At 44.4% G+C, this 72089-nt stretch overlaps 2 non-coding genes across 2 annotated transcripts; one reads left to right on the top strand and one right to left on the bottom strand.

The window, feature by feature from the left end:
• Positions 1-28989: 28989 nt before the first annotated feature.
• LOC136511094 (small nucleolar RNA R71) lies at positions 28990-29096 on the bottom strand. Its single transcript, XR_010772644.1, has one exon. It is a non-coding gene; the product is annotated as a small nucleolar RNA R71 (small nucleolar RNA).
• Positions 29097-36477: 7381 nt separating this feature from the next.
• On the top strand, positions 36478-36586 carry LOC136511984 (small nucleolar RNA R71). The gene has a single exon (XR_010772940.1). It is a non-coding gene; the product is annotated as a small nucleolar RNA R71 (small nucleolar RNA).
• The last annotated feature ends 35503 nt before the right edge of the window (positions 36587-72089 follow it).

Here is a 72089-nt window from a genome sequence, read left to right as displayed (position 1 = left end):
AAGGATTCCCACAAATAATGATTGTTGAAAACGAAGGGTCAGTAGAATTAGCTACCACATTCACCGCTCACTCAACGGACTTAGATAATACAATGTTATCATTAGAGAAAGAGAACTACACACATAGAATATTATGTAGTTTTCCATCGGTTGGCATCTAAGTGATTGAACGGTTATGACTGGCATAGATATTGTCTATTGGTTGCTCGGTTTCTCATAGCCACAAAGGATGTTTACCCCATCTATGATCCCATCCCTTATGAAAGGTTGTACTTAAGCTACTTTGGTAGATAATTGCTTTTCAAACTTTGGGAATGAACATGGAACCATTGTAATGAGTAGCTTTTAGAAGCTTGCAGTCTAATGCTAAGTTCATATGGTCCATGCTATATTCATTAGGGAATTAGAGATTCTGGGTAATTGGTTTATGCTCCGTAGTACTCTCCGTATCCCGAGAACAAAGTATTGTGTGGTCTTGGATTCCTCCAAAAGTAACAATACTTCATGGACGCCAATGAAGGAAATTATTTAGATAGAACTTACTATGAAGGGAAAGTATCAGAAAGTGTCTTGACCAAATTAGCCTCTCTGATACTCCAAAGTTAAGTAGCCTAATGCTATCACTAATGTTGGAAAATGGATGCCATGCTTCTCTTCCCTTAAAAGTCTTTTGCACCGAATCTTGAGGTGAGATTCTCGTAAGGGGGGAGGGCTATAACACCCCAGGTGTTTGTCGCCAGTTAAGCAATGGGTTTAAGCTCCAACATGACATGTTAAGTGGTGATGAAGGTGTCAAGATCAAATCTACAAGAGTGAGCTCCAACTTAAACTTGGGCAACACACCTTTGCTTGCATATTGGCCCTTTTTAGATATACACCTAAGTAATGTTGAGGGTGCTTCTTTCATGTGCCTCACATCAATTTTCCACCCACATGGATGATTGGAAAAGTTTTGTGAAGTTTGGAATCAAGAAGTCACATGAAATGAGAAGTTATGTCCTTACCTGAATTGCTTTATTAGGTGAATGAGAACATGTGAACGTGTTAGAGGGGACAGCCATACTTTATCTTGTATAAATTGGTGGTTCTGTCACAACATCCGCTTCTGACCTAGGCTCCACGCCATCCATAGCCTGGGCGACGTCCTCTCGATGCGCGCCTCTGACCATGTCCACATGGCGAGCATCCATCACCCACTACGCGGAGACTTGCTCGACCACCAACTTTGTGTGTGGCAGCAAGCTCTCCCAGAGCGATTGGATATCCTCCACGCTCCAGCCATTGGCATACCTGCTATAGATGGCAGCAAAGTCTAGGTCTAGGTGGTGCATCGCCATCGAAGTTAACACCCCCGACATCCCGTAGAATAGCCCATCGGTGATGAGGGCCCGAACCTCATCCGGAACCTCCACCCACCGGATGGCGGGTGCGCTGGTACTTGGCACTAACCCAAAGACCTCTGAGACGACGAGCTAGGCAACATTGTGTATCTGGTCGAGTTCCCCATCAAGAGCATGTCGCTCTTCAAGGGACTTGGCTAGCACCTCTAAATTCTGGCCAATCGTCGCCTTGGCCATCTCCAGGCCCTGCTCCAACAACTCCACCTTTCCACCTAGCTCTAGAGGGAGGGCGACAAGCTTAGTAGCAAGCTAAAGAAAGAAACCAGCATGCCAAAAAGTAGAAAAGGTACATACCAAGGTGGGCATTCTCAAGGATGGAGAGTCCCTCCTTCTGCTGAGTCACCTACTCGCATAGCTAGGCGTTTGCCTCCTCTGTTCCCATCACCTGGCCCCAAAGTGCAAGCACTTCCTGGTCTGCCTCTGACTGGGCCTTTCGCTCCAACTCTAGGGTATTCTGCTCTAACTCTAGGGTCTTCAGGGATCTTTGGAGCGCCGCCTTGGTGTCTGCTAGGGACTTCTATAGCGTTGCCTCGGTCTCTGCCTGGTGGGCCTTTGCTGCCTCAAGCCCCTGCTCAGCGGTGGTTGCCTGCTCCGCCGCCCACCCCTTGGTCACCTCTGCCACCCAGTCTTGGGACTCATGGTGGGTGGACTCCAGCTAGCACTCAAGCTCCTCCATCCAGGCGTGCTCCATCTGGAGAAAACAAGACTTGCGGCTTGACATCTCCTCCAGACCCTGCAAAAAATGAGAAACAAGCATGCTGAGGCAACCGACAAAAGACCAAGGGGTCAAGGACAAACGCAGAAAACTCATCACTATGGCATAGGGCAGGTCGACCTTGACCGCCTGCTGGATGGACTTAACCTACTCCGAGGCATCCTCAAGCTTCACCGACAGTTTGGTAAGATCGGACTCCATGGAAAATCCTCTGCCCCCAAGCACGTCCCAGAGCTGACACTCCTATGCATCCCAAAGGATGAACTGAACCTTTGTTGGGTCCCCAGGGCAGGGCCACACTAGGATGGTGGCCTCCAGCCCACTGGAAGGCCTAGCTGACGATCCAACCATCGCTAGGTCCTATGACGGCACCGGTGGCTCCACCTTGTCACCTGCTTTGTCATCAGAAGGGATCTCCACCACCTCAACTTCATGGGCCACCGATAGATGTCCTATTCTAGCTTGACCACATCTACACCTCCACCGCCCGGTCCTGGGACTCACAATGGGTGGACTCTAGTAGGCGCTTGAGCTCCTCCATCCAGGCATGCTCCATCTGGAGAAAATGAGACTTGCGGCTTGACATCTCCTCTAGACCCTGCAAAAAACAAGAAATAAGCATGCTAAGGCAACCGACAAAAGACCAAGGGGTCAAGGACAAACGCAAAAAACTCACCACTATGGCACGGGGCAGGTCGACCTTGACCACCTGCTAGATGGACTTAACCTACTCCTAGGTGTCCTCAAGCTTCATTGATAGTTTGGCGAGATCAGACTCCATGGCGAATCCTCTCCCCCAAGCATGTCCCAGAGCTGACACTCCTACACATCCTAAAGGATGAACTAAACCTTCGTTGGGTCCCTAGGGTAGGGCCACACCAAGACGATGGCCTCTAGCCCACTAGAAGGCCCAGCTGACGATCTGACCACTGCCAGCTCCTGTGATAGCGCCGGTGGCTCCACCTTGTCACCTGCTTCGCCATCAGAAGGGATCTCCGCCTCCTCAACTTCACGGGCCACCGACAGATGTCCTATTCTAGTCCAACCACATCTACCCCTGGCACCTTTAGCTTCGACCAAGAGGGTGAGCTGTGCGGCCCTCTGCTCGGCAAGGCAGGGAGCCTAGTCTCCCTCTCCTCTTTTGCTGTAGTCGATGAAAGAGGGGCCACAAGGGTTACCTCTGATGTGGCCTTTGCCATCACCACCAGGATCGCTGCCAACACCACCGCCACCACCACCGCCGTACTGGCAACCGGCTCGAGGGGCACCGCCCCTGGAAGGGAAGGACCCACTACCACCACCCTGCTCTCCCCGCCGCTCACCATGGCACACTACAAGGTGGGCCTCCAATCCTCCCGCATAGGAGTTGGGGCGATACTCAGCCCCGTCAGCATCTGGCCGCTGTCGAAAAAGTATAGGTCAGTCATACTCCAAAAAAACTCAACAGCAAGATTGAAAAAAGAAACAAAGAAAGGCATACTGGGATGTAAGCAATACAACTCTGAAGCCCTGACCCGAAGTCAATGGGCCTACCGAGCAAGGACCGCTCCCAGGTCACAACCCACGCCCCCTCACTTCATCCGTGGGGGGGAGGAATCGACCCAACTGGCTCCTGCTCAACCCATGAGTCACCACGACCTTTGGCTTGGGGCACGCCGACTGGAGCAGCAGGCGGGGCATCCCCTCGTTGTGGGTCACGCACTGGCGCTGGCCCCAACGATGCATGGGTATGAGCCCACTCTCCTAACCACCTGGCCTATCTGGCCATGCCCACAGTAGGTAGGGACAAGGCCGGTGATGCCTCGGAAGGGCGCAGTGACCGCATCCACTTCACCTCCCATTCATCGACGATGTCCACGCTCGCAGCACGCTTCCTCGACATGAGAACATCACCGTGCCTCTCTGCCTCCTGCTCATCGCCAGTGGATGCGGCCGTAGGATCGCAATGCACTGCCGAGGTCGCAATGACCTCTTAGATTTCCTCCTCCCTGGAGAAGATCATGTCATCCCCCACCTCTGTAGGGTCCTCTGACTTGAGCTCTGACTTGATGTTGCTCCTATTTTCCCTAGCCCACACATGTTGGGCGATCTCCATCTCCTTCTCATGCTTCCACCGAGCCTCCTCGGCTTTCTTCCTCTTTCTCTCAACTACCACCTCCTTCTAGGCGGCTTGCCATGCCATGCCCTCCGGTCCCTTTGGAAGGTGCTGCCGGGACTTGTAAACTCCAAGTCCCAACAAAACAGGTGACTCAAAATAAAAAATAGGGGAACATAGGGGAAAAGAACATAGAGTGAGGAGAGGGGAGCATACTAGTTTGGACACCATAGCGGCATCAAGGGTTTCTTTACGCTTCAGCTACAGCACTCAGTCAACGCGACTCTAAGCCTCATCGTTCGGTAGCTCCTCCGACGACACATGGTCAGGGTCCGACGGGCCATTGTACTTCCACATCGGCCATGTCCTCTCTGCCAATAGAGCAACCCGATGGTGAAAGAGGGTATGGAACACCCACACCCCATCAAGGCCACGCCGCATGAGCTTCTGGAGCTCCACCTTGATAATCTCCACCTTCTTCTTTTGCCGGCTGGCGAGGCCCCATGACTAGCTCTCCTACTTCTCCAGCCTCCTACTGGTGAAAGGCAGAAACGGCACCTCCACTAGGTTCTTGATGTAGAACCACTCCCCATGCCACCCCAGATTGGAGTCACAGGGGGTGTACATAGGGTATGATCGCTCAGTTTCTTCTACAGCGCGAAGCCCCCCACCGGCGCAATCATGAGCAGCTTCCCCTCTGACAAAGCTTGCCCAGAAAACATCTACCGGAAGTGGTCCATGTATGGCTCCATCCTAAGGAAGGCCTCACACACGGTGATGAAGCCAGCGATATGTAGCACCCTAGTCGGATTGAGGTGCTGCAGCTCTAGGCCCTACTCATTGAGGAGCCCGCGTAGGAACCAATGCGCGGGGTATCCCAATCCATGCTCATGAAAGGCGAGGAAGGAAACAACCTCACCAGCCTAAGGTTGTGGGAAATCCTCCCTCCTAGGAGCCCTCTAGTGTGCCACCTCCTTTGGTGGTAGAAACCCCTTCTCGACGAAGGTAGCCAGCACCAACTCCCTCACAACGAATGACCTCCAGCTCGATATTTCGCTCTAGGTTTGTGAATGGATCTATGAGTTTTCTCCTCTCCCTTGCTCTCCCCTTTTCTCTCCTAGGAACCACCACAGCGCTCAAACGCTCTTGGCAAGAAGGAAGAAAGAGAAGAGATGGTAGATGAGGAATAGGCGATGGAACAGGGTGAAAGCCCTCTCCCTTTCCCTACTTAAAGATAGAGGCACAATAGTTGGGAAAGGCGCGGCGATCGAGGAAAGGTGAAATGACAGGGGTGAAAAACACTCTCCCTTCCCCCATTCAATGCGGATGGGATACGATGGGATGCGCCCTGACCGATGGGATGCACCCTACCCAATGGAACAGTGCCTGGTCAGACAGGACGTGGCCTAGGTATGGCCCACCACTACCACATGCCGGGCGCAAGAAACAAGGCGTCACTATGCGCAGGTGGCCCTAAGCCTTCCCAGGTGGGACTTGGAAAGGCTCAATGATGGGATCTCCGTTAGGAGAGACCAACGGGCTTCCTAAGTTGATCGGACAGCTCAGGCGAACACCGAGAGACATGTAAGGAGCACAGGGACGCCCCATGTGGGCCATGCCAACTCCATCATGAACGATGAGCGTGGATCCCAGTTGGACATATCTGATAGGAGCTCCTCAAACCCCATCACTCGAGTCATCAAGGTAACATTACCAACATCCACTATTTCTTTATATAAATGTCAACCCAAAATTTTGTCCCATGCTATGGGCACACGAGCAAGTCAAAAGGGTCTGCTCGATGGAGCTATAGATCCACCTAGCTTCAATGCAGGGATGGTCGATCTTGCGTACTCCTCCCGAGACATGCCAGTCAATTTGACCCTACAATTGATAAGGAGAGAAAGTAAATCAGTAATTTAAGGTGGAACATGCCGGTGTTGCCAGATAGTCCCGAATGTGCGGCTCTGAGAGCCGATATGGAAGGAGATCGACTAAATAGTCAATTCTAGCATATTCATAAGAATAAATCAGTTAAAGCTCATGGAATTATGGAAGGTAAATCGGTTATTGTTCAGGATGAATGTCATTATTTTAGACAAATATTAGTCAATGGCAATAGGATGTCAATAATAATAAATTTATGGTAAGCCAATGAATGCAAGTAACCGAATCCCTTTAATATAAAGAAGCAACCCATCATCATTTAACCATTTAATAAAGATAAATATAATGAACATATTAGATCTCATCTATCGCTATGACCAGTGGGGCATGAGGCAGAATCATGCAGGCCGTAATACAATAATAAGATCATGGGGCTAACACATCTTTCAACCTATCTTTACTTCAACGGTATCATGACGTGAACTGCGTATGTGAAGGCGCTTGATATCGGCTAAAATAGCCGATTTAGGCATAATGCACAGTTAAGGTCATGTCTTATTAGGAACAGAGCTACCAAATAACAATCCCCACTCCATGGTGCTAATAGTGGGGTGTGAGGTAGAATCACATAGGCCATGATAATGGGCCATGGAACAGTTTTCGTTAGCCAATAGATCTATTTAAGACCAGACATGCCTTAACCGCACACTATGCACGATCAAGATTGACGTAAAACAGCTGATAAACCATAACTCATCATTTAAGATGCAGATTAGATCAGTTTAGATTAACAAACGATGGGTTAAATAGGATATAAGGCTGGTCTAGATCAATCCCAATCGGGTGAAGTGATATTGTTGTAATTAAATAAATAATGAAAGCAATAAGCAATATCGGTAACTTAATGAATCTATCTGAAGGATGCCACCCTTAGATAGAGCCGATAATGTGACCTTAATCTAGTTCGAGCAGTGGAGGTCGACCAGATCGATGCAACCATACTTGAACAAAACAAGAGTCGATAACTAGCTTATACCAGAGTCGCAGTGGAGGTCAACCAAATTGATGCAGCCATACGAACAGAAGTATAAGCCATGGCGGTACTTACAGACAAGCTGGAGGTCAGCCAGACCGATGCAGCCCTGCTCACTGAAGAACTCATCGAGATCTACTCTACTCCTACTCCTATGGGGTGACCGGAGCCGAAAAAAGTAAGGAACTTGTATTTGATTGATTATGTGTCTTTTACAATAGGCGGGGTCCAATATTTATACCCGGAACCTATACATGAATCCTTCTTAAGCACGACTCTTTACAAATTTTTTTGGCCTAAGAGAAAACATTCCTAATTTAAGATAACTCTAGTCTTTCCCTTTTTGTAGAGTCCAACATGTTTTTCTGGCACCGATCGTAGCTTTTTTGTTATCTGCTGGCGCTATCTGAAGAAAGCTGATTCTAGTGTTGCATTCAAATCAGCTGATACCAATCTTCATGCAATTAGTTCCTTAATGACATGATCTTGGGAGCTTCTGAGTCTCTACAATTCTTCTTCCAAATTTTGGTGTAAACACATGCCCCCAATTTTGGGATAAAAGTAATTTTATTCCAAAATTACCACGTCTATCCCCCTGATAGGTCCACAATCATGGGTAGAGAATCTTGATCTAGGGTCTACTATTTGTCACCATCTATGTCAGCTCATGAGCCCATGCTTCAAACTTTTATGAGAGAATCATTGCTTCACGGGCACTTGGATTCATCTTTCTAGGCTGGCTATAAAATGTCTATCTAACCCTAGAGAGAGCAACTCAACAATTCAGCTATGTTTCTCTTCCATCTGCCCCCTCGAGTGCTTCTGCCTCCACCGGACCCTCCATGGTCTATCTTTTTGCTATGAAGATCTTGAGCGGTTAGAAGAATTCTTGTGCATAGGGTGATTGTGTCACTCATCTTAGCATCTTGTCGAGCAAGAGGATTAGCTACTGTAGTTAGAAGAATTCTTGTGATATCACCTGAGTCTTCTCTCCATGCTCGTAGAGCTGTTCTAGTGTTTGCAAGGGCTAAAATGTGTGGACACCTTCCCCTTGTTTGTTGTATCAAATGTCCATCAGGAAAGCCACAGGCTTCTTTCCTGTAGTTTCCCAATCACTGAGAAATTAGCTGGGCATCTATTTGGCAGGCGGCTTTTCCCCTTCTCTGGTATAATTTCATCAATGGGCCAATGTGACTCGGTCTATGATGGCCTTTGGCCCTGTGGGGATTTGAGCTCCCTTTAATCCAAAGAAGCCTTGGTGGGTTGATTGCTGGTCAATGTAAATCTTTTGTATCCATCCCATGATATTTTGTAATTTGGGGAAGCAATAAGTTCAAATCTGTTATCTCTTCATTATCCGCCCCTCGAATTTTTGGAGTGTCAATCCATTTCTGTGTCTAATTTCAATTTCACACCCCCGACGAGCTCTATCTTCTCACCTTCCCAGGCTATATACGGGCCATGGCTGTGGATCGAAAAACAAACCACTTCATCTCAAACCCTCTGTGCCTTTAGTGTAGTTCCTACTTTCCCATAGGTTTGAGATCATGGAGAACATCAAGAGGTCTGCTGAGGAGGCCCTCAATGGATCTGCATCATTGCGCTAGCTCCTTCATCGCCAAGAGGCTGCAACTTGGGATGCTCCCATCATTCCGAAGCAGAGGGCCAACTCTGCTCAGCCTTTGGGGTCATCTTCTGCACCAATTCATCGCCAGCTCCCCCGCTATCCGAGGAGGTGGATCGACAATGATGATCTGCTGGCCTCCATCGATTGGATTGATTAGAATCTAGCCAGCTGCCTCTCCCTTGTAGAATTGGCTCTAGCCATAATTCAAGGCCGATCACCCCCTGACGCCAACTCGATGGGGGAAAGGTTGGCCAGGGCTGAAGCCAGAATCATAGGTGAGACATCTACCACAATTTTCTATCTCCTCGTAATTTTTGCCCTCAAGATTTTTTATCATTCCTTCCTTAAATCTTTTAGATCTACCTGCTCAGTTGGAAAGCCTTTGATCAGCTACGGAGCACGCGGTGGGATTTGTCAATGCTAGGGGCACCATTCTGGTGGTTCGCTTGCATGACATCCCGAACCGTGTCAGGGAGGTTGCTCTTCATGGCGTTCGTCATGGTGCTGTAATGGCATTGGCTACTGCACAAGCCCACTCTGGCCACAATCTTTGGCTTCTTCCCCATGGTTTTCCAGCTGCGGTGCACCCTGGGGATCATGAGCGTCTGGTTGAGGATTTCTTCAGTGCCGCCAACTCCATAGCTTTCAACACCTAGGCCGATTATATAGTGAGCAAAGTGTTTTCGAGCCCGTAGCTTGTAATAGGTGATATTTAGCAAATAATTTCCTTGTCTTGAGTGATTTTCCTTTGCTTCGTACTTCATATTATATGCATCACTTTGTCCATGTTTGCTTTGCTCCTATAGGCGATACACATCGTACCGGCTTTTAAACCTTCAGGTTTATTTTTGTACTAGAGGCGACACCTTTTTGATATCAGCTATTAGAGCTGACGACCAAACAAATCGATTATTAAGTATTAATCCAAAAGCTAGGGTAATATTTCTTTAGATATTTCCCATTGATTGCTCAGCCAAATTCTTCCTCTCCTCCTAACATTTCCAAAATATAAGCATTACCAGGCGCACAACGTTTGATCCGATAAGGTCCTTCCCAATTAGGTGACCATTTACCAAACTTACTGTCCTATGACCCAATCGGCAATTTCACTTTCTAGACCCAATCCCCTTCAGAAAATTGCTTAATATTGACCTTTTTATTGTAATATTTTGCAACCCTCAGTTTATTGGCTTTAATATTTTCAAGAGCATGCAGCCGAAGGCAACTCAAGTCCTCCAAGTCATCTATCATAAAATTCTTGTAGACTTCGGCTAACAAATCATTCTGCAGTGTAACATGCCTCGATCTAGTCTAAACTTCCTAAGGAAGAACTACATTATGTCCATACACAAGTTTATAAGGCGACATTTTAATTGATCCATGATAGGCCATCCTATATGCCCATAGTGCCTCATTAAGCGTTGAATGCCACTTCCTTGGCTGTTCCTCAATCTTTTTCTTGATCAGCTTAATCATAATCTGATTGGATGCCTCTGCCTAGCCATTAGCTTGAGCATAGTAAGGAGAAGAATTTAGTAGCTTGTTTCCCATACTGGCAGCAAAATCTCCAAACTCTTCTGATGTGAACATTGTCCCTTGATCGGTAGTTATAGTTTGAGGAATCCCAAAACGATACACAATTTGCTCCTTGACAAAATCAATCATGTTCTTTAAGGTTACCATCTTCAAAGGAATTGCCTCAACCCATTTAGTGAAGTAATCTGTTGCTACCAATATGAACTTATGTCCTTCGCTTGAGGGCAGAAAAATCTAGCCAATTAAATCAATTCCCCAACCTCGAAATGCCCATGGCTTGATTATTGGATTCAAGGCGACGCAGGTGATTTTTGGACATTACCAAAATGTTGATAGTCCTAGCACCCCTTGTAATATTCAAAACAATCTTCCAATATCGTTGGACAGAAATATCCAGTTCTACGAATGATCCATTTCATCTTATAAGCCGATTGATGAGCTCTACATATCCCTTCATGCACCTCACCCATCAACACCTTAGCTTATTCTTGATTTAAGCATTTGAGCAACACCCCATCAACTATTTTATAATATAACTGATCATCTAGTAAAACATACTTAGTCAATTTATACCTTAGCTTTCTGGTCACTTTCTGTGATGGATTTCTAAGGTAATCGTCTATTTTGACTCTCCAATCATCATTTGAGGTTTCACTACTCAAGACTTCTCGAAACACCTGATACCCTGACGCACTTTGAGCTCGACGATTAGCCTCTTGGTTTTGTGCTCTTGGAATATGTTGGAAAGAGACATGAAGAAATTCTTTGAGCAACCTTTGGCACTCATCATAGTATCCTTTCAAGGTATCTTTTTTGCACTCATATAGGTCGATCAACTGATTAATAATTAACTATGAATCTCCAAATACTTTAATTGCTTCGACCTTTACTTCATGAAGAAGTTGAAGTCCCTTAAGAATAGCCTCATACTCCGCTTGGTTGTTGGTAATCATTGGTTCAGTTGGAAGAGCAAACTCAAAACTTGCCCCACAAGGCGAAATAATAACAATACCAATGCCTCCACCTTGCTTGCATGATGATCCATCAAAAAATAACATCCAAGGCATCGGCTCTACATAATCAATGTTTGGCTTATGATGCTGGGTGACAAAATCGGCCATTATTTGTCCTTTGACTACTTTAGCCAATTCGTACTTCAAGTCAAATTCTGATAACGCGAGAATCCACTTTCCCACTCTCCCATTCAGTATTGGCATTGATAACATGTTCCTAATCGCATTAGCCTTAGAAACAACTATACATTCGGCTGATAATAAGTAGTGTTGTAGCTTAGTGCAAGAGAAATATAAGCACATGCATAACTTTTTGGTGGGAGAATATCTTGTCTCTAGATCCAAGAGCCTTCTACTCAGATAGAAAACAACTCGCTCTTTTCCTTCAAACTCTTGCATCAAGGCTGATCCAATTGTCTTGTCATCAGCCGTTATATACAACTTAAAAGGCTTACCTTGCCGAGGAGGGACTAGCATAGGTGGACACTTCATGTAATCTTTTATTTCTTCAAACACCTTTTGTTGTATGTCACCCCATTTGAATTCTTGATCATTTTTTAACTTCAACAAGGGAGAAAACGACATAATTCTTTTCGACAAATTTGAAATGAATCTTATGATGAAATTAATCTTACCAAGCAGAGATTGTAACTCTGTTTTAGTAGTTAGGGAACTACCTCATCAATTGCTTTTATGCTTTTTTGACCAACTTCGATTCGTCTCTCGTGGACCATAAAACCCAAGAATTGTCCAACTAACACTCCAAAGGCACACTTATTAGGATTTATCTTTAGACCATGTTTTCTTGTGCATTCCAGAGTCTCCCATAAATCAACTAGATGCTCTTTGTACCCTTTGGATTTTATCATCACATCATCGATGTAGATTTCAACAATCCTACCGATCAACTTATGAAAAATATAATTCATCGCCCTTTGATAAGTTGCACCGGCATTCTTTAGACCAAAGGTCATCACAACCCACTCGAATAAACCGATTGCACTAGGGCACCTAAAAGCGGTCTTTGCTATGTCTTCCCTAGCCATGAAAATTTGGTTATACCCTGCATTGCCATCCATGAAGCTAATAACCTTGTGCTCGGCTTCTGCATCTACTAACATATTAGCTATCGGCATCGGATAACCATCCATGGGTGTGGCTTTGTTCAGATCCCTAAAATCGATGCAAACTCTTAATTTTCCATTCTTCTTATACATAGGGACAAAATTCGATATCCACTCTACATATCAACATAGTCGGATAAACTTTGCTTCCAGTAACCTTTCAGTCTCCTTTTTTATAACATCAAGCACGTTCGGGTTGAATCTCCTTGGAGCTTGTTTAAATGGCCAATATCTAGGTTTGATTGGCAACCAATGTTCAACAATTGATCAGTCTAGACCAACATCTCACAGTATTCCCAAGCAAAATAGTCTTTAAATTCCTTTAATAAATCAACTAACTCTCGCTTATACTTAGAATCCTACTTGGCACTTACATACATCAGCCTAGGTCTATCTCCTGAACCAATATCTACTTCTAATTCATCAGCCGACGTGAAGCCATGTCCTAGTTTGCCATCTGTACCATCTATTGGATTATCCATTAAGACAAATTTTCAAAGCCGACTGCTTGGATCGGCGGTTGGCTTACATTGTTGACTCTAATGAAGCCTCCTTCCCATAACTTGCTAGAAAAGCATTCAAAGTCTCCTAGTTCCCAAAAGATTGAATCGACTATTGTGATGTTCATAGACTCATCATCGTGAACCAGTTCGATATCATCTCCATGCCATTGAATCAAACACTAATGCATAGTCGATGGTACATAATAGTTCGCATGAATCCAATCATGACCAAGGAGCAAACTATATGATGAGGGCATGACACCCATGCTTACGACCATATTTGGCACATGGTATGGAGGGGTAGGAGGCCAGCAAGGGTGTCCAAGTCAAGAAGGAGGTCCAAGGCTAATTCGGTTCGAGTCCCCGAGGTGGAGGCCCAAAACAACTCAAGTTCGAGCCCGTCTCGGAGTCCAGGAGCACCACATACTAAAAACAACGCCCAGGTCGCATACTATGTCTGTTTTGTGCATTCTTTATATGGATGAAAATATAATTTCATGGAGCTTCCAATGGAACCAGTCCCACCTTAAAATTCAATGGAAGTCAACGGGAATCATCAAAACAAGTGGACGTCCAATAGAATGATTTCGAGTCTGCCTCGGCCTTCAGGACCAGTCTGCCTTCAACTGGTCACCCAGGACGCATCCGGACTCTGTTTTTGACGATCCACATATGGTTGGAAAGCTAATTTGATAAGCAAACCAATCCAAGTGGTCTCACGTCAAGAGCCATTCAGAATCAATGGGAATCGTCGAAATAAATCAGCATCCAGAATCTGCCAGGGTGCTGCGACACCTTCTTTTGGTCCGTTGGACCGTGTATCGTGTTTCGGCCCATTAGGGGGCGCGTCTAGGGTAGGCGATGACCCTAAGACCTTTATAATCATACACCACCACCATCATTAGGTTTTGGGTTTTGCTTAGATTATTCTGTCAAGAACAGTTTCGCCGTTCATTGGTTTGTGAGACCCCAACTTCGTGAGATAATCATTCATCTGCAATTTGGTTGTGTTCTTTCTTGTTCTTGCTTGTGTTCTTCGTTGCGTAGGAAAAGATTAGCTTTCTTGGCGAGGTCAACCTGGTCCGTGACTTGGTTGATATCCAGAGGAGCTGTGGTGCTATGATTGCAGGGTTCGATCTTTCGATCTGAAGCCAGATCGGTGTGTCATTCTCCGCCACAACGATAGTTACCATCACCTAACGGAAGATTGGGATCCCCGTCTCCATTAAGTGGTATCAGAGCTTCAGGTATTACCGTTAGATTTATCATTGCCCTAGTTTTGTTTTGTCTTTGTCCTATAAATCTAGAAAATTGCCCCACAAAAATATTTGTGTTAATCTTTGTTTTCTCCCTATCCTATCACCCGTTGTGCCATTGCAATATTTGAATTTCAATTTGCTTTATTGAATGGTCGTCCCTCGCATGTCCTTGTGTTCGTTGGTTTATTTGAGTCTTGATCTAGTATCCTTGTTGTCGTGTGAATCTAATCGTCGGGTGGTTGTGCATCTGTTTTATGCAAACAAAACTTATCATGCTACGCTGTTGCATCAAGTGATATCTTTTGTTTCCATAAAAATCAGCCACTTTCCCTCCTTGTCATTGAGAGCCCAAGAATTTTCCTTGATCGACCACATAGAACTGAGTGGTTTTGAGATGTGCTGTTCGTGCATCTATAACTCTATTAGCCTAGCTTTGAGCATATCAAGTTGTGTGTTCAATTAATTTGTATTGCAGTGTTCTTCTGAGAAACAAAAGAAAGGAAAGGAAAAGGCAGAAGGTGCACAAAAAAGAAAAAGAGAAAAAAAGCCGCACCAAAAAAAAAGAAAGAACAAGAAAAAAATAGAAAGTGGAAAAAAGTGAAGAAAAATTTAGAAGTGCTTGCATTCTTTTGAGTTTTGTGCTGAGTTGTATTGTAGCTTGCTTGAACTAGGTCTTGGATGAGTTTAGGCCAGCGACATAGACTAGCTTGGGACTACTTTTCAATCTTGCAATTTCTGAATTAAATTATTGCTATTCCTTGCTACCATATTTTAAGCCTCCCAAGCTCCACATATATACTTTAGATCAGTACAGATAAAGGCCCTTGCAATCTCGGTACCACTGCCTCACAGGTATCATGAACTAGCCACCGGTTGTACCGCCCACTGCTTGCGTTGGTAAGAACTTTGTAAGAGCTTGGTAAGACGCTTCCACTTGTTGTGAAAAGTGACACCACTGCAACCACGTAGTCATTTGATAGGGATAATACTTTTGTGTTGTCTTTTGTTGTCTTCTAACAATGACAGGTTGTTCGTATCCACCGACTTATGATGGTATAGGTGCTGATGCGTATATGGAGTGGGAAATTGCCATAGATAACATATTTGCTGCTCGCTTTATGTGTCCAAGGAGGAATGTAAAAAAATGTAGCTAGTGTTTTGCAACATTCTACTTTATCTTGGTGGGAGTCTTTAGATTCTTCTGATAAGCCTCAAACTTGGAATGATATGAAACTCCTTATGCAAGAAACCTTTGTTAATTCACCTCCTGTTTTGACTTCATATGTTGAGGTGCACCATTTAGAGGAAGAGTCTGTTGTTATTCCTCTTGCTATGACTAACCTTCTATAGAATAATGTACATAAGCGAGAGGATGACATGGAGGAAGAAAATGAGGAGCTCACAACCTCATATGCAAATTCAGAACCATCACTTCATAATGCACCTATTACTCCTGGTGAGAACATAGGTAATGCCCATGGTCCTACACTCACGGAAGGTGAAAATTGTCTTAATGTACTAAATTTTCTACAAACTATGCTGTCATAGAGCAATTGTTAGTGGAACCCTCTCTTGATTTATCTTTGTCCCATGATAATTTGCTTGATGTTCCTTGTGACAAAGATGAATTGGTTGAAGATGCTTTAGTTTTACATGTTTTGGAATCAGTCACTTGTGCTAAAAATAAACATGTTATTCATATTGCTACTAAAACCGATGAGTTCAAACAGTTGTCTTCTTTGCATACTTTGGGTTACATTGAATTTGATGTTTTGTGTAACCTAGATTGTTTGGAGGAGAGCCTTTTTAAATATGCTGATTTGCCTTGGTTTTCTAAACACACATATCATGTTTTTGGCAGATATAACAACAAGGGACAATATATGATACATCGAGTATACATTCGTAATAATATGAATTCTTCTTTTGTTGTACAAGATTATGATCGTTTAGAGGGCAGCTATAATAATACAAATATTTTCTCATGTTCCTCAAAGAAACAAGTTCACTTCCAAGAAGGGGAGCATTGTTGGTTGCTACCTGCTCGACCATCTATTCCCGCATTGTCTCTGGTTAGTTCTAATCTTTTGCAGGATAGTGTTGACATACATCGCGTGCATTCGGATCATGGAGTCTACATGCTTGCTGAAATTTTTATGTGAGATGACATGCTAGAAACTTGGAAACATGGTCACGTTCTTTCTCACAATTATTTTAGTTTCCTTTGTCCTCGCAACCCCATTCTCCTTTATGTTGTGCAGGATCAGTTTCAAGCACAATCGACGCCGAGGACGGCTTTTCATCAAGAAGGGGAGGATGATGAGGACATGACACCCATGCATATGACCATATTTGGCACATGGTATGGAGGGGTATGAGGCCAGCAAGGGTGTCCAAGTCAAGAATGAGGCCCGAGGCTAATTCGGTTTGAGTCCCCGAGGTGGAGGCCCAAAACAACTCAAGTTCGAGCCCGTCTCGGAGTCCAGGAGCACCACATACTAAAACCGACGCCTATGTCGTATACGGTGTCCGTTTTGGGCGTTCTTTATATGGATGGAAAGATAATTTCATGTATCTTCCAATGGAACCAGTCCCACCTTAAAATTCAATGGGAGTCAACAGGAATCATCAAAACAAGTGGACATCCAATAGAATGATTTTGAGTCTGCCTCGGCCTTCAGGACCAGTCTGCCTTAAACTGGTCACCCAGGACGCATCCGGACTCCGTTTTCAACGATCCACATATGGTTGGAAAGATAATTTGATAAGGAAGCCAATACAAATAGTCTCACATCAAGAGCCATTCAGAATCAACAGGAACTGTCGAAATAAGTCAGCGTCTAGAATCTGCCAGGGTGCTGCCACACCTTCTTTTGGTCCGTTGGACCGTGTATCGTGTTTGGGCCCATTAGGGGGCACATCTAGGGTAGGTGATGACCCTAAGACCTTTATAATCATACACCGCCGTTGTCATTAGGTTTTGGGTTTTGCTTAGATTATTCTGTCAAGAACAGTTTCGCCGTTCATTGGTTTGTGAGACCCCAACTTCATGAGATAATCATTCATCTGCAATTTGGTTGTGTTCTTTCTTGTTCTTGCTTGTGTTCTTCGTTGCATAGGCAAGGATTAGCCTTCTTGGCAAGGTCAACCTGGTCCATGACTTGGTTGATATCCAGAGGAGCTATGGTGCTAAGATTGCAGGGTTTGATCTTTCGATCTGAAGCCGGATCGGTGTGTCATTCTCCGCCACAACGATAGTTACCATCACCTGACGGAAGATCGGGATCCCCGTCTCCATTAAGTGGTATCTACTTCTAATTCATCAGCCGACGTGAAGCCATGTCCTAGTTTGCCATCTGTACCATCTATTGGATTATCCATTAAGACAAATTTTCAAAGCCGACTGCTTGGATCGGCGGTTGGCTTACATTGTTGACTCTAATGAAGCCTCCTTCCCACAACTTGCTAGAAAAGCATTCAAAGTCTCCTAGTTCCCAAAAGACTAGATCGATTGTTGCGATGTTCATAGACTCATCAGCGCGAACCAGTTCAACATCATCTCCATGCCATTGAATCAAACACTAATGCATGGTCGATGGTACACAATAGTTCGCATGAATCCAATCATGACCAAGGAGCAAACTATATGATGAGGGCATGACACCCATGCATACAACCATATTTGGCACATGGTATGGAGGGATAGGAGGCCTGCAAGGGTGTCCAAGTCAAGAAGGAGGCCCGAGGCTAATTCGGTTCGAGTCCCCGAGGTGGAGGCCCAAAACAACTCAAGTTCGAGCCCGTCTTGGAGTCTAGGAGCACCACATACTAAAAACGACGCCCAGGTCGCATACTATGTCTGTTTTGGACGTTCTTTATATGGATGGAAATATAATTTCATGGAGCTTCCAATGGAGCTAGTCCCACCTTAAAATTCAATGGGAGTCAATGGGAATCATCAAAACAAGTGGACATCCAATAGAATGATTTCGAGTCTGCCTCGGCCTTCAGGACCAGTCTGCCTTAAACTGGTCACCCAGGACGCATCCGGAGTCCATTTTTGACAATACACATATGGTTGGAAAGCTAATTTGATAAGGAAGCCAATCCAAGTGGTCTCACATCAAAATCCCTTCTGAATCAACGGGAATCGTCGAAACAAGTCAGTGTCCAGAATCTGTCAGGGTGCTACGACACCTTCTTTTGGTCCGTTGGACCGTGTATCGTGTTTGGGCCCATTAGGGGGCATGTCTAGGGTAGGTGATGACCCTAAGACCTTTATAATCATATGCCGCCGCCACCATTAGGTTTTGGGTTTTGCTTAGATTATTCTATCAAGAACAGTTTTGCCGTTCATCAGTTTGTGAGACCCCAACTTCATGAGATAATCATTCATCTGCAATTTGGTTGTGTTCTTTCTTGTTCTTGCTTGTGTTCTTCATTGCGCAGGCAAGGATTAGCCTTCTTGGCGAGGTCAACCTGGTCCATGACTTGGTTGATATCCAGAGGAGCTATGGTGCTAAGATTGTAGGGTTCGATCTTTCGATCTGAAGCTGGATCGGTGTGTCATTCTCCGCCACAACGATAGTTACCATCACCTGACGGAGGATCAGGATCCCCATCTCCATTACTATACGACCCTTTTCTATCGATGATGAAGAATGTAGTGAGCAGAGTCTTACTCCTGATTATTAGTTCAACGTTCATTGCCCCCCGGGTCTTGGACGCATTACCCCCAAAGTCCTTAAGCATCATGTCAGTTTCAATTAGATCTCCTGGTCCCTTGCCAAGTTTGCAAAAAGTGGTGTAAGGCATGAGATTGATACAAGCACCTCCTTCTACCAACATCTTGTTCATCGGCTTCCCATCAACCAAACCTTTTACATATAAAACCTTCAAGTGCCGATGCTTGACTGGTTTATCAAATATGGCCTACGATATAACCGTCAGCTTGGCAACTATCTCTTCATACTCCAATTCATCAAAATCCAAATAAACTCCTTGATTTGCCAAAGCTCTAAATTTTAATGGCAACAGAAAAGCCATTTGAATATTAGCTGATGGTTGCTTTCTATCGGTTGTTTGCTTAGTACGCCAAACTTGAGGTTTATCGGATGCCTGAGCCTGTTCCAACTCTCTATTCCTTAGGCATTGCACCCTTCTCTTCTGGATTCTTATCAAACCTCCCAGACATCATTGGCCTTCCTACCAAACATATTTTCTTTCGTTGCCTTCTTCTTCATAATCAGCCCAGTCTTGATCAACAACTCTTTTCCAAGCCGATTATGAACACTTCCATTTTTTAAGCGCCGATCCATGTTATTATGATGGCACACATCTTGAGCATGGATAGACCGGCGGTTGGTTTGAGATTGCCTAAACTCCTAATATTGATCGCTGCACTCTAGACAATCATTCTTGGTAGGCAACTTCAAACCTTTGTTCCAGCAATGTCTGAAGAAAGAACAATTCTAATATGATTTAGCTTGCTTTCTTTCATACCTCTCTTTTTCCTATTGACGCTGGTATTCTTGCTTTTCTAACCAATGCTGATAATCCTTTTCCTTCTACTGCTGCCATTTATTCAACAGAATTTGAGATGTAACTCGTAGCTTTGTCGCCCCTTCTTTTGATGTTTCTCCCTGCTCATATCGGCTCTTTTGCTTGTCGCGACGTCTTTTAACTTCCGTATATTCGTTAACCGATATTTGCCTCTCAGGATCGACTGTTCTAGCTTCTCTTGATTTGGTTGATGTTAGGACCTTAGTCTTTCCTCTAAGCAACCTCGCATCGATTATGTTTTGATCTCATGGGAAAGGATTATCATCAACTTTCATTTTTCGAGGCGTATCACATTTTAGTCTTCCTTGCTAAATAGCCCTCTATATATGCTGCCAGAAAATTTTGCATTCATTAGTGGAATGAGAAGTAGCGCTATGGAACTTGCAAACCTTCTAATTCTTCAACTGATCAAGGGGCAACATAACATGATTATCGGGCAACTTGATCTGTCCCTTCTCAAACAAGAAATCGAAGAGCTTGTCTAATTTTGTGACGTCAAAGTCATAGCTCTCCTCGACTCCTCTTCCCCAAGGATTTGGTACCATTACTATCCTTTTGCCCCAATACCATTTAGCCGCGACAACCTCTTCTTCTTCATCTTCATAGCCATCATCGACTGAATATGGATTATAAGCTTCGACCACTATGGTACTTTTCTGGAATCGGGTATCTCTGCGCATACTCTGGAATTGGTTATTGAGCGCCGCCACTCGTTGAGCCAATTGACCTAGGTTATCAAATTCTTATCCCAACAACTTTTCTTTCCATGTTGGCAGCATTCCTTGAATGGCCAAAGCAGCTAGCTGATCATCAGCCAAGTTTAATGAGAAGCACAAATTCCTAGTCTCTCAGAACCTCTGAAGAAACTTAGTGCCCGATTCATTAATTTTCTACCTTATAGTTGTCAAATTGGTAATCTTCTTTTCTCCAATCCCAGTATAAAAATATGTATGAAATTTTTTCTAGGTCAGCCCAATTGGCAATGGAGTTGACTGGCAGTGATGACAACTAAGTGAAGGCTGGCCCTAACAATGACAGGGAGAAGAAACGAACTCGATGGGCCTCCTCAACTGATGCCTCGCCCAATTGTGTAAGATACCGACTGACATGTTCTATTGTGCTTATGCTATCTTGGCCAGTGAACTTAGCAAACTCTGGAAGCCTGTAATTTGCAGGAAGAGCGACCAAATTATACCATTCTAGATATGGGCATTTGTACGAAAAGGTCACCCCTTTTGGCTTCAGACCAAACTAATTCTTCATCATCTCGGTCACCTTTAGCCACAACTTGTCAGCATGTGAATTTGGATTTCTCTACACCTGCTGACCCATCTGTGGATTGAAATCCTGTGTGCCTTGATACCCTGGATTCAGAATCATGTGAAGGGTGTTATAATCTATGCCATAATGATACCCTTATGGAATCTCTATCTACTAGGTCCTTTGCTGGTTTGCTGCTTGAAGTCTCTGATTATAAACATGAGGATCTATATCTCTATAGATCCTTTAAATTGATGGTGCTATTTTTTGAGCCGACGACGGTATGTGGCCCGATGTGCCAAAATTAATCAACTGGCTTTGACTTTGCCCCGTCGACTATTGCACATGCTACACTGATGATCTAGGATTATACTATATCTGATTCGTAGTAGTACCTTGAGCTTGTTAAGATGAACTCTGAACTACCTAGACATCATCATTACTAGCTAGTGTTGCTTCTTGATGGCTAGTACCGACTTGATTAGTCCCTTGGATCAACATATGTGGAATGTTGTAATAAGCCGGCCCAACCTAACCAACTAGAAACCCATGAAATACCTCTTTCATGGTGTTGTGGAATGTGTCCAAGAAAGCTTCATTATGGCTTGATATGGCATCATGAACAAATTTGTTTATAGGTTCCGTGAAGAAACACCTATCTTCAGCTTCATCTACATCTGTCTGCCCGTGCAATAGAACTCTTGGTAGTGGATATTTTTGAACAAATGTATTGTCATGTGTTTTGGTGTAGGACACCAAACACTTGTTCTAAAAATCTTCTATAGCTTTGCTGATGACATCTCTATCTCCATCAGGTAGGTCTTCATAATGCACCATAAGGATGTCGTTGTTGCTGTAAACCACCATGACGATTGCGGGGTCCCACCAAGCATGCTAGAATGTGTGTCGGCATGAAATTTAATCCCATGCTGAGGGCACACGAGCAAGCCAAAAGGGTCTACTTGATGGAGCTATAGATCCGCCTAGCTTCAATGTAGGGATGGTCGATCCTGCGTACTCCTTCTAAGATGTGCCAGTCAATTTGACCCTGTAATTGACAAGAAGAGAAAGCTAATTAGTAATTTAAGGCGGAACATGCCGGTGTTGCTAGACAGTCTCGAATGTGCGGCTCTGAGAGCCGATATGGAAGGAGATCGACTAAATAGTCAATTCCAGCATATTCATAAGAATAAATCAGCTAAAGCTCATGGAATTATGGAAGGTAAATCGGTTATCGTTCAGGATGAATCTCATTATTTTAGACAAATATTAGTCAATGGCAATATGATGTCAACAATAATCAATTTATGGTAAGCCAATGACAGCATGCAACCGAATCCCTTTTATATAAAGAAGCAACCCATCATCATTTAACCATTTAATAAAGATAAATCTAATGAACATATTAGATCTCATCTATCGCTATGATCAGTGGGGCATAAGGCAGAATCATACAGGTCATAGAAACAATAATAGATTTAACAACCCTAACTTATTACTAATATCAGTGGGGCATGAGGCAGAATCATGCAGGCCATAATACAATAATAAGATCATGGGGCTGACATATCTTTCAACCTATCTTTACTTAAATGATCTCGTGACGTGAACTACATAAGTGAAAGCGCTCGATATCGGCTAAAACAGCCGATTCAGGCATAGCGCACAGTTAAGGTCATGTCCTATTAGGAATAGAGCTACCAAATAACGATCCCCACTCCATGGTGCTAATAGTGGGGTGTGAGGCAGAATCACATAGGCCATAATAACGGGCCATGGAACGGTTTTCGTTAGCCAATAGATCTATTCAAGACCAGACATGCCTTAACCGCACACTATGCACGATCAAGATTGACGTAAAATAGCTGATAAATCATAACTCATTGTTTAAGATGTAGATTAGATCAGTTTAGATTAACAAACGATGGGTTAAACATGATATAAGATTGGTCTAGATCAATCCCAATCGGGCGACGTGATATTGCTATAATTAAATAAATAATAAAAGCAATAAGCAATATCGGTAACTTAATGAATCTATCCAAAGGATGCCACCCTTAGATAGAGTCGATAACTTGTCCTTAATCTAGTTCGAGCAGTGGAGGTCGACCGGATCGATACAGCCATACTTGAACTAAACAAGAGTCGATAACTAGCTTATACCAGAGTTGCAGTGGAGGTCGACCGGATCGATGCAGCCATACGAACAGAAGTATAAGCCATGACGATACTTATAGACAAGCCAGAGGTCGGTCAGACTGATGCAGCCCTGCTCACTGAAGAACTCATCGAGATCTACTCTACTCCTACTCCTAAGGGGTGTCCAGAGCCAAAAAAAGTAAGGAACTTGTATTTGATTGATTGTGTGTCCTTTACAATAGCCGGGTCCAATATTTATACTCGAAACCTACGCATGAATCCTTCTTAAGCATGACTCATTATAAATTTTTTTGGTGTAAGATAAAACATTCCTAATTTAAGATAACTTGGACTCTAATCTTTCCCTTTTTGTAGAGTCCAACATGTTTTTCCAGCGCTGATCGTAGCTTTTGTCATTATCTGCTGGCACTATCTGAAGAAAGTCGATTCCAGTGTTGCATTCGAATCAGCTGATACCGACCTTCACGCAATCGATTCCTTGATGACATGATCTTGTGAGCTTCCGAGTCTCTGTAATTCATCTTCCAAATTTTGGTGTAAACAATAAACAATCATTCATCCATGCATGCATTCATTCATTCCATACATCCAAAGCATTGCATATGTAGTCAAATGCATCACAATGCTCCATGTTGTGTCACGAAGTGGTAGTTGCGTCATTCAAAATGAGCAACGACCGACCGGGGTTCGAAGGACGGCCCACAAAGGGCTTGAGGCCGCCTTGTGTTAAACAAGGCTAGGGGAGAAAACATAGATGAGCCCCAAGCGGCCCTCGCCCAGTCTACCCGGAAGCAGACAGGGTCATCTCAACCTTCTTGTTCGATCCTAACCTTGCCAAACCCACAGAATCTCCATCGAGGGGAGGCCAACGGGCCACCCAGGTCGGTCTTCGGAACGACCTAGACATCTACTAGGTTGTAGGTTAAGGAGCAGTGGAGTGCCACATGAGGGCTATGCCGACCACGTCATGAATGATGGACCTAGACTTCACTCGAACATGCCCATTAGTGAGCTCACCGAGCGCGTCACTCGAGCCATCGAGGCAAACGATGTTAGCTCAACCCCTCTGGTTGTGAGAAACCGTGGATTGGGTAATGCACAAAACTCAACCGACCCCTACCCAAGCCCAATGGGGCTCAGGGGCTCAAGACACCCAATGCCTCAACTGCGCTTAGGTCCATGACTCTAACTCGCCTGATCCCTCGACGTGCCCGACACCTGGATCCATGACTCTGACTCGTCCAATCCTTCAGCGCACCCAATGCCTCAGTTATGCCTAGGTCTACCACTCCGACTCACCTGATCCCATGACACGCCCGATGCCTAGATCCATGACTCTGACTTGCCCGATCCCTCAGCACACCCGATGCCTAGATTCATGACTCCGATTTGCCTAATCCCTTGGCGCGCCTAACACCTAGATCCATGAGTCTGTCTCGTCCATGCACGCCCAACGCCTTGGTTAAGTGACTCCGACTTTCCTAATCCTCGGATCCACAACTCTGATTTGCCCGTACCCTCGACATGCCCGACACCCTGGTAGATGAAACTCCGTCTCACCTGGTCCCTCGGCCGCAACTAAGAACCCAAGACCATGCTCCTAGAAACAATGTGCCAAAAACTGGAAAAGGAAGGCTACGCCCACCAAAGTGCACACACTCACACCCGCTGACAAAACCCCCCAGGCAATTCTACCTGAATCGCCTGGGGGCTTGGGGGCTACACCCGTGGGTGTGCTTGCGCACACCCGCTGATGAACCAGAACTTCCCCCACTAACAACACGAAAAATGCCCCAGACAATTCTACCCGAATCGCTCGGGGGCTCGAGGGCTACACCCATGGGTGCGCTCGTGCGCACCTGCCATCAAGACAAAAATCCCCTAGACGATTCTACCCGAATCACCTAGGGCTCGAGGGCTCCTATTAGGTTCATAAACCTAGGGTCCTTCATGGACCAGCTTCCCACCAAAGGTTTGGCCTAGCGGACAACATTGCGAATGACACGCAACTCCTAGGCCGGCCCAAATACCTAAAAGACAGGCCAGAAGGGCAATCCAATCTCCGACCGAAAGGCCTCTCTAAGGCAGAACAAACGCTTGCTTCTGACTTTGACCCGCCTCTCTGACCGAAAGGCCTGGCCAAAGAGGAACAATGCTCGTTTCTAGCTCTGGCCCACCTCTCCAACCAGAAGGCCTGGGCAAACACTGCTTTCGACTTTGACCCATGTCTCTGACCAGGGATACACCGAACCTCTGCTTACAGTTCTTCTTTGACTGACATAGTTGGAGCCGACTGGGACCAACCAATCGAGGACACCCACTCGGTAAGGACCAAGAAACGGGTGAAGCAAGTAAAGCAAGACGCTCAAAGTCAACAGTAATACTAGGGACCATAGCCTATACACCTGCAGGACAGTACCCTGCATCCTTCTTGGTATGTCAGAACCCAAGCAGTGTTGTGGGCGCCGACATTTTCTCTACAATGTTGTGGGTGCCATCAACTCCCATTCTAGACAAACACGATAAGGCTCCCCCACATGCCTTTGGGCATCAGCAGTGTTGCGGGCCCCGACATTTACCATATGGGGCAAACATGTTAAAAACCCCAACATACCTCTAGGCATCAACAGTATGACAGACACTGATGTCTGCCATACCAGGAGAAGACGATGCAACCTCCCACATGCACTTGACATTAACAGTGTTATGGGTGCCTACAATCATCTGTACCTAACGGCGTGGGCAATAAGACTTAGCATACGTACACTCTCTCTCTCTCTCTTGTAAGGCCATCCCCTTCATATATAAAAGGGGATGTGCTCTCTCCCAATAGGGAGATCTCTCAGTTCACTTACATTGGTTCATCCTTTGTAGCTTTAGACACTCTAAAGCTACATAGAGCACACGCTCAAACACTTAGCACATAGCGGAGCTCCTGTCACTCACGGCCCTTCAGACCGGAGTCCGACCGGACCTCTTGTACCCCCCATCTTTCTCCCTTCCATTTGTAACCCCACAGCAAACTTCGAGCACCTGGGCTCAAGAATAAAGTCACCAACTGACTCAAATTGGACGTAGGGCATGTTGCCTGAACCAGTATAAACCCTGTGTCATTGAGTGCTAGGCCACCTCCGATCACAACATACAACAAAACTACAATATATTTACATGTTGGTCACTTTCTGCACTGACAATACCATGTTGCTATTTATTATGTTCCTAGTGTGCTCAGTTGTATGCTTGATATAGTTATGGTTGATGATGAATTTATGCATATGTTTGCAAAGCGCTTAGCTTAGTACTCGAGTAGGTTAAGTGGTCGACATTATATAAGCGTGGTGATACTTGGGTGTACAACAGACTTAGTAAATAAGGAATGACTTAGGAATCTTTGCTCTTAATTAATCTCCTGCTTAGCCATACTACATTTATGAGTATCTAATTTTTTCTCTGGAATATTATCAATGCCTTACACTTATCATATATTTATCATTTGACCTGCCCCTGCTATAGCTTGAGAGTTAATGATCTTATCATAAGTATACATATTTGTCAATATCTCTAGCCACCCCACCTCTCCTCACCGTGGACAAAATATAAATAACGATACCTGGTATACTCTCGGGTGAAATGCAACAATGGTATATTATCTGTGCGCTTGTGGATTACTTAGTATTTATATTAATTTACAAGTGTTGTCAATAATTACCAACAACACATTTCTAGCATCATTGCTAGGGATGACAACTTAGTAAAGAGTGATGCTAAGAAATCGTTCACGGTAGTTATCATCCAACATAAACAGTCAACTTGTATAAATGCATAAAAAGGATCACCAACATAGACTTAGGGGTTTAAACTGACAATTTCCACAAGTTTTGGTGAATCTGTGTTTTCAACAGGATTATTTCATAAAACCATCAAGGAGGATCAAATTGTCAAATAAAATCACAATTATCCATGGCGAAATGGACATAAGAAGGTTCTAGAAGACTCGAGAGGACACCACACCGAAGTGGGGGGGTGAAGCCACTACCAGGTGGGGTCGCCTGGCCCCACCTGGAGGCCACCCAGCCCTTGGGGGACCCACCTATCAGCCTCCTTCATATGTCGGTTTCCCACCACTTCCTAGGATGCATCTATGCCGTCCTTTAAGTCGGTTTGATCCGAGGGCTCAGGATTGACACTCCGGCCTATATAACCAGCCCCTGCCCCCCTCTAGAGCACACTACCATAACTCAAGATCAGACCAGAAATTAGGGTTTCTAGAGACAAGAGAATAGTTCTAGTATAGGCTAGCTAGCAAGGTTCAAGTAGAGTTTGGGCTATCGCTTAGGATTCTAGATCTACCGTTTGGAGACTGGTATAGCCATTGTATCTCTTTATTTATGACTTTGTGCTACTTCAATATTATGTTGCTATTTATTATGTTCCTAGTTTGCTCTAGTTGTATGCTTGATATAGTTATGATTGATGATGAATTTATGCATATGTTCGCAAAACTCTTAGCTTAGTACTCGAGTGAGCTAACTGGTCGACATTATGTAAGCATGGTGCTTAGATATTGTTTGCCTGCAGATGCATTTTGCACTCTAGGTCATGTGGTAGATCATTGATGTGACACTCCCATTGAGTCCTTTGTAGTCCACTCCCTGTTTGTAGAGCACGTAGAACATGATTATGAAGGAAGACAAGCTCTATTCTTAATCTTCCTTAGTAATGTTCCTTGTGCATAGATCCAAAGTTAGTTATACTATAGATGAGAGTGTATATACTTGGGTGTACAAAAGACTTAGTAGATAAGTGACGACTTAGGAATCTTTTGCTCTTAACAAATTTCTTGCTTAGCCTTACTACATTTTATGAGTATCTATTTCTATCTCTGGAACACCATTATTACTTTACACTTATCATTTATTTATCACTTGACTTACCCCTGCCATAGCATGAGATTGGTTTTGTCATAAGTATACATATTTGTCAATGTCTCTATGCCAACACAATCCCATAGCTCCTCCCTATGGATAAAATATAAATAATGATACTCGGTATACTCTTGGGTGAAATGCTACAATGGTAAATTATTTGTGCGCTTGCGGATACCTTATATATAGTTTACAAGTGTTCTCATAATTACCAACAACACATTTCTGGCATCATGCTAGGGATGACAACTTAGTTAAGAGTGATGCTAAGAAATGTCAACTGAAATGTCAAGAAGCATTTCTGACGCCGTTGCCGGGGAGGGGAACAAGGCTAAGAGAATTGATCAAATAAATACTTTTTGATGAAATCATAACTAGCACCTCTACTTTAGCAGGCTTACCCTTTGTTTGTCTTTGTTCATATCTTATATAGGGTATTACAGGATTGGTTCTGATCCATCAACAAATTTCATCAATCACAATCAAACCAATCAAGAGGTAGCTCAACACCAGTTTCTGAGGCTATGGCTAAAAAGACTCTGTGTGAATTGTCTGCTCCAAGCACCGAGAACATCCGCACTGGACCAACACTCAAAACCAACAACCTTGAGTTTGAGCTCAAGCCAAGCCTCATCAATATGGTGCAAGCTACCCCATTCAGTGGAAAGGCACATGAAGATGCTAGTGCTCATCTCTAGAATTTTCTAGAGATTAGCAGCACAATCATCATCAAGGACGTCGCTCAATATATCATACTACTCTGCCTTTTTCCATTCTCGCTAGTGGAAAGGGTGATGCAGTGGTTCTACACCAACAAAGATGACATCAACACATGGGCAAAGTGTTCGAAGGCCTTCCTAGCAAAGTTCTTCCCTATAGGCAAGACCAATGCCTTAAGAGGAAAATTTTCCAACTTCCAATAGCAGAAAGGAGAAACCATTCCAGAAGCATGGGAATGTTTCCAAGAATACATTTTATATTGTCCTCATCACGAGATGGAAGATTGGTTGCTCATACAAAGTTTCTACCAAGGATTAACTCAGAAAGCTCATGAACAACTAGATGCAACTACTGGAGGAGCATTTATGTCACTCACCCTTGAAAAAGTTGAAACTCTTATGGAAAAGATAGCCTCTAATCAAGGCTGGTCCCATTGCAATATTCAAGCATGGAATAAGAGTGAAGAAGTACCAGATGAGGTGTGTGCACTATCAACCAAGATGGACATCTTATTGAATTGGCTTGAATAGCGAGTCAATTACAAGAAAGATCGTCAGGCCATACAAGATGCCTTTAATTTCCAAAACATATGTGGAGAATATTTGGGGGTTGATTTCCCTGAATATCAAGAAGACGCAAATATTGTCAACTCTACTCCACAACAACAGAGACAAGAATGGGGGCAACAACAACAACGGTCAACTTACCAAGGTAAGTACCCAGGTAATTACTATAATTCTTCTAATCCTAAACAACCATCCTTGAGAGACTTGATCTTAGAACAAGCCAGGATTAATGAGAATATTTCTAAAAAAGCTTGCTTTTAATGATAAGGTCCTAGAAAATATAAATACTAAAATAGATAGTTTTTCTTCTGCCATAAAAGACCAACTTAGCTATAATAAAAAGATAGAATCTTAATTCGCCCAGTTGGCTGCTGCTCTGTCTTTTGCCACTAACCTTGAAAAAGTCAACGCCATAACCACAAGAGGTGACAAGTCTACTCATGATCCTCCATATCCAACAAGGATAGGTAAGACACCGGCAGCAGTGCAAGAAGAGATGAAAGACGATGAAGTTGAAGAAGTTGAGCCACAATCACAAGAAATGATGCAAGATTTTCATGACACCAACCTCCTACCATTTCCACACAGAAATCAAAAAGCTAAAATGGATGAGTAGTTTGGTAAGTTTGTAGAGGTAATTCAAAAGTTATATATCAATATTCCTCTGTTAGATGCTATTTAGGTACCCACCTATGCGAAGTATCTCCAAGACATCCTCAACAACAAGAGACCACTGCCCACCACTGAGGTAATTAAGTTAATGGAGGAGTGTAGTGCCACCATCCTGAATACATCACCTATCAAGAAGAAGAATCCATGATGTCCCACTTTCGATTGTTCGATCGGAAACCTGAATTTTGAGAATACACTATGCAATCTTGGAGCAAGGGTCAGTGTCATGCTCAAGAAGGTTTTTGACAAGCTCAACAATTTAACGCTCACGCCAACATCTATGTGCCTACAACTAGCCGACCAATCGATCCGCTATCCTGCAGGAATCAACAAGAATATTCTGATAAAAATAAGAAACTTCTTTGTTCCAGTGGTTTTGTGGTACATGACATGCAGGAAGACATGAAGACACCCCTCAAACTTGGGAGACCCTTCCAAAGCACTAGAAATGCACACATCGATGTCGGAGCTAGAGAAATCAAATTCCATATCAATGGCAAGGAAGAGTGATTTGCCTTCAAGCCAAGACTGGAACAATGCTCCAATTTGGAATGGTAGGAGAAACAAATGCAACCATTAGGGTCTCCATCTTTGGGACCTACTGATGCACCCAAGGAATGAGTAAAACTGGAGAAGTCCGGTTCGGTGGACTAAAAATCATGAACCCTCACCGGGAGGTAAAATCGATAGTTATCCAAAATTACTTTTTCACATTGCATTAATTTTTTTGCCTTAGCATATTTACTTTTAAACATCTGCCTTAGAAAATAAAAAAATTCTCATCATGGCATTATAAAATTCAAGCCCATGTAAATTATTTTTACGGAGCGTAAAAACCCATAAGAAATATTTACCGTGGAGGCGTAATAATTTAAAAATATCGTTCATTCATCTTGTTATATTTCATGGTATCATAAATTAATTATTGCATTACATATATATACACATGTATATGGTAGAAATATAGACAACTAGGACCCATAGGAAACATGGAGGACCCACTCAACCACCAACCATCACTTCCATTTCCACCTCCATCTCCACTTAGGTCATGTCTCCACCGAATTTCCACATACGGCCATCCATTCTTGCTTAAGAGTGAAGCAAGAAAATATCTAGAGGAAGGAGAGGCCATTTGGCCACAATGTGGGGCCAGCTGGCCCCACCACTTGGCTGGCCAGCCTGCTTCTGCGCCACCTATAAATGGCACACCTCCTACTTGCTCTTGACCTCACACACTCACAATCTAGCATCTAAGTTCAAAATTTCAAATTCCAATTTCATAGTTTTAAAATCCACTTAGTAGAAGTGCTGTTGGAATTAGAAAGAGTGGGAAAGATTAAGAGTGGAAGTGTTGTAAAAAATAAAGAAGGAAAATAAAAAAGATTAGGGTAAAAGTTATGCCAAAATCTTGATTAGAAAATCCATTAGGCAACCCTCGGATGACTAACCCTCAAACGACTAACTTTTGGATGGTTAACCGCTAACATTTTATTTCCTAATATGTTCCATGAGTTTTGTTGTTCGTTTATTTTGTAGGAAGATGAGTAAGTTTATAGGGAAGCTCAAGCACGCGGCATCATCCTGTTCGATGAGAAGGTCTTCTTCTAGAGCAAGCTTTGACATGCAGATCGATGATCCATCTTCTGTTGTCTGGGCACCGCCTCAGTCATCATCAGCTGAGAGGAACATTCTGCTGGAGGAAAAACACCTCAAGTCTCGGAACAAGATGGAAAAAGAGGCCTATAAGTAGTTGAAGGCTCAAAGGTTCATTCTTACTTCTACCTATGACCCAGCCCTTCTACATGTAATAGGTATGGATGCTGAATTCGAGATCATATTTAAAATTGTTTGGTGGGAAAATATTTGGCATATTGATGAGCCAGAGTCTAAGCTTTTAACCGTTGAATTTCTATGCACCCTACAAACCACTGACTCTAAAGTTACATTTTGACTCTTTGGGAAAGATTTTTCTGTTCTCTCAAGGCAGTTTAGTGAACTTCTGGGATTCAATGCACAATGCGTAGTTCACATAGACTCTGCTCTACAAGATTATGATAGAGTGAAATTTTGGAGGAAATTTCCAAAGAACCCAATTGTCACTGTCCTCACACTAACGACATTCATCACCCAACCTTGCGTTTCATACATAAGTGGCTAGGATTTTCTTTATCTCCTAGAAATGACTTTCTCACCGTAAGGATGTATGAACTTAAATTGCTTTATGCCATGGTTAAGAGAAGAAAAGTTTCACCTATTAAATTCATGATGGATCAATGGAAGGATGTTTTTGAGCTCAAGAAAGATGGCGGGTGTACCATTTTGGTCATTTGCATTGCCCAAAATTTGGGTCTGTTGAAAAATGCTTCACTTTCTTTCATTGATGACATTGATCGCTGGTACATTGATTATGAATATTTTGTCAAGGCTCATATGCTAAAAAAGAACAATAATTGACAACTTTCACCTAATCTCACTAATGACAAACACTAATGACTAAGTACTTAAAGTAAAGCAAGCAATACTAGAATAAAGTACTGAAATAAATACTAAATAAAGTAATGTAGAAATGAAAGAATTACAAAGGAGCTATACCAGACCTAGAAGACTCTTTCGAACTCCGAGAAGCTCCGCTCTTGTTGTACTCCACTACTAGACTACTACTCTATAGCTAATGCTAAGCTAGAAAGCTAAGAGAAGCTTGGAGAGCTTGGAAATGAATGGGGCTCCTTCCACTGAGCTCTACACCCACTATTTATAGTGTAGAGTGAGGGGAGGGGTACTTATACTTAGCAGCAAGGTTGGTGGCTATAGGAGGGCACCATGCGGTGTCTAGGGGGCACCGCCTAGCCCTTGGATGCACTGCCTTTGCATCCAAGGGTGTTGGTTGCTCCTCCATGGCGGTTATGAAGAAGCTCCATTGAATCAGTGATGTGGGAACATGCCAAGTTGGCACTAGGTGGGGCTAGGCAGCGCCTAGGTGGCGTCGGGCAATGTTGGCCTATGGGCCTATGTGGCCCTACCACCTCCACTTGCTTCCTGGTCCATGTTTGTCAACATTTTGGCTAAAATTTGCCATATTTCTTGCATACAAATACTTCTACAAGCACAAGTGGAACTATGTGAAATTTAAACATAATTCTTCACATGTAATGATGATTTACCTCACTTTACCATGCTTTGGGGTGGAATGTTGATGGTCAAAACAGGTGTGAGTGACCATCAACAAGCTCCCCAAGCTACCCCTTTGTTGTCCTCAGCAAAGATGTGGGTTTAGCGTGGAATAGGTTGTTGGATCAGGAGTTGCTACTATGTAACGCCCTACAAACACTTGTATACAAACAAATACTATCTCTTGAGTTGAACATGTTAGCACTTAGAAATTTCTCCATCAGTCTTAGCAATGTGGAGCTTATGGCCTTCACTTTGATACAAGCAGTTACAAGAATGTGTAACTAGATAGATACTTTTTTCCTACTTTGGTTTATCTCAAACTTCCTAGAGGTTTTCACATGATTTGAAAAGAAATCTTGCCTAAGTTCCTCCGATGGTACACTCAAGTCACTCAATGGTGTGTGAAATCCTCACCAAAGCCATGAATTTTAGCCTTAATTTCTATCCTAAAGCTTATGTGGAGCTCAAGGTAGGGATAAAAGCATAGCTTACTTAAATTGAATCTATTTCTAAGTCAAACACTTGGATCACAAGGAGCAACAAGTCATACAAATTGATCAAGATGTGCATGTGTGTGGTATATTTGGTGGAAGTGGTACTCCTTTGAGAAGTTTCCCTTCTCTAGCTTCTTTTTGAGAGGGCATGGCTACTTTCTTTTTCTCACTCTCTTTCTTTTTTGAACACTAGAGCTTTTTGCTCTTTTATTCTCTCTCATTTTTTTATAGCCCATGCCTCTCTTTTGATGTAAGACAGCATAGAGAGGTAACTTTGATTCTCATAGAGTAGTAATAAATGGAATGCATATATTGATGTGTATCCCCAGTGTAGGAAAAACATAAATATGTGGGTGTTCGTGATCTTGATCAAAAAGCATGAAAAGTTTCTCTACTCAGATCAACAAGGCTTGAAAAAGCTCAAAACAAATAAGCAGCTTTTATGGTGGCTTTATCAAGTATGAGTGGATATTTATTTGGCTCTGGTTGGAATTTATCATCATTGAGGAACTTCTAGCAAGAGAGTTTAGCATTTTGCAAAACAAAACTCTAGGTTGTCTTTACCATTCCTCACATAGGTTCAAAGATTTACTTTAATCATGGCATACAACATATTTCACAAAAGCCTATTCTTGGTTCTAGCATTTGCAACCCACAAAAGCATTCTACTTGAGATGAACTCTAAGTTTATCATGCTCAAAACTTAAGAAGTATAAGGTTGTATCACAAGCTTTTGCAAAGTATCACAAAGCAACTATTCATCATCTCCAAATAATTTATCATCATTTTATTAGAGCAGAGTTTCTCTCGAAATAATTTAAAGTCACTTCTCTCTACATTCTATGATCATGAATATTGAAATATAAAGCAAACATGAATATAAAGAGAGGGTTTAAGATTTTCATACCTGAGCGGCGAGAGACGTCTCCCCCAATCTTGCCATTTGCATAGGTTGGAATGTCTTCTGGCGGCTCTTTTGATTCTTTTCTTTATTAACTAACTAATACTACTAGAATGCATAAATAACTAGCTAAACCTATAACTACTAGATAACTTATCCAGCAGGGATGCTACTGAATTTTATTCATTATTATTAAATATTATATATATATAGGATAGATATGTTGCTTCAAATGCATATCTATCCTATCATGCATTAGCTACTACAGAACTTTATTTATTAACATAGAGTAGCTAAATGCAACTAACCTATCATGCAATGTAAATCAAATTTATTGGAAATGAAATGCAACTAACAAAATGTGGTAAATAAATGCAAGGAATAGAAAACTTATCTTTTGTCAGGCTCAAGGTCATTCATCCTTGGGTGGAGGTGTTTCCTCTTGTTCCACCTCGGAGGCCTTGTCAAGTTCAGGGGATGACGAGTTTGAGGATGGATCTTTCTTTTTACGCCATCTCTTTCTATTCTTCTTCTTCTTGACAGGTTTCTCTGGCTCTTCAATCGGCTTTGGTTTCTTCATCTTGATTCTCTTCGGATGCTTCTTCTTTTCCTATTTCTCATCAAAGAGGGGTTGTCTAGAGGCAAAAGCAAATATTTCTTTTCTTCTAGCAAAGTGGAATTGGATTTGCCCAGAAGCCACATATATGTAAGCATTTGTAGTAATAAGGAAAGGACGACCAAGGATTAAAGGTGTATCCTCGGCGTTACCCATGTCTAAGATCATAAAATCTATAGGAATATAGGCACTCCTAACTTTAACTAATAAATCAGTGGCTACTCCCTCAAGATAATGGGTAGATTGATCAGCTAATTGCATGTAAACTGAGGTTGGCACTAAGGTAGTGTAGAACAATTTGTCATATGTTGCTTTTGACTTTATGTTAACACTAGAGCCTAAATCACATAGAGCATTATGGAAGGTATGAGTTTCAATGGAGTAGGTAATCGCGGGGGTACCGGGATCACCTCTCTTAATGGTAAATGGGGAATCTAATAAATAGGAACCCCAAGAATTTAAAGCATAGCCATACTTTGTAGTAACAAGGTTGGTTGTCTCCATTGTTCCCTTATGATTGCTAGGAATTCTATCTTTTTCATAGGATGGGATAGCAGCAGCAATTTGAGCTAATTGGGTTTCTATCATCTTATTAAAACTAAGTTGATTCTTTAAGACAGAAGAAAAATCAGCCAATTTAGCATTTATGTTTTCCAACATCTTTGTCATGAGCATGCAACTTTTTATTTATACTATCAGTCATTCTACTTTGACTGTAAACAAGATCTTTTAGGAAAGCATAACTATTATTACCTTGATTATTCAAACAAAAAGAAGAGTAATAATTGTTACCTCCCTGGTTGTTGGAGCGCTGATTCCAGCCTTGATGTTGTGGACGAAACCCGTTGTCGGTGTTGACAAAGTTGAGGTCCTCTTGGGTTTTGGGATAGGAATTGCCTGAATGTCAAACATCTCCATAAACTTCGCAAGTCATGTGGGAATCCATGGCTTTGAGTGTCTCTTGGGCACTCACCTTCTCATAATGTTCCACTCGCTTCGCGAGTAGATCCATCTTAGCTGTAAGCATGTTAATTTGTTTAATTGAATGTATACCTCATTTACAGGGTTGGAGTCGATCGTCGCTCCATCCTTGGTTGGAGACCATCTTCTCAATTAGTGCTTTTACATCTGCAACACTTAATGAAAAGAATGCACCACCACCAGCAACATCTAAATGGCTCCTATCTAACGACACTAATCCATGGTAGAAGTTCTAGATCAAAAGTCAGTCTTGCATGCCATGGTGTGGGCATGCAGAGACGTACTCTTGCATTCGTTCCTAGTCTTTGGGAATCGATTCATCTGCTAGTTGTTGAAAACTAGAGATCTTATTGCGCAGAGCATTAGTCTTCCCCCTGGGGAAAAAGTTAACTAGGAAAGCATTGGAACACTTATCCTAGGTATCTACAGCATTGCGGTTAGAGTAAAATCATTACTTAGCCTTTCCTAACAAAGAGAAGGGGAAAAGGCGAAGACGTATAGCCTCTTGGCTCACTCCCTTAATGGTGAATGTGCTACAAATCTCCAAGAAATGTTGGAGGTGAGCATTTGCATCCTCATGGGCTTTCCCACAGAACGAAGTAGCTTGAACCATCGTGATTAACGCTGGCTTAAGCACAAAGTTAGCATCCCCATTGATAACATTGGGTCCAATGGCTACATTAGCAGCCGAGGGTGTAAAAAAATCACAAATGGACTTATCGCCCATGATCGTGTAGGGTAGTGATAGGATATGAGGAAAAAGGATAAACTACTTAGGATAACTAAAACCAACCTAGCTAACAAATTCAACCTTATAAAATCGATGCTAGTTGCCTTCCTAGGCAACAACACCAGAAATGCTTGTTGATACTTCTTAGCGACTATTGGAGGGTTCCGCAAGTGCACAGAACTATTGTGTAGCACTTTGCTCGGTGAGTACCGAGTGTCAAATTTATATTTTTCCATAGGAAGGCGAAAGGTTAGAATTTATATAGTACTAGGATTTGTTAAAGGTAGGTCTCAAGTTGATCCTAGGTAGGTGAACGATAGTGAAGGATGGGTGTGAACTACCTAAACTAACTACTAAATACAAGCTAACCAGAGATAGCTAGGTGGGAGAGCGAGCGATATATCTTTCTAGTAACTAAGGGTAAACAAATAACTAGGAGGAATGCAATAGTACTTCAGGGCACATCCCGCCTACCAACTAGGAGAGTTAAATAGACAAGGTCTGCCATGAGCCCTACGATTTAATAACTGGACATATCATGGTGGAATATAGAGGATGGACAAGGCTGCCACCACTTGTCACCTACCACAATCTATCCGAAGGCCTAGTTGTATCCATAGGAAATCTATAGCCTAAGAACCACGCTTAATCTATAAACTTACTACTTCGATCCGAGCTCTAATGAAATGAGATCAAAGCACCCTAACCAAACGGTGGAACCGGTACTAACGAAAGACTACTAATGATAAGATAACTTATGCTACTAATGCCAAACAATAAGCACCTAAGCTCACTAATGATGAACACTAATGACTAAGTACTTAAAGTAAAGCAAGCAATACTAGAATAAAGTACTAAAATAAATACTAAATAAAGTAATGTAGAAATGAAAGAATTACAAAGGAGCTATACCAGACCTAGAACACTCTTTTGGACTTCGAGAAGCTCCGCTCTTGTTGTACTCCACTACTAGACTACTACTCTATAGCTAATGCTAAGCTAGAAAGCTAAGAGAACCTTGGAGAGCTTGGAAATGAATGGGGACTCCTTCCACCAAGCTCCACAACCACTATTTATAGTGTAGAGTGAGGGGAGGGGTACTTGTAGGCAGCAGGGAGGTCGGTGGCCATAGGGGGGCACTAGGCGATGGCTTGGAAGCTCCGCCTGGCCCTTGGATGCACTGCCTTTGCATCCAACGGCGTTGGTTGCTCCTCCATGGCAATTGTGAAGATAGCACGTGCGAAACTTGGCCGGTAAGTCGATTGGTGAAGCTCCAAGTCTATGACAATGGGCCCATGGATCCATGGCCTCTCCATCATGACCATCAGTAGAAACTAACTTAGATCAACGCATCCTATTGGCTATGGAAGAGCTCCCATGGATCGGTGATGTGGCAACGTACCAAGTTGGCACCAGGTGGGGCTAGGCAGTACCTAGGTGGCATCGGGCGACGCTGCCCTATGCCTAGGTGGCCCTCCCATGTCCACTTGCTTCTTTGGTCCATGTTTGTCACCATTTTGGCCAAAATTTGCCATATTTTCTACATACAAATAATTCTACAAGCACAAGTGGAACTAGGTGAAATTTAAACATAATTCTTCACATGTGATGATGATTTACCTCACTTTACCATGCTGTTGGGTGGAATGTTGATGGTTAAAACTGGTGTTAGTGACCGTCAACAATTACCAAATCGGAACCTCAGTTTGTATGCGGTGAATTCTTTTGTCTTTGATTTACAGGTTAAGGAAGTAGCATCTTGCAGAAGTGCTTCTACGAGAATAACTCGCAACCCACAGCCCCGGTCTTGGGGTGATGACACGATTCTAGAGGGACCAACTTTCACCAGCTATGTAGGCTGGGATCAACTGGGATCATCATGTGTGCACCAACCTGAGCATGCTGGTTGGGAGCAGCCCGCTCCTAAGCACTCTGAGAGCTCCTAGCAACACGACTCAAGCGGTCAATGCAGTATGGCAACTTTGACTACTATCAGCAAGAGCCCTATGAAGAAGTCTCAAACAGCTACCAGGGAGGACGTATGTCCTTCTCTGCTCGTGGCTACCATGACTAGCACATGGGCTACCATGATCAGCAGATGGAGCATTCCTGCCTTGACACCAGGTTGACTACCAATGAAGAGACATAGCAAGACATTCAGAAGATGCTTCACCAACACTCTGAGTGGCAAGCATAAGTAGGAGACCACCTCACCCATCCAGCAACACCAGCAGCAAAAAGAATGAGAACTGGAACTATTTTTTGGGAAGCTAAACTTTGACCCTCCATTCTAAAGGACTACAGGAACACCCAGCTTGGGGGAGAAGGATCCCCCATTATCTAAGGTAAGTTTTCTTTGTTTTTCTAGTACTTTATTTTCTTTTCCTTTTGTTTTTGAGTTTGTCTCTCTTTTTTTTAAAAGATGCATAACTAAAAACAAAATAAAATTTGTCTTTGTCTTTTATATATTTTAGTAGGAGTGATATAAAAAAAGAGAGAAAATGAAAACCAAATAAAAAGAGTGTGTATAATGTTTGCTTTAATTTCTTTTTCTAAGAGTCGAATAAATAAAAAGAACTTTAAGATGATCTCTCATAATGGAAATGATGAATAGTTACTCTGTTATAATTCTTTTCAAGTACCTAGTTTTTAGCCATGAACTTTCCCAAGTTTTGGATATGACTGTTTTGACATGAGAATTTGCTCTGAACTTAAAACTCGTGGGTAGCATATGCTTGATCTAAGTCTAGGTAATTGACGAATAAGATATCAGAAGGTTTGAGCTACTATTTATCTTGTTCCAAGTGATACTAAGTTCTGGAGATTTATTTTGACAAACATAAAAATGTTACATGATGAGATTCTGTATGACAAACCTTGAATTCCTACTAGAGACAAACATGATATTTAGGCTAGGAAAACTTCCACTCATATATGGTACTTGTTTTGCATTGAGTTTAGTCAAGCTTTGTTGATCCTTATGAGAGGTTTGTCATACTCTTAAAATCAAGATCACATACACAGCACCCACATATGCACTACTCCTACACTGGGGGTAGGCACAAAAACTTGTCATTCCATCTAGATCCAACCAAAAATGTTTCACTCCTGCACTGGGAGTAAACACCAAAAATATGTTTGATAGGTTTTCCACCAAATAAATGCTCCAAGTTCTTGTTAATATCTCTCAAAAGTTTTGTTACAGAAAAGAGGCATGGGCTATGCAAAAATTATTCATATAAAAAAGAAGAAAAGAAAAGAGTTGAAAAAATGGACAAGTGTCCGAAATATAAAAAACAATGGGTACTTAGATGCCCGCCTGAAAAAGAAAGAAAGAAAGAGATGAATAAGATGGCCCATGTTTTCTTGCAAATATTTTCAAGTTTCAAATGAGATATATGTTTTGAAGGAGCATAGTAGAATTAGGTTAGCCACCATATATTCCACACACATGCACATCTTGATTTGATTGTATGGCTCAACTCTCTTTGGATCCGTTGTTTGACTTTATAATATATGTATTGCAAGTATGCTCTTTCATGTTATCACCATTCCTGTAAGCTCCAACTAAGCTTTAGTTGAAGGAAGAGAGCTATAACACCATAGTGTTAAGCATTGCATTTGGCATTTGTATTTTGTGAGCACAAGCATCATCCAAGCATTCATGAGCATGAGCATATGAAGTTTCATTTCATTTACCTTCTCTTTATCACATGTGATGTTGCTCATATACTTAATTATGTTTGTGATCATATGTGACCAATGCATGAGATGGTTGTGAGGCCACTAGAATACCTTAGACACATCTAGAATGATGTTTGGAACAATGTTTATATTCATGACTTAAGCCAATTTTGCTTATAAGTGTTGGTTTACTTTGTAATGTCATTTTCATGATGCTAGTTTGACCAAAGTTGAACAGTAGCTTAGAGTGTTTCCATGGCTGTGTGACCTAAATAAAAGTTGTAGTTCACATCATGGGTAACAAATTTTATTTAAGGGTCATAAGCTAATTCAGTGTCTAACATAGTCAAATAGAGCTCACAAGTTCCAACAAAATGTTGTTTTGTGACTTGCAATTTTTCTAAGTGTAGAATGTTGATTTCAGTTTCAAGGTACCCCAATTTAGAGCTTTGTAATTTGAAAACCATTGTGAATTAGACAAAACTCCTTTAATCAATCTTGTAGTACTCACGTAGCTCTACAATTTTTATTAAGGAAGTTTTTGCTAAATCACCATGGATTAGGAGGACTGATCGCTTGAACTTGCTTCATCAGTCAAGTTCAGTGGTATCTGAACCGAAGCCACACGTGCGTGTCATGGCCGACCAGCGTTAGGCTGGGGTGAGCAGCAAAACTGCATGACACTGCTACTCTCTCTCACTCGCGCTCACTCTCTTTGCCTTGCTCCCGCTCTCGCCGCGCCAGAGCGAAACCGAGCGCCGAGCTCCGCCATGCTCGCTCGCCACCACCACCGCACCACCATCCACTACATCTTGCCCACAGCTCCGCCATCATCTCCTCCACCTCCCCAAACCACCCGTGCCACCATCCGAGCTTAGGTGAGGCCACAGTTCGAGTTTGCCATCGCCGTGCCATCGTCAGAGCATCGTCGAGCTCACGCTCGCCGTGGCCATGCTCCACCGAGCCATCTCGCTCACTCTCTTCCCTCATTAGGGTTAGCATAGGGTCACATCCTACTCACACCACTAGCCATTGAGCCAATGTTGGCCTCATTGGAGTGGAACATCGCTGTGCCGTCGTTGCGCTCGCGCCACCGTGCTGCCATGCATGCGGCCGTGCCTCACCAACGCCCTCACAAGCCCCAATCAAAACCCTAGGTCTCTACTAGATCCCTATAGAGGTGTAGCCATGCCCGTCTAAGCTTGCTGTGGCCAGAAATGACTAGAGCGCCATCGCGCGCCGCCGCCGAGCCACCATCGCCACTGTCGAGCTAGCTTCGGTGAGCCTCTGGGTCAACCAAGGGCACCCGTAGATGCACGTGTGAATGGGGAACACAATGGTGGTGACCTCATCACCGGTGACCTCGCCGACGGCAAGTTCTCGTAGGTCAAAGCGCCGCCCTGCCTCTATCTCACTGACATGTGGAGTCGATTGACTTTTGGGGCCCACGTGTCAGTCACAGCAAGGTGTATGGACCAGGTGTACCTAGCATTTAGGGTTTAGTTGGTTTTTGAATTATTTTCATAGATTTGAATACAAACTTTGAAAATTCATATCTAGAGCTAGGATTATCCAAATGGGGCGAACCAAATTTTTCTAGGAGAATTAAATTGTGGAAGATAAGTGCTTTTAAAGTAGTTTATATTTTATAAAATGCATAATTTGAGCTAGGAAAGTGATAAAATTGTGATTCCAATTTTTTTGGTCTTGTGTTGATATGCTATAACTAGGAAAAATAGTAAACCTATAGTAGGCATACTTGAAATATGGTCTTCATATTTAATCATAATTAATTGCTAGTTTCTAGTGAAATTAAATAGGGTAAAAATACATAACATATGATCATGCAAATTTTAATACAGTATTCTTATGCTAAGAGGAAAGTAAGAAAAATATTAAATCTATTGCTTGACACTTTTCACTATGCTAAACTATTTTTGCTAAACTAAGCATATGTATCTTGTCATTTTTGTAGAGGTGGCTATACTTATTCAAATGGCAAAAAAATTGTAAAGTAGAGTATTAGGTTCATTTGGAGGGTACTGTAATTTTGTTAGAATTTATTGAGCATTGAAAATATTTATCCTTTAAATCACCTTATTATCTAAGGAAATTAATAAATGAATATAAATAAATTAGTTAGGCTTAACCATGATGTTTTCTGTGGTGTGTGTGATGCATATAATCTGTTGATACTGTTAGTGAGGCTTAGAAGTATTTGTTTATAGGCAACTAGTTAATTATTGCTTTATAATTCAACTAGATGACTACATGTGTAGTTTCTGTTGTGGTGATGATTTCATGTTGATAATGATCTTTTCTATAAACATGGTTAATAACAAAGTTGTAGATAACTTACTTTTCTACCTTGTGTTAAATTTTCATAGTCATAGGCCTTATAATTTGGGAATTATGGTGGTCGGAAGTCTGTTATCTAAAATGCTTGCTCTCTGGACAGATCTGAAAGATTCAATTGTTTGACCTATATAACTGCTGAATCACATTAATATGATTAAAAGGAAGTTGTAGGAAATTTCATAGGCTTTCCAAATTGTCCACAACCATATTATTTTGATGTGTATAACTCCAGTTATGGTCAAAACAAGTGGTTGTTATATTGTAGTCTAGAAAATGATTTACATAAGTGTTTGTTTAAGTTACTAGAGAAGTGTTTGTTTATGAGGATGCATTCATCACATCATATCATATTATACATGTCATTATATATGCATCCATGATATCTTATTCCATGCTCATGCATATGGGATCGTCCGAAGGGATAACTCTGTTGGAGTTCGAAGAAGAGCCGGAGGAACAACACGAGGCACCTCGGGCCATAGCTCTAGAAGGAGAGGAGCAAACTCTTGAAGACTTACCCAAGTTCCCAGACCATAGGCTAAATTCCTTTATCAAAGGCAAGCCTGGAGCATTCTAAGTCTCCCATGTTTTACAAAATATCACTTGAGTCTTTTATGTTTGATGCATTAGGTTATAAGAGTTGGTTGGAAGCACTTGATGCATAGAACTACCTTGTCTAGATATATACTTTTAACCCTATGTAGGTCCAAGATCGAATATATGCTTAGCTATGCTTAGACCGATAGAAGTCAGGTGATTTCCTGTCACCTGTGAGATATAAGTGGGCACTGACCCACGGTTGGCTATATTTGCTATCGTGTAAAAGAACCATGGATGTTGTAAATCGAGGCCGGACGGAGTCTATGTTGTAGGTTGACTCATGTGATTCCATCTGTGCTGATTAAGGATCATACCATTGTTGGTCCTCGGTCATTTTGAATGCATGCCTCTCACTTAGCTAGCTCGATAACTCATTCTAATTACGAAGCTGAGTAGCTCAACTCAGGCCAGGCCCCATTCTATAAGAGTGCGCACTCTGGATGGTAGTAAGGATGTACGGGGAGCCAGACATGAACCCAAGGGTAGGCCAGGCCTGAACGTCCTGGCAGCTAGTCATTCCTGATTGTGTGGCATTGATCGAACCCATGAAATGTGGACCTAAGTTGTACCAAAGGTGACCTAAGGTGATCGTTGATCTGGTTTGCCTGGGTTTGTGTTAGGAATAAATTCCCAGCTGGTTGAAATCGATTCAAATCACCGTCTCTCCCAAACAGTGAGAAACTTTACTAAGCTTCCTTCTATCATAGTGTTAATGGCAAGTGGAATGGTTCTGAGAATGAAATATTAAATGGATATGGTTATTATTGTGCTGTCATTAACAATATACTACATGTTTGGCACAGGTTAGTCGCTAATCTAGAGATAAATAGCTATAATTAACTTGATGACTAAATTATAAAAGGTAGAGTTGAATTAGTGGCTTTTTATGCAAAATATTGTCAAGCTAGCTCCACTTATAAAGCCTTGCATGATCCTTGGAGTCACTTCATTTTTGGTTTATGACGGGTAAGTCTAGTTGAGTACCTTCTTGTACTCAGGGTTTATTTCCCATTGTTGTAGATAATATGATGTATCATGGCTACTGTAAGAGCTGCTTCTGTCCCGCCGTGGATGAGGAGTAGGGCCCTGGGCAAGGCATCTCTTGTTAATCCCTCTCTTATGCTTTTGTGGGATTGTGATCATGAGCTAGCACAATATTTGAACAACGATGGAGATGTTGGTTTCAAACTTTAATTGCTTCCGCTACTATTTTATCTGAACTTGGTTTGTAATAACTTTAATCTACTCTGATGTATGGAACTGTATTTGTGAACTTTATGTAACGTGTGATATGTACGTTGAATCATGTATGATCTTGGTTGTATGTTGATGGTTAATCGAGACCCTTTATATGGGCTCAAGTATAATAGTGTGTCCACTTGTGGACTGCCATTGTACTTGTGCTCATATAAATTGGACGGTTCTGCTACAAGAAAGGCATAACATCATTATTGCCTTTGTGAGGATCCACGAATATCACATATATTTAGAGACTTGAGAGTGTCATACAATGGAATCTCTAAGTTTTATTTTGAAAACTTATAAAAAAACTTTGGAACAATGGTTGAACAGAGAACTTGAGACATAGTGCTTGATTTGATCGTTTTGTCTTTCAATTGCTCAAAGACTCAAGTGAAAGCTCAAAAGCCTCATGGTTGAAGGTAATATAGGTAAGTTTGCAAGTCAGATAGGTTAATTCTAATTTGGAGGAGATTTCTTATTTGAACATATCTGTACTTTTAAGGAGTTGCATCAATGTTCTTAAAAATCATAAAACTCCTAATCCATTGCTGAGGTTAGCATTGCTCAGGGATGAGCAAAGGTGAAGCTTGGGGGAGTTTGTTGATATTAGTTATCATCCATCATAAATCATCAATGTAACTTGAATAAATGAGTAAAAATGATCACCAACATAGACTTAGGCATTTAAACTGACAAATTCCATGAGTTTTGGTGAATCTATGTTTTCAGCAGGGTTTATCTAGAAAACCGTCAAGGTGGATCAATTCATCAAATTAAATCATGCTTATCCATGGCATAAACAACTCTAGAAGATTCTAGAGGACACTAGAAGACACTCCACCAAAGTGGGGTCCAAGAGGATGCCAGACTAGTCCCACCTATAGGCCGGCCGGTCCCCTAGCCCACCTACTAGCCTCTAGCTTCGCACGTCGGTTCTCCACCACCTTAAGGATTGCATCTTCACCATTTATTTAAGTCGGTTTGATCTAAGGGCTCAGGATTGATGCTTCGGCCTATATATACCAGCCCCTGCCCCCTCCCTCAGGGGCAAGAGTTCATAAATCAAGATCAGATAAAAAATTAGGGTTTCTAGAGAGAAGAGAATAGAGCTCCAATTCTTCAAGTTGTAGTATAGGCTAGCTAGCAAGATTTAAGTAGAGTTGGGCATTTGCTCAGGATTCTAGATTCACCATCTAGAGGCTGGTAAAGCCATTGTATCTCTCTTTATTTTGTGACTTTGTGCTACTTCAATACCATGTTGCTATTTATTATGTTCGTAGTTTGCTCTAGTTGTATGCTTGATATAGTTATGATTGATGATGAATTTATGCATATGTTCGCAAAGTGCTTAGCTCAGTACTCGAGTGGGTTAAGTGGTCGACATTATGTAAGCATGGTGCTTAAATATTGTTTACCTGCAGATGCACTCTACACTCTAGGCCATGTGGTAGATAGCAAGTGTGACACTCTTGTTGTCAGGTTCATAAACTCAAGGTCCCTCATGGACTGGCTTCCCAGCAAAGGCTTGGCCCAGTAGACAACATTGCGAACGACACGCAACTCCTAGGCTGGCCCAAAAACCTAACAATAGGATAGAAGGGTGAACCAGCCTTCGACCAGAAGGCCTCGCTAAGGAGGAACAATGCTCGCTTCCAACTCCAACCTGCCTCTCCAATCGGAAGGCCTAGCCAAGGAGGAACAACGCTCGGTTCCGACTCTGGCCCGCCTCTCTGACCGGGGATGCACTGAACCCCTGCTTACAGCTCATCTCTGACTGGCACATTTGGAGCCGACTGGGACCAACTAACCTAGGACACCCACTCGGTAAGCACTAGGAAACAGACAGAGCAAGTAAGGCAGGGCACTCAAGTCAACCGCAATACCGAGGACTGTACCCTACACACCTGCAGGACAGTAACCAATAGGACATGTTAGGAGGGTACCCTACAACCTTCAAGGCATACCAGAACCCAAGCAGTGTTGTGGGCGCCGACAATTGCCCTATAGTGTTGTGGGCGCCATCAACTCCCACACTAGACAAATGTGATAAGGCTCCCCCACATGCCTCTAGGGCATCAACAGTGTTGTGGGCGTCATCATTTACCATACATGGTGAATATGGAAAAACCTCCCACATGCATCTGACAACAATAGTGTTATGGGCACCTACCATCATCCTATACCCAATAGCATGAGCAACAAGACTTGGTAGCATATGTACTCTCTCTCCCTCTCGCTTGTAAGGCCATCCCCTTCATCTATAAAAAGGGATGCATTCTCTCCCAACAAAAATGGCCTAGAGTTCACTCACACACAACAACAGAACCACTAGGTTCAAACCTCGAGCACACGCTCAAATACTCAACGTACATAGGAGCTCCCATCACTCTCAGCTCTTTAGACCAGAGTCCAACTGGGCCTCTTGCACTCCCCATCTTTCTCCCTTCCATTTGTAACCCCACAGCAAACTTTGAGCACCTAGGCTCAGGAATAAAGTCACCGATCGACTCAAACTGGATGTAGGGCACGTTGCCTGACCCAGTATAAACCCTGTGTCATTGTGTTAGGCCACATCCGATCACAATGTATAGCAAAACTACAAATATTTATGTGTTGGTCACTTTCTACACCAACAGTTGGCGCCGTCCATGGGGAAGACGCTGTATGTTCACACTTTTGGTCATCGGATGGCCCACTTTTCCACCACCTTCACCATGGTGGGGTCAAGCGATACAACTCGCTTTGGCTCACTAGGGTTCCCTATACTCCCACCTATTGGGATGCAAGGGCCTCCCATCTTCGAGCCATCCTAGGCCTTCCCCTTTGAAAGCCTAAACTTCATCGCCAACCGGCTCGGCGTACTACACCTCCACGAGGAGGCACTTGTTTTAGCACCTGTCAGAGGGGCGCCCTCCATTAGCTCTAGGACACCTGACGACTTCAACGATGAGGCGCCTATGCTTCATTCTGAGCAACTGCTCTGCTCAAACCCCGCTGTGAGTAATGTACATGTTGTTATTTACTTGCTATTTACTATCTTCCATCGATTATCTAGAGGGACCTCATTGTCCGCACCGCAACCACTATATGACCGGTTCCCCTATGGCCTAGCATCCCCCATGGATGTGTACGCTTGGGGGTTCTGAAGGACACTGGCACTGTCCCCTCTCACATCCAAATTCATGGGAATGGCGAGCTATGCTCCCACCACTTTCCATGAACTCCTAGATGACGAGGTTGAGAGTGACGGCTCTAGTATCGGCGATGTGGCACCTAGCCACCGTCCATCCCAAGACTATGCTATGGTGAATGCTCTAGGACAGCTGCCAGTGGTAGTGGAGTCCTTACAGACTCACACCCCTTCAAACTCTCATGTGGGGGCCCTCGCACTCGCACAAGAGCATGTCGAGGAGCTACGACAATGGCGGCGGAACCAGCTGCCACCTGCGTTGGTGCACTTGGTGCAGCACGTTGCACCCCATGCGTGCAACCTGGTGAGCGGCACCTGGGATCACGCCCACCAGGTCTAGTGCAACATTATGGATGAGGGGAACAACCCCCATAGTTCACTCAGGCTAGCCAGAACATTACCGTTGTGGCAATGCTTATGCACGACGTTCCTGAGCTCGTCAACCCCAGGAGCAGGCGGTCCACCAAAACCTCCAGGCACTAGTGGAAGCCGCTGCCATTCAATAGGAGGAAAGCTCTGTATAATGACTTTGACTCGTGGCCTCTCTCCCCACTAGGGGAGTAGGGACGCGCCAGATGGATCGCTCCATCCACTCACCGCTATAGCCGCCAAGCGTGGCACAGGAGGCTGTAGCTGTGCCACAGTCTGACCTGGCGCCTGCTCCACACTAACCACCGGTATGTGAATGGCTCGGTCTGAACCAAGATGCTCATAGTGTCATTAACAACCGGCATTAGGCCTGATGTGATGATGATGTCCATCAGACAGCGGTGAGGGCAAGCGACATGGGCCCTAGCTGGACCATCGAGGGGAGCGGTGAAACACGCCCCAGGCATGATTGTTGGCCAGACAACCAGAGTCCTAGCTCAGATGGCCTGGGACCATGGGCCTTTGACTGACGTATCTAGAGAGTGTCATTCCCATAGTGCTTCCGACCACCCACCAACATCTCCAAGTACACTGGGGAGACAAACCCCGGTATATGGCTCAAAGATTTCCGACTTGCCTGCCAATCCAAAAGGGTGGATGATAACCATTTCATCATTCAATATCTCCCCATCTGCATTGGCAAACATGTTTGGGCATGGCTTGAATTCCAACTGCATGACAGCATCCATGACTAGGCAGACCTCAAGAGGGTCTTCGTCGGAAATTTCCATGGGATGCATGTCCACTGTGGTAACTCCTGGGACCTCAATAGTTGCCAATAGGAGCCCAGTGAGTCCTTGTAGGATTACATCCATAGGTTTTCCCAATGATGCAACTCCCTCCCTAATGTCATCGATGTGGACGTCATTAGTGCATTCCTCTCTGGGACAACCTGTGAGTCCCTGATCCACAAGCTTGGTTGCTTGAAGCCTCGTACCACCCGTGACCTACTCGACATCACCATGAACCATGCCTCTGGCGAGGAGGCAGTTGGAGCGGTCTTCAATGGAGGTCGGGACAAAGGCAAGGCCAAGCACGAGGACCAAGATGAGGGACCCTCTGATGAGGACATGACACCCATGCATATGACCATGTTTGGCACATGGTATGGAGGGGTAGAAGGCCAGCAAGGGTGTCCAAGTCAAGAAGGAGGCCCAAGGCTAATTTGGTTCGAGTCCCTGAGGTGGAGGTCCAATGCAACTCAAGTTTGAGTCTGCCTCGGCCCCCAGGACCAGTCTGCCATAAACTGGTCACCCAGGACACATCCGGACTCTGTTTCTATGATCCACATATGGCTAGAAAGCTAATTTGATAAGGAAGCCAATCCAAGTGTTCTCACATCAAAAGGACTTCAGAATCAATAGGAATCATCAAAACAAGTCAGCATCCAGAATCTGCTAGGGTGCTACGACACAATCTTTTGGTCTGTTGGACCATGTATCATGTTTGGGCCCATTAGGGGGTGCATCCAGGGTAGGCGACGACCCTAAGACCTTTATAATCATATGCCGTTGCTATCATTAGGTTTTGGGTTTTGCTTAGATTAATCTATCAAGAATAGTTTTGCCGTTCATCGGTTTATGAGACCCTAACTTCTTGAGATTAATCATTCATCTGCAATTTGGTTGCTTTCTTTCTTGTTCTTGCTTGTGTTCTTCGTTGCACAGGCAAGGATTAGCATTCTTGGCGAGGTCAACCAAATATGTGTCTTGGTTGATAACCAGACAAGTTGTGGTGCTAAGATTGTAGGGTTTGATCTTTCGATCTGAAGCTGGATCGGTGTGTCATTATCTGCCACAACAATAGTTATCACTACCTGATGGAAGATTGGGATCCTATTCCCATTACCCTCCATGCAGAGGGGCAAGAAGAATAAAAAGGATCGGCACTAACCGACCAACACTGCGCTGGTCACCGTAGCTGATCGCATAGACAAGCAGCCCTAGCAGGGCCTGCCTGACCACTTCAATAAGCTCATGGATAGCCCATGCACCAACCATGCCTACCCTATCAAACACCTCTACAAGGACTGTGAGCTCCTCAAACATTTACTATGACAGGCTAGCGGCTGAAAGGAGACGGCCAAGAGGCGGTAGCTAAGAAAGGATGCACGGTGGGCAAGGATGGGGACAGCTTCCCCGACCCTGAGGAATGCATCATGATCTTGGAGGGATCCGATGCCATCTGCTCCAAGCGCCAGCACAAGGTATGCTACAGAGAGGCATGCACCGCTGAGACGGTCGTCCCCTCCTTCCTTAGCTGGTTAGAATCTTCGATCACCTTCGATCCGAGGGACCATCCCTCCCACATCGCTAGACCAAGATGCTACCCACTCGTTGTCAACCCCATCGTCCGCAAGAAGTGCCTCACCAAGGTGCTGACAGACGGAGGCAGCGGCCTCAACATCCTCTATATCGACACCCTCGATGCCATGCGCATCCCTCAGTCAGAACTCTGCCCAGCAGGCTCTCCCTTCCATGGCGTGATCCTAGGAGCATAGGCGTACCAACTCGAGAATATTGACCTACCCATCATGTTTGGCAACCGAGCCAACTTCCGCTCAGAGGTCCTCACCTTTGAAGTGGTGGACTTCCTAGGGTCATACCACGCCATCTTGGGGTGGCCATGCTATGCCAAATTTATGGCGATCCCCAACTACACGTACCTCAAGCTGAAGATGCCGGGACCGAACGGCGTCAACACCATGGGTAGCGCCTTCTCGCACGCCTTCATGTGCAGCCACGAGCATTTTGAGCTCACCACCACCATCATCAACTCATTCGAGCTCCCATGGCTCTAGGAGTCGTCGACCCCTACAGTCCTAGACTACAACAAACCAACCTCCTCGACGGCCTTCTGCCCACTCGAGAAAACCAAGGTAGTGAGAATCAACCCCATTGACCCTATCAGGACAATTCAGATCAGGACCCAACTCCTGGCCAAATAGGAATGCGAGCTCATCAACTTCCTGCGCATCAATTGCGATGTCTTTGCATGGAAGCCTTCTGACATGTTGGGCATACCATGGGAGGACACCAAGCACGCACTACACCTCATCCTAGGCTCAAAGCCCGCTAAGCAGCACCTGCGTCACTTCGATGATGAGAGGCACAGGGCCATAGGTGAAGAGATCGGCAAACTCCTGGTAGCCGAATTCATCAGAGAGGTATTCTACTCCGACTGGCTTGCCAATCCTATTCTTGTTAAAAAGAAGACCAAGAAATGGAGAATGTGTGTTGATTATACTAGCCTCAACAAAGCATGTCCAAAGGATCACTTTCCTTTGCCACACATAGACCAGATAGTCGACTCCACCTCAGGATGCGAGATCCTATCCTTTCTGGATGCCTACTCAGGCTATGACCAAATTGCGATGAAAGAGTCTGATCAACTCACAACCTCGTTCATCACCCCATATGGTTCATACTGTTACATAACTATGCCTTTCGATCTAAAGAACGCTGGCGCCACCTACCAAAGGTGCATGTAGCAATGCTTCACCGACCAAATCAACCCGCTTGATCAACCTGATCAAGTCAAGTGGCCAAAACCAACAATCACCATCTATGTTGATGACATAGTGGTCAAAATGGCTCAAGCTTGTGACTTGATCGCAAACTTGGCTAGAATGTTCGCGAACCTTCGAAAGTTCAACATCAAATTGAATCCCAAGAAATGTGTTTTTGGGGTTTCGAAAGGGAAGCTGCTTGGATACATTGTGTTTGAGCATGGCATCGAGGCCAACCCTAAAAAGATCACGGCCATCTCCAACATGGGCACTATACACAATGTCAAGGGTGTACAAAGGCACACCGGCTGTCTGGCCACCCTGAGCCGATTCATCTCCTGGCTCGGCAAACAGGGGATGCCACTCTACAAGCTCCTCAAAAAGATGGATGCCTTCATTCGAACTGAGGAAGCTCAGTAGGCTCTAAAGAGCCTCAAAGCATCACTAATGTTGGCCCCAATCCTCGTCGCTCCCAAACGGGGAGAACCCCTCCTCCTCTACGTCACAGTGAGCAACCATATGGTGAGCGCTGCCCTGGTCATCGAAAGGGAGGAGCCGGGATACCACCTTAAGGTCTAGCGACCTGTATACTTCGTTAGGGAGGTACTCACTGACCCCAAGGTCTAGTACCCCTAGGTGTAAAAACTCCTATACATTGTGCTAATGGTGACCCAAAAGCTCCTGCACTACTTCACCGACCATGAAGTCACGGTCGTCACTTCATACCCGCTCGAAGACATCATCCGCAACCACGACACCATGGGACGGATCTCCAAGTGGGCACTCGAACTCATGGGCCACGACATCAGGTATATCCCCCATACCACTTTTAAGTCTTAGGCTCTCGTGGACTTTGTCACCGAATGGATGGAGGTCCAGCTACTGACCCCGGACGTCACCCATGAGTACTGGACAATGTTTTTCAATGGGTCCATAATGGCACCCGACTCGGGGGCTGGAGTTGTTCTAATCTCCCTGGACAAGAGTAGGCTCCGCTATGCCATCCGCCTCCATTTCTCGACCTCAAACAACGATGTGGAATACGAGGCCCTCATCAACGGGCTACATATCGCCATCGAGCTTGGTGCTATGTGACTCTACGTCCGCGGTGACTTAGAGTTGGTCGTTGACCAAGTCATAAAGGAGTCCTTCTGCAAAAACCCCATCATGGCAGCATACTACTAGGAGGTACGCAAGCTCAAGGATAAATTCCAGGGCATCAAGCTACATCATGTCCCCTAAAAGGACAATGATGCCATCGATTTTCTCTCAAAATTGGTCGCTAGGTGGCATCTGTCTCCAAGTCTGACTTTCATCAATGATCTCCATGAGCCATTCGCCCATGTCTTAGAAGGTCTAATCTAGACACACCCTAACACCAAGCCAGCGCTTGGGGGCTTCGACCCCAGTGCCTCCATGATGACATCACTCGCCGACGTCGCCGTGTTAGTACTAGATCAAGCCGATTGGCGAGCGCTGCTACTCGCCTACCTCCTCGAGGAGGCTCTCCCACCCAAAAGGACTAAAGCATGATGGATCACTCAATGTGCCAAGACCTTCATCATGGTCGGTGACAAACTCTACAAATGGAGTCCATCGGGGGTGCTCATGAAGTGCATCCCTACCAACTAGGGGAAGCAGCTCCTTCTCGAGGTCCATGCTAGGATCTACGGACATCACGTGGCCCCGAGGTCACTGGTTGGAAAAGCCTTTTGCCAAGGTTTTTACTAGCCCACCGCACTATGAGATGTAGAGGTGGTCGTCTATAGGTGTGAGGGATGCCAATTCTACACTTAGCAAACTCATTTGCCAGCGTAGGAGCTTCAAACCATCCCCATCACCTGACCATTTGTAGTCTAGGGCCTCAACATAGTAGGTCCCCTCAAAAAGGGCTTGGGCGGCTTCACTCACCTACTCGTAGCGGTCAACAAGTTCACCAAGTGGATAGATGTCAAGCCCATCACTAACATCTGCTCAAAAGAGGCAGTCAAATTCTTCCTTGACATCATCTACCGGTTCGGCGTTCCTAACTATATCATCACTGACCATAGGACTAACTTCACCAGGAAGAAGTTCCTAGACTTCAGTGATGGATATGGCATCAGGATTGACTGGGCCTCGGTCGGACATCCACATACTAACGGTCAGGTCAAGCATGCCAATGGCATGGTCCTCTAAAGACTTAAGTCATGCATCTTCGACTGACTCAACAAGTACGCCGGGCGATAGGTTGCAGAGGTCCCAGTGATCCTCTAGAGCCTAAGAATGACCCCGAACCTATCCATAGGGTTCACACCCGTCTTCCTAGCCTATGGAGCTGAAGCAATGCTACCCTCCGACCTCGACCATGGCGCCCCAAGAGTGAAGGCTTTCGACCATGACCATGCCATAGAGGCTCAGCAAGACATAGTCCACCTGCTCGAGGAGGCCTGCGAGACAACCGTCATCCACTTCACTCGCTACCAGCAAACTCTCCACAGGTACCACAAAAGGAAGATCAGGGAGAGGATCCTCCAAGTCGGTGATCTCGTACTTTGGAGGACCCAATCAATGAAGGAGAAACACAAACTCTCTCCACCATGGGAAGGTCCCTATACGGTGACCGAGGTGATCCGACCGGGCGCCTACCAACTGAAGGACAACAATGGCAACGTTCTCACCAACACTTGGAACATTGAACAGCTATGTCATTTTTCCCCTAAATTCAATCTTACCACTTTATATTCAATACTTGCTCCTATAAAGCACCCCAGCCTGAACACTTTTAGCTTGGGTCGCTCGGGGGCTCCATGAGGGTACAATACTACCTCCTTTTTTACTATAACATGGTCAAAACTTTTTGCCCAAATAAAAGGGCATTCCATTCCTTTGATTACCCTATGTGACTTTGTTTTTACTCCTGACTGAGCGCACCCCGCCATGACCTATGGTTACGAGTAGCTGAGCCTCACGGGCAGGTGCAAAAAAGAAAGGATGAAAACAAAGCTATGCTAGGATAAAAAACAAGGAACGGATAGTGATTCTATCACAAAGCAGAACTGATGGATTCATTGATACAAAAACTATTCACACAGGGGGCTCCCCCATGAACTTAACAAGTACATTTGCTGACTACTTCTACTCCAAATGCTACTGTGGCCGCTCAGCGGCATCGGCTGATGCCAAAGGTGAGGCCATGGCACATGCCGTCGTACATAACCACCACTCCAAGGGCCCCGCCTGGTTCTGCTCCCTTGACTTCGGTGAGCGTAATGGGTACCTCAAGGGCATCGCACCCACAGATGCTCAATAGAAGAGCATGGAGCTCCTGACCTTCTCATGCAGTCGAGGTAGCTCCTAGATAGGGATGCGGTCCACCGAAGTATGGCCACTGTGGCTGGAGGATGTCACATCAAACTTTATGCACTAGCCAACCCGAAGTAGATGCAAGGGCAAAAACACCCACCAGTGTAGTCCTGGGTGGCTTCCTCTCTGACAAGGCCCGCCCAAAGAAGATTCGCTAGAAGGAGTCGACGTGTGGCTCCATCCTGACAAAAGCCTCATAGACGATGATGAAGCCAGCGATGTGCAGTACCCTCCAGTGTGCCACCTCCTTCGGTGGAAGGAGCCCCTTCTCGGTGAAGGTGGCTAGCACCACCTCATCTACACTGGATAACCTCCAGCTTGACATTGCGCTCCAAAATCACGAACGGGTCTGTAAGTTTTCCTTTAGCTCTCCCTTTCCCTATTTCAAGAAGAAGCAGAGCAGTTGAGGAAAGGCAAAAGGATTGGTTCGAGAAACCCTCTCCCTTCCCCCATTCAATGCGGATGGGAAACAACGGGATGCGCCCTAACCGATGGGACGCACCCTGCCCAATGCAACAGTGCCTGGTCAGACGGGACATGGCCTGGGTATGGCCCACCACTACCACATGTCGGGCGCAAGAAACAAAGCACCAGTATGGCCCACCACTACCGCATGCCGGGCGCAAGAAACAAAGCACCACCACACGCAGGCGGCCCTTCGCCTTCCTAGGTGGGACTTGGAAAGGCCCAACTATGGGATCTCCACCCAGAAGAGACCAACGGGCTTCCTAAGTTGATTGGATGGCTCAGGCAAACACCGAGAGATAGGTAAGGAGTAGAGGGACACCCCATGTGGGCCATGCCGACTCTATCATGAATGATGAGCGTAGATCCTGGTCAGACATTTCTGATTGGAGCTCCTCAAACCCCATTACTCAAGTCATCAAGGTAACATTACCAACCCCCACTATTTCCTTATATAATCATTCATTCATCTATACACGCATTCATTCATTCCATACATCCAAGACATCACATATGCAGTTAAATGCATCACAACACTCCATGTTGCATAACGAAGTGGCAGTTGCCTCATTTAACATGAGAAATGATCGACCGGGGTTCGAAGGCTGGCCCACGAAGGGCTCAAGGCCACCTCACATCAAACAAAGCTAGGGGAGAAAACGCAGATGAGCCCCAAGCGGCCCTCACCCAGTCTGCCCCAAAGCCAATAGGGTCATCTCAACCTTCTTGTTTGATCCTAACCTCAAGCCAAACCCATAGAATCTCCATCGAGGGGGGCCAGTGGGCCACCTAGGTTGGTGTCCAGAATAACCCAGGCATCTGCCGGGTTGCAAGTTCAGGAGCAGTGGAATGCCACATGAGAGCTATGTCGACCCCATCATTAACGATGGACCCAAATTTCACTCAAACATGCCCATTAGCGAGCTCACCGAGTGCGTCACTCGAGCCATCAAGGCAAGCGATGTTAGCTCAGCCCCTCCGGTTACAAAAACAGCAGACGGGGGGTAACGCACGAAAACTCCAACCCAACCTAACCCCTACCAAGCCCAATAGGACTCAGGGGCTCAAGGCGCCCGATGCCAGGATCCGTGACTCCATCTCGCCTGATCCCTAAAACTGCCTCAGCTGCGCCCAATGCCAGGATCTGTGACTCCATCTCACCTGATCCCTAAAACAGCCTTGGCTGCACCTAACACTAGGATTCATGACTCTATCTCGCCCGATCCCTAAACTGCCTTAGCTACACCCGATGCCAAGATCCATGATGCTGTCTCACCCGATCCCTAAAATTGTGTCGGCTACGCCCAGCACTAGGATCCATGACTTCGTCTCGCCCGATCCCTAAAACTACCTTGGATACACCCGATGCCAGGATCCATGACTCTGTCTCGCCCAATCCCTAAAACTGCCTTCACTATGCCCGACGCTACGATCTATGACCCCATCTTGCCTGATCCCTAAACTACCTCAGCAGCGCCCGACGCTAGGATCCATGACTCTGTCTCACCCAATCCTTAAACTGCCTCAGCTATGCCCGATTCTAGGATCCACGACGCCGTCTCGCCCGATCCCTAAAACTGCCTCGGCTACACCCGACGCTAGGATCTGTGACTCTATCTCGCTCGATCCCTACAACTGCCTCAGCTACACTCGACACCAGGATCCATGACTCCATCTTGCCCAATCCCTAAAACTACCTTGGCTGCGCCCGACACCAGGATCCTTGACCCCATCTCACCTGATCCCTAAACTACCTCCATAGTGCCCGATGCTAGGATCCATGACTCTATCTTGCCTGATCCCTAAATTGCCTTGGCTATGCCCAATGCTAGGATCCATGATGCCGTCTCGCCCGATCCCTAAAACTTCCTTAGCTACGCTCGATGCCTGGATCCATGACTCTATCTCGTCTGATCCCTAAAACTGCCTTAGCTATTCCCAATGCCAGGATCCATGATGTCGTCTTGCTCGTTCCCTAAAACTGCCTCGGCTACGCCCGATGCCAGGATCCATGACTCTGTCTTGCCCAATCCCTAAAACCGCCTCGGCTGCACCCAATGCCAGGATCCATGACCCCATCTTGCCCGATCCCTAAACTACCTTAGTAGCGCCTGATGCCAGGATCTGCGACCCCATCTCGCTTGATCCCTAAAACTGCCTTAGCTATGCACAACGCCTTGATCCGTGACTCCATCTCACCCAATCCCTAAACTACCTCAGCTATGCCTGATGCCACAACCCCATCTCGTCCGATCCCTAAACTGCCTCGACAACGCCTGAAGCTAGGATCAGCGACCCCTATCTTGCCCGATCCCTAAACTGCCTTGGCAGCACCCGACACCAGGATTCGTGACCTCATCTCACCCGATCCCTAAAACTACCTCGGCTGCGCCTGATACCAGGATCCATGACTCCATCTCGCCTGATCTCTAAACTGCCTCGGCTACGCTCAATGCTAGGATCTGTGACTCCATCTCGCCCGATCCCTAAACTAACCGCTAACAAAACCCCTAGGTGATTCTGCCCAAATCACCCGGGGGCTCAGGGGCTACACCTGTAGGTGTGCCGCTGGCAACACAAAGAACCCCCTAGACGATTCTACTCAAATCTCCCGAGGGCTCTAGGGCTACACCCGTGGGTGCGCCCGCACGCACCCACTGTCAAAACAAAAATCCCCAGATGATTCTATCCGAATCGCCCGTGGGCTCAGGGGCTCCTATCGGGTTCATAAACCTAGGGTCCCTCATGGATCGACTTCCTAGCAAAGGCTCAGCCCAACAGACAACATTGTGAACGACACGCAACTCATGGGCTGGCCCAAAATCCTAACAACAAGACAGAAGGGTGAACCAGCCTCTGACCGGAAGGCCTCACTAAGGAGGGAGAATGCTCGCTTCCAACTCTAGCCCGCCTCTCCGACCGGAAGGCCTAGCCAAGGAGGAACAACACTCGCTTTTGACTCCGGCCCGCCTCTCCAACTAGGGATGCACTGAACCCCTGCTTATAGCTCTTCTTCGACTGGAGCAGTCAGAGCCGACTATGACCAACCAACCAGGGACACCCACTCGGTAAGGACTAGGAAATGGATGGAGCAAGTAAGGTAGGGCACTCAAGTCAATAGCAATACCGAGGACTGTACCCTGCACACCTGTAGGATAGTAACCAATAGGACATGTCAGAAGGGTACCCTGTAACCTTCTAGGCATGCCAGAACCCAAGCAGTGTTGTGGGCACCGACATTTGCCCTACAGTGTTGTGGGCGCCATCAACTCCCATACCAGACAAATGTGGTAAGGCTCCCCCACATGCCTCTAGTGAAGCAAAGGTAAATCCACAGAGTTGAAGTGTAATAAGACCATTGTAGATCATATTACCCAAATTCTAGTTGAATACCACATCCATACAACAATAATATCAGAGTACATGAAGTGCGGAATTACATAAATTATTACATCGCCGCATTGGCGGAATCAAAAGTAGCATTCATTCAGAACAGCTTAAAGATAAGATCACCAAACTCGAGCGTAGGTACGAACCCCTCAACCGTCAAACTCCTCGGAGCTAAACTCCTCAACAGAACCTATGTGCCATAATGTATCAGTACGATTTGTACTGGCCACTCCCACCCTATGAGCATTGCTTTATGGAAATTGGATGCAAGTTGGATATAATCAAAAGGAACCTATAAGGCTAGAGTTTCCTATGTTTTAGCATATCAAGTATATAATAATAGTTGGTCAAGTTTTAACACCATTCCCACACACATTCCACCCCATTCCCTTTCCCGAGCCAGGTTTTGATCCTAGGATTGATATACCACCATCTCCACACCATCACCATACCATCACCATACCATCACTCAGTCGATAGGCCAACTCCCTCTCAGCACTGCCTCAAGGCCCGTAGCCCCTGGCTACGACTGACACTCTCTCACGGGGGAAGAAGAGAAGGACTCATCTCGTTATCTAGTTTAAGCGAAACCCAAGAAAGGTCCATAGCCGACAAGTCAGCTCATGTATCGATCGATCAACCATACACTCTGCAGAGGTTTTACATAACCACAAGATCCACCTTCCTCACTGACCATCATCAACTGGGCTGATACTGGCCGCTTGTTAGCCTAGGATAATGCCACCCTACCATTCAGCCCTGGTACACCCAAGTCTAGTCTAGGGTGGCTAAAACTGTGTGTCATGAGCCAGGTCCACAAGGTCTCCATGAAGTCTCAGAAGGGTGTGGGGGAAATCCTCCATGCCCCACTGTCCGCTATCAACCAAGCAGTAGTGGCAATATCCTACCAAGTAGTTTGGTCGTCCCGCACCATATAGGGCAAGTGGTACGTAAGGCTTCCTAGTGAATCTGAGTACTAGTAAGTCCTTAGGGATGACCAAGCCAGAATGTCTCCATCAGGGTTTCCATTTACCATGCAACCATAGCACCTCCATCCCGGGCTCCTCCCATCATAGGTTCACACCCAGGACCACCTTATATACCATTTACCCACCATAGGTATCCATTTCCAGGGGTGCCTAGGTAGCACCCCATGGCAAGACTTGCCCCAGGCTCATCATATACTCCAACTTGGTCGACACAACCCTCACCCTCCACACACCCAAGTCACACATGCAGCACTCTTCCCATAGTCCAGATAACACCAGTTTCCACCATGCTTTAATGTAGTATAGGCGTAGTAGAAGTATAAGCATTGAAATATAGCAGTAAGCGTGTGTCTATCCTAATAGCAGGGTATGCAGGGGTAAGGTTGCATCAAGATAAAGGCCATCAAGTAAGCGTACTACCATGCAAGTCCTATCATAGTATGATTATAACAGTAAAGTAAAGCAATAGCAGTTCTATATTAGCCATGCGTAATAGGTGCTATGAGATTGGGTGGGATGTGGCACCTTCAGTGTAGTCATCTCCATACTCCTCACGGTACTCATGATCCTCGTCCGTCTGGTTCTCCTCTGAGTCTGCATACGTTCGAATTATAGTCGTGTTAGCGACGTTTATAGAATAGCACAAAGAAGCAACAAAAATTCAAAAGAGCCACACAACACATGACCGGTGATTCAAGAATGTTCAATTCAATCAATGAAAGCAAGAGCAATGGGATTGATAGTATCACATTTGGTGACAATGGCAAAGGCAAGGTCAAAGGGCTTGGTAAGATTGCAATATCCAATGACTTGAGCATTTCCAATGTGCTACTAGTAGAGAGCTTGAACTTCAACTTATTGTTGGTAGCTCAATTGTGTGATCTTGGATTCAAGTGCATATTTGGTGTGGATGATGTAGAGATCATAAGTGTAGATGGCTCTAACTTGATATTCAAAGGATTTAGATATGAGAATCTATACTTAGTTGATTTCAATGCTAGAGAAGCTCAATTGTCAACATGTTTGATCACTAAGTCTAGCATGGGTTGGTTATGGCATAGAAGGCTTGGTCATGTTGGAATGAAACAATTGAACAAATTGATTAAGCATGACTTAGTTAGAGGCTTGAAAGATGTCACATTTGAGAAAGATAAGCTATGTAGTGCATGTCAAGCCAGAAAGCAAGTTGGTAATACACATCCTAAGAAGAGCATAATGAGCACATCTAAGGCATTTGAGTTGATGCACATGGACTTGTTTGGACCAACCACATACACTAGCATTGGTGGAAACAAATATGGATTTGTGATTGTGGATGATTTCACTAGATACACATGGGTGTTCTTTCTTGTTGATAAGAGTGATGTGTTTGCAACATTCAAATCATTTGTCAAAGGCATTCACAATGAGTTTGAAACCACAATCAAGAAAGTTAGAAGTGACAATGGTAATGAATTCAAGAACACTAGAGTTGATGAGTTGTGTGATGAATTTAGAATTAGACATCAATTCTTGGCCAAGTATACTCCTCAATCAAATGGGCTGGTTGAAAGAAAGAATAGAACCTTGATTGATATGGCAAGATCAATGTTGAGTGAGTACAATGTGAGTCATTCATTTTGGGCCAAAGCAATCAACATGGCTTGTTACTATAGCAACTGACTCTATTATCACCCCATGATGGAGAAGACACCTTATGAGCTATTGAATGGAAGAAAGCCCAACATAGCATACTTTTGGGTTTTTGGTTGTAAATGCTATATATTGAAGAAAGGCACTAGATTGAGCAAGTTTGAAAAGAAATGTGATGAAGGTTTCTTGCTTGGTTACTCCACTACTAGCAAGGCTTATAGAGTTTGGAATTTGGCTAGTGGTACTCTTGAGGAGGTTCATGATGTGGAGTTTGATGAAACAAATGGTTCCCAAGAGGAAGATGAGAATCTAGATGATGTAAGAGGCACTCAATTGGTCAATGCAATGAAGAACATGGACATTGGTGAGTTAAGGCCTAGAGAGGTGATTGATGTTGAAGATGACAAGAATCAAGTGCTCTCTAACACAAATTTGTAAGCTAATGGTTCTCATGATCAAATTCAAGCAAGCACTAGTGATGGCAATATGCAAGATCAACAAATGGCTAGTTCATCATCTCAACCAAGTGATCAATCAAATGCTAGCAATCAAGTGCAAGTGCTTCAACCAACCAATGTTGCAAGAGATCATCCATTGGACACTATCATTGGTGATATTTCAAGAGGTGTGCAAACAAGATCAAGATTGGCTTCATTTTGTGAGCATTTCTCATTTGTGTCATCCATTGAACCTAAGAAGATAGATGAAGCTTTGAGGGATGTTGATTGGATCAATGCTATGCATGAAGAGCTAACAACTTCATAAGAAATCATGTATGGGATTTAGTTGAGAGGCCTAAGGGTCATAATGTGATTGGAACTAAGTGGGTCTTTCGGAACAAGCAAGATCAAGATGGGATAGTAATAAGGAACAAAGCAAGATTAGTGGCTCAAGGTTACACTCAAGTTGAAGGTCTTGACTTTGGAGAAACATATGCCCTGGTTGCAAGATTGGAAGCAATTAGGATCTTGCTAGCTTATGCTTGTGCCCACAACATCAAGTTGTACCAAATGGATGTGAAAAGTGCATTTCTCAATGGGTACATCAATGAGCTTGTGTATGTTGAGCAACCTCATGGTTTTGAAGATGAAAAGAAACCCAACCATGTATTCAAGTTGAGAAAGGCTTTGTATGGACTGAAACAAGCACCTAGAGCATGGTATGAGAGATTGAGGGATTTCCTACTCTCTAAGGGATTCAAGATGGGAAAGGTTGACATCACTCTCTTCACCAAGAAGCTTGGAAATGACTTGTTTGTAATGCAAATCTATGTTGATGACATCATTTTTGGATCAACAAATCAAGAATTTTGTGAGGAGTTTGGCAAGATGATGGCAAGTGAGTTTGAGATGTCTATGATTGGAGAACTTAGTTACTTCCTTGGTCTTCAAATCAAGCAAATGAAGAATGGCACATTTGTGAGTCAAGGCAAGTATATCAAGGACATGCTCAAGAAGTTTGAAATGGATGAGAGTAAAGCTATTAGTACACCAATGGGGACAAGTAGAAGCTTAGATAGTGATGCTAGTGGCAACATGGTGGATCAAAAGATGTATCGGTCTATGATTGGAAGTCTACTCTATGTGACCACATCAAGACCGGATGTGATGTTTAGTGTATGCATGTGTGCAAGATTTCAAGCCTCACCAAGAGAAAGTCATTCGAAGGCAACAAAGAGAATATTGAGGTACTTGAAGCATACACAACATGTTGGATTATGGTATCCCAAAGGAGTAAGATTTGAGTTGATTGGATATTCGGATTCCAATTATGCAGGATGCAAAGTTGAGAGAAAGAGCACATCGGGCACATGTCAACTATTAGGAAGATCACTTGTGTCTTGGTCATCAAAGAAGCAAAATACTATAGCACTTTCAACCGCCGAAGCGGAGTACATTTCGGTCGGTAGTTGTTGTGCTCAATTACTTTGGATGAAGGCTACTTTGAGTGACATTGGAATCAAGTTTAAGCAAGTGCCATTGCTATGTGACAATGAAAGTGCCATGAAGCTCACCAACAATCTGGTTCAACACTCAAGAACAAAGCATATAGATGTCCATCATCACTTCATAAGAGATCACCAACAAAAAGGGGACATTTGCATAGAGAGTGTGGGTACCGAAGATCAACTTGCCGACATATTCACCAAGCCACTTGATGAGAAGAGGTTTTGCAAGCTAAGGAATGAATTGAACATACTTGACTTCTCCAATATGTGTTGATGCACCCCCATTATATGACATGCCTCTCCTTCGAGCAAAGCAAGGTAAAGTTGATTGACATGTCATCCATCCATTGCTAAGGAATTGTTTAGTGCATCTAGTCATTCCTATCATATACTAGGCTCATTCATGAAAATCAAATGAATTTGATACTTGTATGGTACCACTATTGCTTGTATGTTTGAAATGATCTAGTGGTAGCATATGATATGTTTGTGGGCTTGTAAACCTAGTGTTTGATTTAGAAAATGAGCTATAAGTGTTTAACTCAACATGGTACAAGATAACCCTTATTTGGAGGTGTGAAGAAGCTTGTCCTTGGATCAAATCAAGTTAAATATCTTTTGCAAGTAATCTAGATTGAACCAAATTGGGAAAATGATCCTTATTTCACATAGTGTCACCCCAACCTATCCATAATTTGAGCTCACCTTTTGTACTAATTGTTGACAAAGGGGGAGAGAAACAAAGATATGAGTGTTAGGGGAGAGATATAATAAAGGAAAGGGGATATAATAAAGGAAAGGGATCAATTAAAATTTTGAGCACACAAGTAGGGGGAGCAAGCTCATAAACTTGTATGATGCATTTGAATGAACATTTCATATATTTGCTTGCATGTTACAAGTTCTTAATTTCAATATCCATGCTTGTGTGGTGTATGCTAGTTATAGGTTTGAATGATGAAATGAAAAACTAGCATGCATAGGCTAAAGTAACTAGACTCATGCTCACATTATGAAAACTAGACCCTTGCTTTCAATGTTGATCTCATGGGGTATTCTATTTTTTGTGTATGTCTAGTTACTAATGATGCTAAGGATGGTATATTGGTGCACTCCGATTGGTATCATGCTTCAAAGGTCCATCTCTTATACCTTAGCATCATTTGGTAGAAATTGACTCCTATATTTCCTATCTAAACATATGTGCAAGCTACAATCCAAACTCTTAGCACATATGTAGGGGGAGAAATTGCTACCATTTGGAGTTCATGAAACTTGTCCATATCCTTTACACATTGTAAATATGCTTGGGCAAGCAACATGGATTCAAATGAACTTAAATTCATATCTTTGTATAAGGGTTGTCATCAATTACCAAAAAGGGGGAGATTGAAAGCTCTAGTTTAGTTTTGGATAATTGATGAAACCCTAAGTGCTAACCTAGTTTATCAAGATGATTATGAGATAGGTAGCACTACTCCAAGTGATGAAGCAATGACAAAGATCATGACAATGGTGATGGCATGGCGATGGTCAAATGCTTAAACTTGGAAAAGAAGAAAGAGAAAAACAAAAGGCTCAAGGCAAAGGTATAAAATGTAGGAGCCATTTTGTTTTAGTGATCAAGACACTTAGTGAGTGTGATCACATTTTGGATAGATAGCCGTACTATTAAGAGGAGTGAAACTCGTATCGAAATGCGGTTATCAAAGTGCCACTAGATGCTCTAACTCATTGCATATGCATTTAGGATCTAGTGGAGTGCTAACACCCTTGAAAACATTTGTGAAAATATGCTAACACATATGCACAAGGTGATACACTTGGTGGTTGGCACATTGGAGCAAGGGTAAAGAAGTTAGAAGTGAAAATGAGTTGGTCGCGAAGACGTTGGCGTCAGTCAACTAACCGGACGCTGGGTCTAAAAGCACCAGACGCTGGCAGCGTGCGTCCGGTCGAATGGGTCGGTCAGCACAATACCTAGGGTATTGCACTGGACGCTGGTCTAGGTCCAATCAAGGTGGACCGGACGCGTCCGGTCAAAGAAATATGCCTCGGGGAGCTTACTGTACTCGACCGGACGCTGGGGCTTCAGTGTCCGGTCAGTTTTGCCGATGCGTCCGGTCAGCTTCGTAGCCATTGAAATCTGACGAACAGCGTTTGAAGCTGGTGATGCATGGCGTCCATCGGGCGATCGAACATTGAGGAGCAGCGTCCGGTCAGTTGGACCGGTGCGTCCGGTCGGCCCGTGCTATGCCCAGTGAAGGGGCATAACGGCTCTATTCCATGGGGGCTTCTATTTAAGCCCCATGGCCGGCTGTAGCTCATATCTCTTGCACATTTTCATTGACATAGCAACCTTGTGAGCTTAGCCAAAGCCCTCCCACTCATCTCCATCATTGATCCATCATCATTGTGAGATTGGGAGAGAATCCAAGTGCATTGCTTGAGTGATTGCATCTAGAGGCACTTGGTATTCGTGTTGCGCTGCGGATTTCGCTTGTTACTCTTGGTGGTTGCCACCACCTAGATGGTTGGAGCAGCGGTGAAGGATCGGCACAAGTTGGTTATTGTTCGTGGCCGCCTTCGGTGATTGTGAGGGGAGTTGTACCTTCCCTGGCAGAGTGCCGAAAGGTAACTCTAGTAAATTGCTCATGTCATTGAGTTACCTCACTTGTGGGTTGGTTCTTGCGGTGTCCTATCGTGTGGATGAGGTTTGTGGAACACCTCTTAGCCGCCGAACTAGAAAGTGTTGGTCGACACAACGGGGACTAGCGTGTTGGCAAGCATGTGAACCTCAGGAGAAAAATCGATTGTCTCTTGTCATTTGCATTCTCCCAGTGATTGGCATAATCTTCATCTTGTGATTGGTTCATTCCCTACACGGCGGTATAATCATCCTACTCACTTATTTACATTCTTGCAAACTAGTTGATACAAGCTCTTTAGTGTAATTAGAATTGAGAGCTTGCTTTATTATTTACATTCATCTAGTTGAGCTCTTAGTGAGTAGTTACATAGCAAGTTTGGGTGCCTAAGTAATCATTTCAACTAGAATTGTTGGATAGGTGGCTTGCAACCCTTGTAGAGCTAGAGCAAGTTTGCATTACGCTATTTGTCAGACTAGTCAAATTGCTCTAGTTGATTTGTAGATTTTTAAATAAGCTATTCACCCCCCCCTCTAGCCATATTAGGACCTTTTAGCTGGTCTTCGGTGGACCGAGTCCACCCTTCATCCCTCTAGCCTGGTCCATGTGCACCAAGTGTAGGCATGTGCGGTCGGTGAGGGGGGGTCCTCTGCTTCCATCCCCGGCGTGCTCCCGCCGGTGGTGTACTCACCGGCGAACTCCTACGGTGGCGCTGGCATCCAATTAAGGTGGGGAAAAGCTTCACCAAGCCTTGGCGAACACGGTGGTGGGGTCTAGGTGGTGGCCAGGGCTTCCCAGGGCGTTGGCCATGGTGGTCGGCGGCTTGGTCGTGGCGGTGCTCGCCGGCGGGGCAGCTAGGGGCTGTTCCAGGGGTCCTGGTGACCTATTCCCTTTCATATGGCTAGCGGGCGATGGGGTAAAGTGTCGACGATGACCTTTGGGCGTGGTGGAGTCCGCACGCGGTGATGGTGCACGACGGAACTCTGGCCGAGGTCCGGTGCTCATGGCCAGGGTGCTATGGCCGGCTAACAGGGTCTCGGTCTATGCGGCTACCCTCCGGTCATCATGGTGGTGCTAAAGCTACACCTTGGTTCGGCGAGGTGGCCGGGTGCGCCAGTGGTGGCCGCGCCATGACGGTGGCGTTGGGAGCGCGGCGTACGCATGCTCTGCTACGGCGTCCAAGGGCTGGGAGGAGGTTTCAGCCAAAAGACTCACCGAGCGGTGCTGGCGATGTTCAGTGGTGGCGCGGTGGCAAGGCACGTTGTTGGGGTAGGCGCTTGGGGCGATGCTCCGACTTTGGTGTTCTGTGCCTCCAAGCTCTCTCTGCTCGCCTTCCCCTCTTCCAAACTCCTTCTCGGCCCTCTTCTCTCAGTGCGGTGCGAGCTGTTGGGCCACCAAGCGGTGCGGTGGCTGAGGAATCCCTAGGGCTCTGGGTGTTGCTTTATAGCCCCAAGGTCCGAGCTCCATCTATGGCGGACAGGGCAGACGGCTGGCGATGCGCTGTTGGCATAGAACGGCTTCACAGACGTGGGTGGTTAGCGGGATGTTGCGTGGGCGCGGCGCCAAGGGGACAGGGCCAGATGACTCATGTGATCCTGGGCTCGTGCCTGTCACTTTGGTCGGGTCTCAGTCAAAGGCGGTGCTAGCGTGGGGAGGAAGACGACACTGTGGCGGGGTGCGGCTGATGCGTGGGGTCCGGTGCAGTGGAAGCAAGCGAAGCTGGGAGGCACGCGGGTGTGAGCAGTGCGCTGGGCTACTTGATGGGCTGGCTGTGTGAGTTGGGCTAGTTAGCTGGCTGGCTGGGCCAGCTGCTGTCGCGCGCTAGATGGCCGAGCAGGCCGAGCCAGCTGCGGGCCTTCTCCTTTTCTTTTCCTTTTTCTGTTTTATTTTTCTTCTCCTTTGTTTAAATTCAAATTGATTTGGAATTTGAATTCAAAATTTGTGTACCTTATTCATTGGAGTTTTAGATATGAGGCCCACAACATTCTTTGATATATATTAGGAACTTTATTTAGCTATTTTGTATAACAAAAATAGGTGTAGTTTTGTTATACAAAAATAGAATTAGTTTTCTCTTTAAGCACTTATTCTTTGGTTTGATCATTAATTACTTTATGGTTTATTACTTTAAAGAAGTTGTTAAGCATTGCATAAAGCAAATGGAAATCCAGATTACCATTTGAGTTAACAATGTATGCTATATTTTATTTGTCAGTATTTGAATAAACATAATTAACAAATGACATGCCATGCTCATGAAATTGTCTAGGTGGGTTACTTCTAATGCAACACCTAGGGTTGGCTCCTACAAATGTTACTCAACATTGCATAGGGTAACAACAAAAATTTTGTGGTTGTGATTTTTGGTATGTGGATTTTTGGGTTGTTACAGTCCTACCCCCTTAACAGAATCTCGTCCCCGAGATTAAAGCGTAACGTACTCTTCGAAGAGGTAACGGTATCGTAGCCAAAGGTCAGACTCTTTCTCCCATGTTGCTTCTCTCTCAGTGTGGTTGCTCCATTGGATCTTGCACATAGGAATAGTTTTGCTTTGGGTCTCTTTGGTATCTCTACCTAGAATTCTGATAGGATGTTCTTTATACTCAAGTGTATCTTGAATGTCAAGTGTATCAATTGGAACTACTTCATCGGGCACTCTCAAACACTTGCGTAGTTGTGAGACATGGAATACGGGATGTACACCCGCCAATTCCTCAGGTAGCTCAAGTTTGTAGGCGAGCTTGCCAATCCTCTTGCAAATCTTGTATGGGCCAACAAATCTAGGGGCAAGCTTTCCTTTCACGTGGAATCTGATAGTTCCACGTAGCGGGGATACTTTGAGATAGACGAAGTCTCCCACATTAAACTCAAGTTCCCTTCTTTTTTTGTCAGCATAGCTCTTGTATCGACTTTGAGCAATCCTCAAATTCTCCTTCACTTGAGCAACTCCTTCTTCGGCATCTTGAATCTTAGCGGAGTCAAAGAACGATCTTTCTCCCGGTTGGGACCACATCAAAGGTGTCTTACAAGGTCTGCCATATAGAGCTTCAAATGGCGACATCTTGATACTGGCTTGGTAGCTGTTGTTGTAAGAGAACTCTGCATAGGGTAGGCATTTCTCCCAATCAGAGCCATAATTCAGTACACTAGCACGAAGCATGTCTTCTAAGATCTAATTTACTCATTCTATCTATCCATCTATCTGTGGGTGATAAGCGGTACTGAAATCAAGTTTGGTTCCAATGGACTTGTGCAGAGCTTCCTAGAATCAGGACACAAACTGAGGACCACGATTAGATACAATACTAGAGGGAGCTCCATGCAGTCTGAGAATATGCTCAACATATAGATCTGCTAATTTTTCAGCATCGGTCTTGGTCTTAACTTGTACAAAGTGAGCAATCTTGGTCAAATGATCAGCAATCACCTAGATGGAATCATTGCCTTTCTGCGAACAGGGCAATCCAACTATGAAATCCATGGATATGCTCTCCCACTTCCACTTAGGAACGTCAAGAGGCTTTAGCAATCCTGTAGGCCTTTAATGTTCAGCCTTGACTCTATTACAGGTGTCACATCATGCCACATGTCCTGCAATGTCTGTCTTCATGCCTTTCCACCAAAAGTGTTTCTTCAAGTCTTGATACATCTTTGAACCTCTAGGGTGAATACAGTACTTGGAATCATGAGCTTCTAACAGAATTTCCTCTCGTAATGCTGGATCGAAAGGGACATAGATTCTGTCCTTGAACCAGATGGTTCCTTGTTCATCTTCTTGGTGGTTGGTCTTGTAGCCTAGTTTCATCAGACCACGGAGATATTCAATCTCTGCACAACTTTTCTGAGCTTGATGGATGCGATTTGTGAGATCATACTGTATGCGGAGCTCATTCAACAAGTCATGCGGTAGTAGCTCAAGTTGGAAATCATCAATCTCTTCCTTGAGTTTAGGTGGTACGGATTCAGTGATTAGAGTGTGACAGTAACTCTTGTGACTAAGAGCATCTGCGACTACATTAACTTTTCTCGGATGATAGTGAATTTCCAGGTCGTAGTCCTTGATCAACTCTAGCCATCGGTGTTGCCTCATATTTAGATCTTCCTGAGTGAAAAAGTACTTCAAGCTCTTGTGATCCTATAGATATCACACTTGTTGCCTATCAAGTAGTGTCTCCAGATCTTCAAGGCATGCACAACTGCTGCTAACTCAAGATCATGGGTTGGGTAACGGTTCTCATGTTCTTTCAACTGTCGGGAAGCATATGCAATCACTCTTCCACCTTGCATCAATACACAACCAAGTCCTTAACGGGATGCATCACAATAGACCATGAAATCCTTGCTGATATCAGGCAATGCTAGCATAGGAGTTATGGTAAGCTTCTGTTTTAATTTCTAGAAGCTTTGTTCGCACTCGGGCGTCCATTCAAACTCCTTAGTCTTCTTCAGAAGGTTGGTCATTGGACGGGCTATCTTGGAGAAGTTCTCAATGAATCGGCGATAATATCTGGCCAATCCCAAGAAACTTTTGACTTCTGTCACATTACAGGGTTGATCCCACTCTTTCATAGCTTCAATCTTGGCTGGGTCAACTATGACACCTTTAGCTGATAGTACATGGCCTAAGAAGGCAACTTCCTATAGCCAAAATTCGCATTTGCTGAATTTTGCGTAGAGCTGATGTTGTGCTAATTTCTCAAGCACAGTTCTCAGGTGATGTTCATGTTCTTCGGTGGTGGATGAATAAGCAAGAATATCATCAATGAATACTACCATGAACTTATCCAGATCATCCATGAAAACCTTATTCATCATGTTCATGAAGTATGTGGGGGCATTCGTGAGTCCAAAGGACACCACGGTGAACTCAAACTGCCCATACCTAGTCACGAAAGCTGTCTTCGGGATGTCACTCTCAAATCTTCATCTGATGATAGCCAGATCTGAGATCAATCTTAGAGAAATACTTGGCACCTCAAAGCTGATCAAGCAGATCATCGATTCTTGGCAGGGGGTACTTGTTCTTGATGGTGACTGCGTTCAAGTTCCGATAATCGATGCACATTCTCATTGAGCCATCCTTCTTCTTAACGAATAGAACAGGGGATCCCTAGGGTGAAGCACTGGGTCTGATATATCCCTTCGAGATGAGCTCATCAAGCTATTTCTTGAGCTCGGCTAGTTCATCAACTGACATGCGATAGGGTCTCTTGGCAATGGGTCCTGTTCCCGGCAAAAGATTAATGATGAACTCTATATCACGGTCTGGTGGCATACCCGGTAATTCTTCAGGGAATACATCAGGGTAGTCTCTGACCACAAGCACATCATGAACTGTCTTCTCCTCTTTTTGTGATTCTGAACTAGCTTTAAGGGAACATAGGATAGAAGTGGACCTTCCGGACTAGGGTTCACATCTAATAACTTGGCCTGATGGGTGGGTCACTTGGACGTATCTAGGTGAACATGATATGATACCTTGGTGAATGGTTAGCCAATCAATACCTAAGATGACATCTAGGTTTGTGGAAGGTAATAGGGTTAGGTCGGCTTCAAAGACAAGACCTTCAATGGTAAGACTCACTCCCTTATAGATGTGGGTGCACTTTAGGTCTCCTAAAGGTGAACTGGTAATGATAGGCTTTTCATGTGGGGTTACAGGCAAGTCATGTTCTCATGCAAACTTGGATGATATGTATGAACAAGTT

The sequence above is a fragment of the Miscanthus floridulus genome, chromosome 1, assembly GCF_019320115.1.
Source record: "Miscanthus floridulus cultivar M001 chromosome 1, ASM1932011v1, whole genome shotgun sequence".
NCBI lineage: Eukaryota > Viridiplantae > Streptophyta > Magnoliopsida > Poales > Poaceae > Miscanthus > Miscanthus floridulus.
Note: the sequence above shows the minus strand (reverse complement) of the source record. Positions and strands in the feature narration are given on the sequence as shown.